Raw genomic sequence first — 70,787 nt, 5'->3', positions numbered from 1 at the left:
CCGCCTACCAAGAGCCTGGGTCTGGGTCTGGGTCTGTGTCTGTCCCAGGTTTCTTCCCAAAGGGGAGTTTTTCCTCGCCACTGTTGCTTGCTCTGGAGGAAACTACTAGAACTGTTGGGTCCTTGTAAATTCTGGAGTGTGGTCTAGACCTACTCTATCTGTAAAGTGTCTTGAAATAACTCTTGTTATGAATTGATACTTTAAATAAAAATGAATTGAATTGAAATACTGGACTCTCAATTTCTCCGCTTTCTGTTAAAGGAATACTTCAACATTTTGAGAAATCCGCTTATTTGCTTTCTTACCATAAATCCTGGTAGGCGGATTTTGTTGCTGTTGTTGACTGACTGTCTTTGCGCCACTCTTGTAGCCATTTTGTGTATTGTGTTGTGTTTACTGCCTGTTTTCCATGTGCTCTGTGGTTACCTGTCTTTCATGTGTCTTTGTCTCCACCCATTCCCTTATATGGTCTTCACTTCCCGTCTTGTTAGTTTCCCTCCGGTTCTGCTCCCACCTGTTGCCTATTGTGTCGTTAGACTCCCTCCGTTGTCCCTCGTTACTGTTTTGTCCAGTCTTTCTGTTGATTGGTCGGTGTATTTCTACACTCCGACGTTCCTTTGTCTCCTGTCGGTTCGTCTCTCTGTCCGTTACTGTGAGAGTTCTGTTCCTTTGTAGTTGAGAGTTTCTAAGTTTGTAGAGTCAAAATGAAGTGTTTGTTCTGCACATATGCCTGAAAGAGTCTTGCATTTGGGTCCTCCTGTTGAAACCGTGACAGTTGGCCCAGTGGGTAAAATATGGACGCTTGGTCAGATTCCTTTTGGCGTTGTCATATGACGCTAAAAGAGATCTAAAGAATCTTCAAATTCTGGCAACGCGAGACAAGCTTCATATTTACTTTAAAGATTAGGCTGGGTTTACCCAATCTAAAACAAAGGACCAAATTTCTTTAAAATGTCAAACTGTTCCTTTAACGCCACAGTTTAGAACTGGGATGTAATGGTATTTAACCGCTATAACCAACCAATCAGTATCAGGAAAATCCATCTGCAAGAGTACATCTCTAAAAAATGGCTAATCCTTTATGCTTATGAAAATCCTGAAAACTAAATTATTTAATAAAAAAGAGAAAAAAAAGAATACAGGATCATAGTGACTGTTTGAACATACCTGAGGAAGTGTAGTTCTATAAAAGGAGAGAATCAGTCTTCTGCCAAGGACAGCCGGAGCTAATAAGTGTGTAACATGATAGAAAAGAAAATTAGTCCATAGCTGTCATCTTCTTGATGAAGAGGCAATCAAAATCAAAGTGAATCATTCCGTGAGGAGGATTGTGTTTTGGGATTCAAACGGGCAATGCTTCAATATGACAAATCAGCCGATGTGGTGCATGTTGATTGATTCCATCCATGAAAACCTAATAGATTTAGCCCTCTGTGAATTTGGCTCTCATTAACCTCGGGAGCGTTTTCATATGAGAATGTATTGGAGCCATTTTATCCACCACTCAAAGGCAATTCACTGGGTGATAAATCCTTCGGCTTATCTGGCTGCAGGTGACAGCACAGCAGAGCACTGAGGCTGCCTGGGGCACAAACACACACACACACACACACAATGCACGCTCGCACAAACATTCCCAACCCACGTAAACACATATACACACATTCTGCAGGCATTTCTTGAAGGGGTCGCCATGGTGACCCGTGAGCGGAAAAACTTCGTGATCCAACCGGAACCGAAGACATGCTCCTCGACCCAGGCGACCAGCCGCAACAAAAAAAATCTTCCTCTCAGAAAAAAAAAAGAAGAGGAAGATGCAGAGGAAGAGGGGAAGAAAAAAAAAAAAAACAGAATTCAATTACACAGTCGAAACCCACTCCTTGCCCTCCGGGAGTGATATCAGCACCATTTAAAAGTCTGATTACTCACAAAACCAATAACATTTTGACTCCTTGGTAATGGACCAGTAGATTAGAAAATTTAGATTACATTTAACTGCCTGTAGATTCTCATTAAAACGCCACCAACTAGTTAGAAACAATAGGTAATTAAGAGTGTAATGAAGCGCAGTAGCGTTAGCGCACGTCGGGCTGTGTGCTCCTCTTGTGGGACCCGGCTTTACTTTGCACTTATCCTGCAGCAAAGCCATACCAGCGTCTCATTTGGGCATTACGACATATTTAATTAGATTAATGAATTTCGGTGGCGTCTCCGCTGGGTTGGCTGGGCTCCTCGCGGTGACAGTGTAACAACAGATTAGATATTAGGGGAGGCCTGCATGCTGCAGGCGGGCCCATGTAGGCTGGTCCCTCGACAGAGGCGAGACGTGTGACAGTTTGGGTGTCTCAAGTTTACTCCTGCTAAATTGTCATATGCAAATAATCGTAAAAAATAGATAAAAGTGCTGCACAAACTCGTATCCTAAACTCTAGATTTGATTTAGCAAAGCAAGGTCTATTGAATTAAACATGATTGATTGTAACACAAACAGAGGCATGAAGGCCCACGGTGATAAATGGGTTAGTGCCCAGGTTTGGCTTTAAGCTAGTCTCTGTGGAAATGCTCGGCCACAAGGAAAGGCTTTTATACAAAGTAAAGACTGAAGGAAATGAAACGGGGCGAAGGTCTCTGTGGCCCTCACAATAGTTTGAAATACAACCCGGCTTCAGGCCAGTTTGGGATCATTTTGATTTACTGATTTATGTACAGGTCGGGATTTTCAAATGTGACCATTTCATGAAGTGCCACGACTGGGGGACGCGACAACGGGGAACTGAAACGCCACACGCAGGATGGTGACAACAACCGGTACACGGTCATAGACAGTTAAAGGAATGGACCCACAGATCCCGTTGTTCTGGACGGAGACCAAGCCTCTTCTCTCTAAGCGTAGCTCCCATGGCGCCATTTTGATGCTACCAAGCCATCACCATCACCTGCAGTTAGCATCCCATTGACTCCCATTGATTTTGATGTCACTTTGACAGCAAATAACTTTACATCTGATGCGTTTAAAGACTCTATTTGTCCATTGTTTACTTCTAAAGAAACACAACAATCTAGAAAAGGCTGCTACCTTGTAGCTCACGTTATGGTTATGACACAAGATGTAACGCTGTCAAAGTGGCGCCAAAATAAATGGGAGTCAATGGTATGCTAACGGCGGGTGATGGCTTGCTAACATCAAAATGACGCCATTGTAGCTCCGCTTAGAGAGGAGAGGCTTACCCCGTTGGACACAATCCGAGGTCTCTGGGGGGACACAACAACCCCGGCGACAACAATGGGACGGACCACAACGCTCGGGACGAGATCCCCGAGCAGGGACTCACGATCCGCGGACTCAGTAATACATTTTTGTTGATACTGATGATGCTGTGATGTGTTTTACAATTAAACAAGTTAGCTGACAGTTTCAGTCCAGTGTTAGGTAAGGCAACTGAAATAACTTTCTGTAAAAAAATGAAGATTAGGTTATGTTTTCTGCAGTGTAGCATGACTATGCATGTCCTCTGAGTTTCTGTGTCAACTCTGAGCTCACTCAGTCCCTTTGTGGGGTGGCAACAGACGGTTATTCTCTCTCAGCTTTCACATGCAAAGCACAAAGGTTGAGCACTCATTTTACAAAATTCCAGGTGATCAGGTTGTTTCCTTCTGCCTAAAGCTGGAAGTTAAGTTTAATAACTTTGGCGGTACTTTCACTTTATTTTAAGCTTGAGCTCAGGTTTAGCATACATGTCTCTGCTTTAATTTAAGATCAAGATGTATACTGTAAGCTGTAACTCAACCCTTAGGTTGTCCTCGGGTCAAATTGACCCGTTTTTCCTACTACCCCATTGTAATTACCCCAATTAACAGAACGCTCTTTTGGGTGATTTTGATGTGTAATTTTGGGGTGTCAAATTCTTTAGCATTTAAAAAAAATAAATTGAAATGGTTTCCATGTAGTATTGAGTAAAAGTTGACATATTCCAGTCTGTGATACTCCATCAACATCCATTCCTTCAATTTTAGTCCAAATAATTCCTAATTTCTGCTTTTCTAACTCAACATTAGGTATAATTTCCTATAAATGACGTTTAGTGACCATAAATTCCAAAAATAACTGTAATAAGTTAGTGTTACATAGTGTTGAAAAGGTAAAAAAATGGACAAACATTTTAAAAAAAGTCAAAAGTGTTGAAAAAAGGGACAAAGATGCAAGAAAAAGATTTAAAAAACAATAAAACCAACTAGATTTGAAGTTATGTTTTGTTTTACAGTAGCTAGGATAAGTATTCACATGTCTAATTCTATATGACATTTAAATTACACTTTAGGTTTGACTGTGGCTGTAGTTTTAGTACAGTTACAGTTTTTTACAGTACAGTATTTTTCCTAAATAACTCACTTTGTCTGTAACCCCATTTAAACACTTGACATTTTACAAAAAAGAGTTAAATGTGCGAAAGAGAAAAGGAAAACCCAAATAAGTCATTTGCAACAAACTACTGTGTAAGTCATGATGTCATGTTGCAGACTTGGCGTGTGTGTTGACGCAAAGTCAAGATCTCATGTTGTCTGTAGAAATAGTTACAGGTTATTAATACTGAACACTGCAGAGTCACACCTTTCTGTAGTTCCAGTGCTCAAAAAAGCTTGGCTTTGAAAAAGCTTGGCTTTGAAAAAATGTTTTATAAAATTCCTTTAACTATGTAAATACCGTACATATCCGCACTCCTTACATTACTTTTATTTATACTTCTTGCAACTGTAACACAGAATTTCCCTTCGGGGATCAATAAAGTATTTCTGATTCTGATTCTGATTCCTATTTTGTAGTATAACACTGCCCTCTACAGGGATGGATTCTAACTGCACTGCCTGGATCCTCAACACACAAGTTGTGTGTGTCAGTGATGTGTCTCCCCAGATGTTATAACTACTGATCTACACTTCAACACAGTGAAAAGCTGGGAAGCAACATATCCCTCAGATGAGCTTTATTCGGTGTAATGGCTGGCTTTAGTATAAATTCTGCACTGATTTCAGTGACAAACGCAGATGTTGCACAGTCTAAGCGTGTATACACAGACTGTATGTGAATCACAAGAGGACTATGTCCACACACACACCGCCAACCTGGCAGAGTGTTTGTGCTTGTAAACACTTGAATAACTGAGCCGGATTCAAACACACCGCCGCCCCAAAAGGAGTCATGGAGGAAGACGAGAAAGAAGAGCAGGAAGAAGAGAGTGCTGATAGCGAGGAGTGTTCTGTGAAGGACGAGGTCTTGTATTGTTGTGGTTGCGAGGGCCGCTGCGTCACACGGCATACCAGGGGTCCCCAAAGAGCCAGGGTCTTATGGTGTCAGTGCCCCCCCCCCCGCCCGGGTCCCCATCCCCAGCACTGGCCTATTGTCATTCCTGTTTTTTAATTTCTCAAACGCAATCAAGTGTGACACAAACTGTTTACCTAGCGTGTCTGCCACAACCAGGAAGAGAAAAGGAGGGGGGGGGGCCGACACCCAAGCCAGGATCTCGGCACAAAATAATCCTCCATAATACCAGAGAGTTTAAAGAGGCTTTGCCAATACCTCCCTGACCCCACCTCCCCTACCCCACACCTCTTTTCGCTCTCTTGAAAAAGGGAGGGGAGATAAAGAGAAAAAAAGGGGGGAAAACACATCAGAAGAAAGCTGTTAAATTCGCCCCTCAGTCTCGTTTGGGATTGCTAATTATTGTTTTTACATTACAACAATTGGGGTATTAGGGCATAAGCAGCTGGAGATAACATCCAGAGGAAGGCGATGGGAGAGAAAGGGGAGAAAAGGGAAGAGGAGCATGAGGGAGAAAGATAACGGGTTGACAGAAGGGAAGCTATGATAGGGTCTGATCCATAGCCGTGTCTCTGTGTCTCTGCTACAGCACAACACAGTATCAAGAGACTCACTGACTCAGTCTGTCTCACAGGATCTTGAAAAGGGAACAGAACTTCAAGGAAAAGTTTAAATTGTTGGACAGACAGGACTCGGCTGCCAGGCTGCAAGTAAATCGAATGGGCCTACCTGAAGTCTTTCCTGAATTGTTGAGACAGAGGGAATATTTACAAGTCAACTCATATTGGATATCTACATACTGGAACAAACAAAGATCTTATTGCTGCCCTGGGTAGGCCAGAGAAACTTCCAGGGATCAACTCTGAATGAAGTACATTGGAATGCACCTTGGCTATGCTATGTAAATGACATAAGGCAGATTTTTTGACATTCTTAATATGTGAATCAAAATTAAGAAAGAGAACAAAGACTATTTTCAACAACAAATGTGGGAAGCTGTTACACATCCAGTGACAGACTTCTGACAATCACTTTTCTGCTTTCTCAAGCTGGGAGAGGTCATTGGTCGTTACAATAATATAGATTTGTGTATCGTCGAGGTAGCATTTGAACATTTTATTGTAATTTCGTGACGATGCGACCAAGTGGCAGCATGTGCACAAAAGAACAAAAGTGGTCCAAGTACTGATCCCTGTGGAACTCTGTATTTGACCTGAAGATACAGTATTATTATATTGTACACAACACGGGGGTTCTATCAGACAGTTATGTGACACAACATGTCATCTAACATAGTTCATTAAGTTTCAGTAAAGTAAAATACTACACACCTAAAATACTGCAAGGAAAATTAGGAGTACTAAAAGGCAGGTGATGTCTTTGAAAACAAACACACACACACACACACACACACACACACATTTACTTGTATCCTGTGAATGAGCAGGCCAGCCAACGTCATCTGGAAGCTTCAACATGCCAATGAATAAATAAAGCTGTAATTAGTAAAGAAAACAGCACCACCTGTTGGTGTACCACCCCCGTGAACCCAGACCATTATAGGGTGTTCTGGGAAACACCTGAGCCTGCAAAGGCTGTATGTTAAAGGGTTGGCACACATGTACAATGTGTGTGTGTGTGTGTGTGTTTGTGTGTGAGAGGAAGTTTTTTCATGTGGACCTGTGTAACCATGTGTGTTGTATGGCTTCCATTTGTAAAGAGGCTTACCGAGCATACGTGTTGGTATTGTGATTGCGTGTGTGTGGTCCTCCGTGTACATGTGTGTATGTGAAGGGGTCCAACTGCGTGTCCTGGGCCCCACCTGGCAGTGCTGTGCACATTCTGGGGTCTGAGCAGCTGGCCTGGGGGCTGGTGAGGGTGTTCGGTGAGGGGGGAGGTTTGAGACGGGTGCGGGGGGTCTTCCATGGCCCTTGTCCCACCAGACCCAGACAGTAGGAGGCAGATGGACAGGCCACAGCCACTGCCAGAGGGCCAGAGGGGCCACGGGGCCAGGGGAGAGGGCCAGCCAAGACCAAGTGAGCTCACCCAAGAACACACACACACAAACACACACATATAAAACACAAAACTTACTGAATTTACACTGATTTTGGTGTTGTTGTGCAGTGAGGGTTTTGATATTAGAGACATTTTTAATGCACTGACTTGGTCTCACTCACTCCAATATAAATTAGTTAATTAGTTAGTAGTTAGTTAGTTGTAAAGGGAACCTGTCTCGACCTATGCTTATGTTTCTGTATTTCACTGCAATTCAGATCTTAGCAGTTTATTTTGCTGAGTACAATGTTACCATAAAGAATGAAAATGCATTCCTACAAAATAAGATCCAAACTAGAATCCTCCTTTAACAAGTCCCAACATGTCCCACAATGCCTTTTGAATATAAGAATGAGTGACTGGGAACACATAGAATACAAGTTGCATGTTAGGCTATTTGTCAACTGCGACTACACCGCAAAAAAATTGGTATTAGTGTGTCTTTGACAACAGTGTTTCCCTGTATGAGCTCTATTTTCACAAAGCTACTGCAAAGCAAAGGATGAAGAACAAAAACTTCTCTCTATTGCACTCAACACTCAATGGATTGTGTTTGATTTACCTGGCACTAGCGACAAAGCTTAAACATTCCTCACTGATGTCAGCGTATATTTTTTACATGTCTCTAGACATCTTCAAACTGAAATATCTTAATAACTTTTGGATGGATTTTCATGGAATTTGACTGAGCCATTAACAGGTTAAAAATGTAATAACTTTAGTTGATATTCCATCCAGCGCCATCATCAGGTCAAAATTTAAACAGTATACCTGCCATTAATCAGCATGTTAGCATTTTCACCGTCGAAATGTTAGCATTTTAGCAATTAGCTCAACTGAACAATAGCTCTAGAACAGCACTGTAACAAATTGAACGTACAGTTTACAGTAACTTACTGGCAACAATTCACAGGAAGTTACTGTGAATTCTTCTACAGTAAAAGGTGCCTTCCTTCCATTTACAATATTTTATATATTCACCAATATAAAAAGTAAAAGTACAGTACTATAGTGGCTATATTGGGATGTTTTTTTTTACTCTAATACTACTGTGATTTTGTCACGTCAACAAGGTTGTAATGTAACTTTACAACATTCTACTGTAAAAAATCATATACAGTAGTGTTACTGTGGAATCAATAGGAAATAACTGGAGATTTAACAGTAATTATTTACAGTGAGTCTATGATGACACCACTACAAGACAGAGAAAGCAGGTGTGCTACAATAACCAGACTTAAAAAAAACAGACTTATTGATATTCAAGACTGCACTACTGTACTTTGTGCAAATGTATTTATGTATAACACATAGATACTTATAAGCATACATCCACCAACCATCAAGCCTATTAATAACCCTTCTGAAGCTGATTTTAAAGAAAAGGCCCAAAACAACACAATCCAGAGGTCTGTTTTAAAACAGTGATTTGAAGAGAATATGCTAAGAGTGTGTTGGATTGACACAGAGTTTATTGGGAACTCTATTTATTGGGATTTAGTAACATGTACTATAGGTGGTTGTGGTGGTGGTGTGGGAGGTAGCCACCGGCTCCAGTAGTCCAGAGAGCCACAGATGCTCCACTGTTTGTGTGTTGACTCTCTGTAATTTGTTTGCTCTAATTTGTTTTGCCGTGCCAGGGGAGTTCAGATTTTAATTTTGCTCTGTGTGTGTTTACCCCTCTTTGTGGATCGCTGATCTGTTAAGCATAGAGAGAGGGAGAGACAGTCAGTGTGGAGGGTGGGTTGTTCAGAGAGCCAAATTAAAAAAGGAGCAGTGCAGATTGTTTTAAGCTCTGGCAGCCCCTTCAGGCCCAAAGGCCTCGCTCGCAGCCTGCACCTGCTCCGTCCCCCGGGAGCCTGGTTCCTGATCCGTGGCCCTCACTTCTCCACCCCGGGCCCCTAGCCCAGCCGCCTCTTCCTCTCCTCTGATTCCTACTTTTAATGTCTGAATTTCTCCCCACCATCTACTTCTTCCTTTTCCTTCCCTTCTTTCTATCCTCCTCTTAAACTAAAATCTCCATCTCTCCCCTCAAAAAACTCCTGATGCTCCTTTCCTCTTTCCTCCTCCCCTGTGACTTCCATCTAATCCTTCATTCCTCAGTTCTGGCCTCTTCACCCCTTCTCTCCTCTCCACCACCTGCTCCTCAACTCCTCTTTATCCTCTGTTCTCCTCTTGCTCCTTGTTACTTCCCCGTTTTGTTGTGCCTCTTTACCCTGACTCATCTTCCTCCTACCCCCCTTCATTTTTTTTCTTGTACCTTTTCCTCTTCCAGTTCCTGCTCTTCTCTCATCCTCGTCTGGCCTCCAGCCGCTGGCACTCTTAATCAGCCCCCCTCTGCACCTGAATGATTGCGACTTGTTAGCCTGATTGAAAACACACAACCACATACACATAAAATACAGTCAGAGCTATGACAATGTAACACAATCTGGTATTATGATTACTAAACTACAGTGCGGAGCTCAGGAAAGCAGCGGCATGACACCAACACCCTTTTATTAACCCGAGACACATAATAAGGACGCACATTCAACTCATTGAGGCATAGTTAAAATTGTCACAGCTATTATTTATTGAAATTATCTAGTCGCTCCAGTTTATGACTGCACATCCATAGGTAGTTTGATCCGTGAGTCAGCTCTACATACAGTATGGTAGACTGTGTCACACACACAATATTTACATCACCCCAGCAGTAATGCTATGACATGGTTCTAATTAACAAGACATTTAGTTTTAATATGGCTTGTTTAAAGCAGTCCAATTCTATATGATGCCCAGACTGGATGAGGCGACTGAGAAAAAGCACACAATCCAGGCCAGGGGTGGGGGTCGGGATGGGAACCACAGGGCGACATGATGGAAGAGGGTTGTCTCTGGAGTCCAAGTCTTTGGATCAAACTCTGGCTTTCTGTCACTAACTCATCTATTGCATCTATCCAGGCTTCTGATTTAAAGGGTCACTTCACCCAAACTGTAAAAAAAAACACATCTTCTCAATAATAAGCATACGGGGTATGTAGCCATGCAGATTGTGTTGGGCTTGAAGTCGGCTTGGCAAACTTGTTATCAAGCAGTTACATCAAGCAGACACGGAGCATCATTAGCATTCACTCGGAGTCGTGTTTCTGTCCACCTGGTGAATGTAAGTCCAATATTCCCTCGGCTTTGTGCTCTCCACCAACTCCTGAGGGAAATATATCCCTGTTATGCAGCTAAATGCTCATGGCCATCAAATAGTCCCTAACGTTGTCTGTTGCTGTTTGGTGCTGAGCAGGTAGCGTACAATTGGATTTTAAAACTTTTTTTGATGCGCATGTCCATTCGTTTTAAAGGCTATGGTAAAAAAACGGTGGGTTGTGGAACTGTGGGTTCATCATTACACGCCGTCATTTGATCCTCAGACTACGTTTACACGTGGACGGCTATTTTCCTAAACGGACATTTCAACTTCTCCGTTTTCACAAATAAAATTGTGCACAGCTGTCAGTTTTCAGTAAGTGTTCATTTAGACGTACCCATGCACTGAACACGGCAAACCTGTTGGTGGCAGTTGTGGCTGTAACAACATGAAAAAATAAAACTGAAATCGCGACCTGTGTCGCGGAGCGAGAAGGCAGAATCGCGACACGCCCCCTTCCAATTCCCAGAGTTATCCTTCCTGTCCAGATCCAATGCTACCACATCTTTAAATTTCTATAAGTATTAGTTCTTTTGGTACCTTATTCCTTTTTTGTAAATTTAGCTAGCTGTAAAGACGGCTAAAAGCAAAAGAGGGGGCACCGGTCATGCTAGCGGAGGTGTAACGTTACAAGTGGCCGCTGTTTGACTCTGGAGTTCCCGACGGTTCAGTGAACTGCCGTTAGCGTCCTTAGCACCGGAGTTAGGGGCTGACCGGGCTGGCTGCTAGCTGGCTGACTGTGGATGTGTCCCCGGGCCGGGGCTGTAATGATAGCGGCTGGCTGCTAGCTGGCTGACTGTGGATGTGTCCCCGGGCCGGGGCTGTAATGAAAGTGGATGTCTGCCCTGCTGGCTGGGGGCTGACTGTGGATGTGTCCCCGGGCCGGGGCTGTAATGATAGTGGCTGGCTGCTAGCTGGCTGGGGGCTGACTGTGGATGTGTCCCCGGGCCGGGGCTGTAATGATAGTGGATGTCTGCTAGCTGGCTGGGGGCTGACTGTGGATGTGTCCCCGGGCCGGGGCTGTAATGATAGTGGATGTCTGCTAGCTGGCTGGGGGCTGACTGTGGATGTGTCCCCGGGCCGGGGCTGTAATGATAGTGGCTGGCTGCTAGCTGGCTGGGGGCTGACTGTGGATGTGTCCCCGGGCCGGGGCTGTAATGATAGTGGATGTCTGCTAGCTGGCTGGGGGCTGACTGTGAAATGGATGTGTCCCAGGGGCTTATGTCAGCTCTCATCTCGACTGAAGCTTTATTTTAAGGTACAAAGGAATCTTTGGTGTTGGATCAATCGATATTCGAATCAATCAATATCAATAAATAAGGTATCTGTTCTATAACTGTTTGCAAAGTGGGATGTAATCAATGATGAAGCAATGCCATGAGGCAGACAAAAATTTGTATTATGTTTACTGAGAACCCCCCGCACAAAGACAATCAAGGTTTGTATTGAATCATGGGTAAAAAAATCGTGATACAACCCAAACCCTGGGTTTGGTGTATTGTTACAGCGCTAGTGGCAGTGTGACGAGAAGCTCAATCCCACATCAGCCAATCAGAATCACTTCCTCTCTTCTCTTTTTTCATTGGATGTAAGAAATCCAAAGTGGCGCGATTCGCAAAATCGCAAAAACACTGAGATTTTGGTGTGAATGATTTTGTAATTTGAGTGTACTGACCCTTTAAACTTAACTCACATCTACTCTATATGCACCACAATCTTTTTACAGCAGTCATATTGCATTGTTAGCACTTCCACCAAGCTTAACATAACAGACAAAAACACTTCCTGAGACAGTTTGGACCATTTTATACCAAAGGTTTTTAACCCTTGTGTTGTCCTCGGGTCAAATTAGAGTTTTTTTTTTTATTTTTAATATCAGGAACTTGGCTTTCTTTCAACCATATTGCCTAAAAATAATATGGATGCCTGGAAAAATGAATTACTTTCATCAAATTTTAGTTGTTCTATTGAATTGTATGGCATTTTAAAAAAGGGCCAAAAACCTCGGAAAAAATCATATAAAAAAGAGAAAAAGCGCTGAAAAAAAATGTATTGGCTACGATTTTTTTTTTAAAGCTTTAAAGAAAAAAAAGCTGAAACTTTGGAAAAAGCGCCAAAAGATAATGGCAGTTGGGAAGAACAACAAGGGTTAAACTAGCGATGTATTTGGTATTCTGACTGTCTCTGCAAAGACTTTATCAACTATTTCATTGATGACATTCACCTATTATTATTATCAGGACACTCAACGTCCTATACTACTGATACACACATTTATGTTTCCCATTCCTTTGGCCTCTACCTCCACAGCAGTTTGCTCCCATTGAAATAAGGTGAAAATACATTTCCACTAGTGCAAAATAACATCTCTCTTTGAGAGCAATAAGAAAACAAAAGTTTAACAAAATATATATTTGACACGTAAGATCTTATAGAAAGAAAAGTAAAGTGGCACAGATGATAAATAATTTTACAAAAAAGACTATTTTCACCCATTTCTCTAGTCTTAAAGAACTAAGGCTGATTTGTTGCTGCGCTCAGTCAGTGTGTGGATGCATATCCATATGCATCTACGAAGTATGCATATGAATGCACATTACACCTGCACACAGACTGACAGGTCACGTATGAATGGAAACCGCAATATTAAAGATTAGAACTGGGGCACCATATATAGAGGTTTACTCCCTGACGCAGCGGGCCCAGGTTCGACTCTGCCCTTTGCTGCGTGTCATCCCCTCTCTCCCTCCTCTTTCACTTCTTCAGCTGTCCTGTCATTAAATGCCCCAAAAAGTATCTTAAAAAAAACATTAGGACTGAGGGAGAAATAATTTGCTGTGTTAAATGGACTGCTGGTCCAAAGGGTGGAAGCATCAGGCTGACATCTAGTGGTCAAATATACAAATTACAGTACTTTATTAAACCAAAGAGATATGGAAATCAATGATTAAAGCTCCAACTTGCCCAATAACAAAGCAAATCATTTCAACCTGGAGAGAATAAGGATAAAAACCGGCAAATTAAACAGGCACAAATCTGCTCCTCTTTCCTTCTGGCCTCTATTCCATAGGACTAGGATTGCATGTAGGGTTGTGGTCTGATGGAGACATACATCATGTTTTGATGGGGCTGGGTGTTTTGATTCATGTACCAATACCATTACTGGGATTTCAATACCGGTTCCTCAATGTTACTTTCTTTTATACCAATTTTATAAAATCCAAATGTAAAGAAATTTCACATTACTGCACAAATCTTTTAATTTATATTTCAGCTTCACCTTTTACGATGTGTAACGTTAAACAGCGTGTATGGCAGAAGCATGCTGCACGCTGTAAGATTTGCTCCTTAAGTATTGGAATTTGGTTTTGAATTACTAAAAATCGGTCCTAAGGGGGCAATTCCGTCTAAAAATGACTGGTATTGGTACCCAGCCCTATGTATTGATACAGGTTCTTTTCACACACAGTAGCATAAAGGATCAACCTAGAGCATGGACTAGCACTAAATGTCATCTGTGTTTTCTTCTCCAGCACATGGATGCTTTACAGCCGAGACACAGCAGCTGTTCCTTTCAGCCACATGATCAATCTCCACCTGTTCCGATGGGTTTGTGCGTTAAGACACATGGCAGAGTGATGATTAGTTGCATCGTTTCATAGCAAGTGAAGTGCCACCTGCCTTGTCTAGACCGCTCTTCCGTTGCCGCCGCACTTTTCAGGAGATGTTTCCTTTGTGTTAACCTTTCAAACCAGCTTCTGCATCTGAGGACGAGACAAATAAGGCAAAGAGAAACTGCCACTGCGACAGTTCTGGTGTTACAGGAGGTGTAAACCATACAGTGGTATGTGTATTATGAGGTTCAGTTTGTATGCTCTGCATATTAATACCCAGGCGGTCCATCAGTAAGGTTTATCAAAGTGGGCATTAGAAGTGTAGGAGAGCTGTGAGAGCTGCTGTCTAGAAACCTGTCCAGACTGCCTGTTGTTGTTTTTTAAGCTAACCGACACAGTCCTCGTCTCCTGTCAGTCTCAATTCGTCTGCCAATCACGACCGTTCTCGGGTCAGACCTCCAGGTCGGGAATTAACTCCTCCTTCAGCTGAATGTCATTCTCAGATCCCGTGCCCACGTCCGAGTCATAGAGCGAGCGGTCAGAGTCGGGGGAGTGTGTGTGTCCCGCCGAGTGGCTGCTGGCGTCGCTGTCGTCCAGCGTGTCAGTCCTGGAGAAGACGCCAAAGCCTGTGGGGGAGCCGCCGCCGCCGCTGCCACTGCTCTCACTCTCTCCATCATAGTAAAGATCCTCCACATCCACAAACCACTCGGGCCAGAACCTCCTTCGCATCCGCTCGCAGAACATGGCCAGGTTGATCAACTCTCCTGCAGAGACATCAGACACAGCAGGTTCACATGCACAGGCGTATACAGGTGAAGTTCAAACACTGTGAGTTTGATACAGAGGAAGACAATACATCTAGGAGGCATATTTTGTGTTATCTTTTCAATATGAGCCCTCTCATCACAAATGATGTATCAAAACAACAGAGAACCTTAATCAGTGACATTACAAGCTCTGATTCGGCTCTCTTAACGACAAGAGACTTGTTCCCAAATCTGTGCAAGATCTGAAAGCAACAATCAAAGCCATAGTTTTGAAGTTGAATATCAATGCCATCTAGTGGCTCAAACCGACAAATACATCTATGACAAAGCAGCAAGTACAACTGTAAATCATTATGTTAATTATGCTTAAATACTAGCCTGGAAATCCAGACCCAAAAGGGTGCCAGGGTAGTACCCAGGGTACTTAAATACTGCAAAACAGGTTAATGCAAAAGATCAAACTGAAGAGACAGTATCTATTAATTAATTCAATTAGCTAATATTTATAATATACAGTTCCACTTATGTCTGAGTACTTCCCAGATCCACTGACCTTTGATGAGTTGCTCCAGCCGGGACCCGGGCAGAGTCCACATAGCCTGGGCTAAATGCCCAAACACTGTAGCATCTAACGTCGACATCTTAGAACCCATAAAGTACTTCTTTTCTCCTACAGGACAGAGAACAAAACAGCAATTTCAAGTTTTGATGCAGAGATATTATTTTTGAAGTTTTGTTTTAAATTTGAAACAATATGGAAATAAAACAAGATAAAAGGTGGTTAATTAGCAATAAACCCCTTTATTAATTGCTCCCAATGTTCCATGTCAGAAGTAGGCTCCCAAAGCCCTCACAGATGAACTCAAGTAGCCTACTTCTGTCTCTCAGTGATGGCACAAGGTGTTACTACACTTAGGTTAGTTGGAGGTGTGTACACTGCAGTCACCCTATTGATTATTGGTAGTTTACTTCCCTCCTAAACACAAGTATGTGGATTTTAATATATACTATAACATGTTTTCAATTTTTTTTCAACTGAGTTGAGCTTCTAAAAATGAGTAACCAACCAGGATACACTGGGAAAAAGCCCGGTCTCGGGAGACAACATAGGGGTCGTACACGTCAAACAGTCACATGGAACCACGTTCCAGCCAATCACAACTCACACTACTCAATCGACTCTGCACACTGTGGTTGGAACGTGGCTTCTTGTGTTGGTGCCTATCCTGTGCCCCTAGTGTCTCTTTGGACATTTATGACCCCTGTGTTGTCTCCCGAGACTGTGTATTCAGGGGGCGGGCAGCTAGCGGATTAAGGAGAGATGCCTGTGATTTGAAATACATTGAAACCATGTAGGAACTTATAGTACACCTTTAATAAAACAGAAAAAATTACAATAAGGCCAAGCACAAATAGTTGATATTATTAAGTATCTGTGGCCTTAGATATGACTTTTGCTAAATCAAGGCTCTTACACTCAGGCTTAACACAACATTTTGAAGCTGAAAGACCTGCACTTTGAGCAGCAACACATTTTCTATTCACACTTCTGGTACTTGAGTCTGGAAAGCATTACAAGAGAAGCTGAGTGCCTTGATGCTCTCACTCTGGGAATAACTTTCCATTTTACAACAAGTGGTTGTTCGTTGAAATGGCACAAACAGATCGATGCAAATCACTTTTTGTACTCTTTGTTCCCGTCTGCACACAGATATTGTATCCCTGTCGCATCTCTACTATACCTCACTAAGAACAAACACACAGGCAATGACCGATTTGTGTAAGGAAATACTTAATTACATGACATGTATAGTAATTATTTATTGATATTATTTAATACGGCTTTTAATCCTAGGACATGTCGCTGTGCAGAGGTATTATGAAATAATTTGGCTGGGTCTAAAGCTTCATTAGGCAACATTAGACTGCCAGACAATTTTCACGTTGGCCGCCTAGCAATGCCATAACAAATTAGCTTGATACAGATGTCATTGTCATCAACATGTCAATGACTTCCTGTGCCTGACTCATTTTTTTTCTTTTGGCTGTCACTAGTATTTACTTCTGATTTCCTGAGAAACATAGCAACTGTTTTGGAAAAGTTGCAAAATGTATCCAAACTTATCCACCAAACTGAGTTTTTTAATATATTTTAGTCTCTAAGGTGAGTGTACCGTAGCAATAAACGCATGTAATTATATTATCCCAAATATAAAATCAGTTATAACTCTGTTATCAGATAGTATAAAAGAGATGGATGAGCTAAGTGGCTCCTAATGGCAAATGTTTGGAGACAAAGCATCAGGAATGCTGATGCACATATGCATGCACATGCACTAGAGTGCGGATCGGGCCGGATTTTTCTGTCCAAGCCCGGCCCGCGTCCGACAGGCATTAAGATATTTATGTCCGAGCCCGACAGGCATTAAGATATTTATGTCCGAGCCCGACCCTAGAACCGACACAGTTAAAATCGCATTTGTTTCTCATACTAATGACACATGTAGGTTTGTTTGTGTGGAAAGCACGCTTTTATTAACAACATATGTGGGGGATTATGTCAGTAAATCTGAGTAAAATAAATACCTTGCTTAACCTGTATTGAAAAGCCGCCCCAATAAGAGATGCTCACTCACACATATACTGTACATGTTTAGTTTAATGCCTTGCTGCCGCTGCTGAGAAAGTAATATAATAGGTTTACTTGATAGTTATAGCACCTTTTACAGACAAAGTAGCAAAGTGCTTCACATGATAAAAATTTGTAAAATACAGTAAGACCCAAACAGTAAATAAGCAAGCAAAAAAGAAAAAACAAACCAATAGAAATAAAAACCCAAAAGTTAAAGACAGGAAAAAAGAATGAGTTTACACAAAAAAATGGTCAGTGCCTTACCGTGCTGATGTGACCGAGCCCGACCCGAACCCGAGCATCCTTTCTAAAAATCTGTTTGAACCCGGCCCGGCCCGTCGGGTACCGTCGGGTCCCGTCGGGCATCCATCCTCTAACATGCACACACACAGCCTGTTTCCTACCCAGCAGTGTGGCCAGCGTCCTCATGTCCTTCTCCATCAGAGCGTAGACCTCCTCTTTAGAGAAGCGTCCGATGCCATGGCCGTACATCTCCCTGCGCACCATGCTGCCGTTCAGGTGGCTCAGGAGCCACTTCAGGGTGTCGCTCAGGGGACCGCTCATCGCAAGAAGCTTCTGGGTTTCCTCCAGGTTGTCCACCCACTGGCAGTAGGCTATTGTCCTGTAAGAACACACACACATGCAAACACACACACACACACACACACACAAACACAAACACACGCATACGCACACACACACACACACACACAAACATTTATGTCGATATAAAGAAAATGGTACAAGGACACAAATAATACAGATTGGGGTTCGTACACCCTTTCCAAGGTGAAATTCAAGCACTTTTCAAGCACTTTTAAGGTCCATTTTAAAGCTTTTCAGTAACTTACAACACCCTAAATTAGATACCAATTCATAGTCAAAATAATTTTTTAGTGTTTTTGTCACATTAAAAGACATAAAGCTACAAACAGCCAAAATGGTGTTTCATAATAGCAGAAGCATCAGCTATTTAAGCAAAACACAAGTTTCATTTTCTAAATATATCACCGTCTAAGTAGACTGTGCATGCTATCTAACCTTTGATCAGAAATATTTTACAGGCCTTGGTTTTGGGACACATTCTTGATATATACAAGGTTTGATCAAAATCTGAGACCCTAACAACAACAAGAACCTGTAATTCCATTTTAACCCAGAAGACAGACAGCAAACAGGCACCGGCTTGAAAAATAGCCTATAATAATTTAAAAATGTATTTCATTGCCAAGACATATACATGTATGTAATAGAGCAGTTTAAATATTATATGAGGTCATCCTCAACCTTACAGCGGGCTACTACCTATGTAGCTAATATTGTTCACTCAGCGTTTTGTTGTTAAACTGCGTATAACAACAGTGTTGCCGTTAAATCACCGGTTTCAGGTACGTATGGTACCGTCTGGAGGGTTTCAGGTACGTACGGTACCATCTGGATGGTTTCAGGTAGGTACGGCACCGTCAGGAGGGTTTCAGGTACGTATGGTACCGTCTGGAGGGTTTCAGGTACGTACGGTACCATCTGGATGGTTTCAGGTACGTACGGTACCGTCAGGAGGGTTTCAGGTACGTATGGTACCGTCTGGATGGTTTCAGGTACGTACGGCACCGTCTGGATGGTTTCAGGTACGTGCGGTACCGTCTGGATGGCTTCAGGTACGTACGGCACCGTCTGGATGGCTTCAGGTACGTGCGGTACCGTCTGGATGGTTTCAGGTACGTACGGTACCGTCTGGATGGTTTCAGGTACGTGCGGTACCGTCTGGATGGCTTCAGGTACGTATGGTACCATCTGGATGGTTTCAGGTACGTACGGCACCGTCAGGAGGGTTTCAGGTACATATGGTACCGTCTGGATGGTTTCAGGTACGTGCGGTACCGTCTGGATGGTTTCAGGTACGTACGGCACCGTCTGGATCGTTTCAGGTATGTATGGTACCGTCTGGATGGTTTCAGTTACGTATGGTACCGTCTGGATGGTTTCAGGTACGTGCGGTACTGTCAGGATGGTTTCAGGTACGTATGGTACCGTCTGGATGGTTTCAGGTACGTACGGTACCGTCTGGATGGTTTCAGGTACGTACGGCACCGTCAGGAGGGTTTCAGGTACGTACGGCACCGTCAGGATGGTTTCAGGTACGTATGGTACCATCTGGATGGCTTCAGGTACGTACGGCACCGTCAGGAGGGTTTCAGGTACGTATGGTACCGTCTGGATGGTTTCAGGTACGTGCGGTACCGTCTGGATGGTTTCAGATACGTGCGGTACCGTCTGAATGGTTTTGGGTACGTACGGCACCGTCAGGATGGTTTCAGGTACGTATGGTACCATCTGGAGGGTTTCAGGTACGTCGGCACCGTCAGGAGGGTTTCAGGTACGTATGGTACCGTCTGGATGGTTTCAGGTACGTATGGTACCATCTGGATGGTTTCAAGGTAACGGTAGGTAGCTAACATTAGCAGATAAAATCTAGACAAAACACTCAGTACTAACATTACATTATCACACCGAGCAAGGCCGGATTAACAATTTCATGTGCCCTGGGCAACAAGACTTAAGAGCCCCCCTCCTCATTTATTGTATCCAAGCACATTTTGCATTTTAGAAAATGGACCGCTAGCCACTTTTAAGACAGCTAGCCATGAGTTGAGGACTGTTTTTTTATTTCTGGAGTTCAGAGTCAAGATCATGTTTATTGTTTCACAATCAACTATATCTACATTTTATGTGGATGCAGTACTATAGATTATTAATATTATTATTATTATAGTTATTATTATTTTAAGAAACGGGCCTAACCTAAAACGACAACGTAACGCCACCAAAACAAATGAGGAGCGGGATACCGTGAAATCCTCACGGTATTTGTTCTCAAATTTGACCCATTTTCAAAAGGTTTCTAAATCAGAAATTTGGGTATCCTTCAAGCAAATTCTAAAAAATACCGTGGATGGTTCCATACAACGCTCCTCACAAGTTAAATAACTGATCAGTTCACTATTTTCATTGAATTTGGGTGTTTTAATTCCATAGGATTTTAAGAAAAAAAAAAGATTTATGAACAGTGAAAACAGTGACAGAAAAGTAGGGAAAAACCACAAAAATGTCCCCAAAAAATTGACAAAGACATTGTAGAAAGTGAGAAAGAACTTCTGGAAAAGTTAGAAAACGTCCAAATGCTCCAAATGGCCAAAAAACCCCGTCAAAGAACATTGGAAAAAGTGAAAAAAAGTGTCTTAAGGAGGTTTTAAGGAGTCTCATGTAGCTTTAGACTTTATGACAAAACAGGTTTCTTTAGGGTCACAGAGCCTTTCAAACACAACTGCAATTCAAAGTTTTATGAAGAAGAAATGCTTTAGAATATATTGTCAAATCAGTTACAAACTTGAATTATTCAGGCTGTTGAGCCTCTTTTTGGCCATCCCAAGTTGTTGCAGCCCTCTTAGTACCAGCTGAATACGAAAATGAGTAGTCTGTACCTGTAGCCTAGCTCTGAGATAGTGTTTAGGAGTGGTTGGTATTTAAGATTCAAGATGTCTTTATTGTCATACCACAGCACACTGTAATACGAAATTATGTTCAAAGTTCACAGCTTAAAAGAATACAGCACAGAAGCAATAAAAAAAAAAAAAAAAAAAAATCAAAGGTGCAGCCGATCTCCAAAAAGTCCACCTCACTGGACTCCTCATTGATAATAACAACATCTGGCGAACATGGTGTAAGAAAGTAAAATGGTTTGATATGTCTTTCACTATGAGCACACACACACACACACACAGACACACACACACACACACACACACACACACACACACGCACAAGCACACCAGTTACCTGATTGTGTCAAAGCAGGAATGGTCTGGCACCAAACTCCTTCTATCACAGCTCTCTGAACCCAGAATGAGTCGCAGTCACACGTGCAGTTTGTCAGGAGTAGAGTCTCACTAAGAAGGAAGGGGTTCTTGCTTTTCCTTTTGATCTTTTGAAGATGTAACATGGGCGAATAAATTGATGTAGGTTTTCGGCTCTAGATGTAACTGCAACTTCCCAATTAAACAACATTCCCATTTCTAGTGAGAGAGAATCAATTAGATTCAGCCATCAAAACATCTCTATTAGCCAATAATTCACCTTGTTCCAGATACTGTGTGTTTAGTATTGACCCTTTTTTTTAAGATTATTTTTTTGGGGCTTTTGCGCCTTTATTTTGATAGGCTAGCTCTACCCACTTGTTAATGTTAACATAAACATGGAACATTATAAAAAATATTTGCGGGTTGCTTCTTGATTGCACAATTGACAGCATAAGTTCCCAGAGAATCTAGTTTATATCCAGGCTACATTGGTATCATAGCTGGAATTTCCCTAAACTTATCGATATTTAATCAAGACGTGGTGAATTGAAATTGAATCCGTTCAGGAATCATTAACAACACCCAGCCCTCACGATGACAATCTATATTATCATCTTTCGTGCTGGCACGCAATTCCTTATAAGCTATTCCAGTTGAATAAAAATAAAGCGACTGAGCCTGTCATGAATCAAACATGTGGGGTGCACAGAGGTGTCAATAATAATCAGAGGTTCAGCCCCTGTGTCCTACCAACGAAGCCTTATGTCTATTGATAATTAACCTTGTCCTAATCAATAAAAGTGTGCCGTCCACCTCCATCGCACTGCCCATTTATCAGCCATTCTGTTCTCACCTCGCCACCGGGAGACAAGATCATATATTCAGCCAGTAAAACGTTCAGGCTGCTGTTGTGTACATGAGGAAAAGCTTGGAGACTGTCGATGCCTTTCATCCAGAAATAGGTTTGAGAAGAAAAGGTGACATTGCACACGCCCCAGAAATTCCATTACCGATTTGGATTGAAAAACCCGTGGACAAAAACACCCAATTATTGGCCTCATTGTTGAGTCATTTAGCTTCTGTCTTACTTGTGTGAAGAAGAAAGAAAGAAGGAAACCTGAGTAGCTACATGAGCCATCAAGTAGAGATTTGTCTCATAGCAGTAGACGGACAGTAGACCTGTCTGTGTGTGCCAGCAAACCCAACTCAAATCCTCAAAATCCCTCTCTAACTCTGCTTCTAATTATCTGCATACCCTCCTTTAGTTTCAGACCATTAAACCAATACAAGACAGTTATATCTGCATTTATCTCCTTACTAAATATAGCTATAGGAATAACCGTCCCTGCTATTTAGTACAGTCATTGTAGACTCTGCTCCAGCCAAGCTGCTTGTGCATGTACGCTCTAACAAGACTGAGCTAATTTATCATTACACACTTGCACTTTCTCACACCACCTTGCTGGAAATAAAGACTAAGGCTCTCCCACAGCTCATATGAAAGCATGGAAGGGGCCTCTGTCTCCAGCCTGATTTGTTCTGGATCACTCTCTTTGACCAGACGCACAATGGAAATTAAATTAAAGCATCTGACCTACATCATGCCATTTATTACTTCCTGTTACATTATCTGTTGTCCCATGGGGGTACACAGTCCTTTCTTTTAAGATTTAAAAAGACCCTGCTTAGCAGAGTAGAATGTCAAATCAATTTAAGGGCGTACAGTACTCAGGCGATGCATGGGGATATAGTCTGTGTTTTGTCCTTTCTGCAAGGTTTTTCCCACTTATGGTTTTGACCAATACAAATGTTGGAGAAAAAAATAGTTTGTAATGATTAGTTTAGCCACTGGGGAAAAGTATTATATACAGTATAATAATATCCCCTTATACATTTGTGTATTTACACATCCAGCAGAAGCAATTCATTCATTTGGAGTCTTGTTTCTTTAGCTGCTAAATTCTCCACTATGGTCACCAGCTATATGTCAAATGTTGTCTGCTTGCCGTTTGGTTCTAGGCCGGTAGTTGTACAATGACTTTATCAAAGCTTTTTCACTGAAAACAGCTGCTGCTGGAAACAGGGATGATGAGAGAGCGACGTTTACGGGTCATAAACCAATACAGGGGGTTAGAGAGAGGCTAAAAAGCTGCGTAGAACTGCGTGTAACTGCAGCCAGGTGATCATTCTCTGTGTCTAGCCTTTTTCCAACCAAGACGTTCCAGGAACGTAGTTCTAGGAACAGTCCACTTCTAAACACTTCTACTAACTACTCTCCCCCAAAACCAGTTTTTCCATTTGCGTTCACACTGGCCAAGCAGCCACAGGAACTGGTAGGAGGGCTAAGGGAGTGACGCAAGCCCGGCATCGGTCCTCATTGCATCGTCACTTAACTTTAACGCTGTATACAACGACAAACGATGGCGGCATTTCAAGACTAGGCTGGAGTACTTGACAGAGAAACAGAAGAAGAAGGCTCCAGCGTAATATGATCCTAATTACTATGATAGATGGATGAACATAGACGAGCAGAGCGCAACAGGCAAACGACACGACGGGGAAGTTTTACTAGCATTTACAATTAGCTGGTTAGCATCCGTAGGCGAATTGGGCTTTTCTGTGTGGAGTCTGCATGTTCTCCCCGTGTTTGCGTGGGTTTCTTCCAAGGGGGTAAGCCTCTCCCATCTAAGCAAAGCTCCCTATGGCGCCATTTCGATGTGGGCGAGCCATCACCCGCCGTTCGCATTCCATTGACTCCCATTCATTTTGGCGACATTTTGACAGCGTTTAAAGACTCTATTTGTCCGTTGTTTATTTCCTAAGAAACACGACAATGCATTAATGGCTCCATTACCTTATACCTTCCGTTATGGCTCCATAGAAAACGTTTTTGTATAAATAAGCTAACAGTTGTGTCATAACCACGCGACTTACTGTCACACAGTAAAGAAATCATCCTATAGTCAGTTTGGACTTCCATTAGCTGTTTAGGTTTAATTGAGAATTGTTGAAAATATAATACACTCTTTGAAAGGCTAGTTGTCTTTGTCAGTGATGGAATGTAACTAAGTACATTTACTCAAGTACTGTACTTAAGTACACATTTGAGGTACTTGTACTTAACTTGATTCTTTTCTTTTCATGCCACTTTCTACTTTTCATGCCACATTTCAGAGAGAATTGTTGTGCTTTTTCCTCCTCTACATTCATCTGACAGCTTTAATACTTTAGAACTGTAGTTTATAAAATAGGATGTTTTATAATAAATTAAACTACCCATTGATACTATGGCCTACAAGTAGTAAAAAGTTGATGATTAAATACGGTTGATTGACAGAAGCATTTTGACCGTTTCCGTTTCTTAAATGTGAGGACTTTTAACACTTTGAGTACATTTTCGTGATGATACTCACATACTTTTACTTAAGTGATATTTTCAATGCAGGACCTTTACTGTAACAGAGTATTTTACAACGTGGTATTAGTACTGTTGCTTGAGAAAGAATCTGAAAACTTCTTCCAACACTGGTCTTTGTTGACTTCTAGCTCTAACAAATGAAAGCATAATAAAACATAAAGCACAGTTACCCCAGCTGCTAGTTCTTTAGTTTCCCATTATCTTATTTCCATAGCAACATCGATCAGAAGGGCTCATGGGACATGGTGAGTGTATGAACCACCCTTCAGTGCTGCTGCTGGCCAGTTGCTCTTTAGCCCTTTAAAGAGCAACCAAGACAACACATTGCCCTTCCCTGACATAAATAATTCAATCATTAAGTCAATATGTGAGTCTAAACATGGCACGGGGTGGGTGGAGGAGCAGAGGAAAGACAGCATGGAGGTGACACAGAGAGGGAGGATGTGGGTTACATGCATGACCTCTAGAGCTTTGGAGAAATGGTAAGGAATTCCATTTTTACAACACACAAAAGATGCAATCTCACATCCGTATTTAAACCAATGACTATATAGACTGAGCTTGTACTTTATTGGAAAACACTCGGAGCCCTTGTGGCCGCGTCAGGAGTGGTGAATGATTTCCTAGCAGCGGCATGTTACTCACCCAGAGGTACTGGCATGACTCACCACAGCAAAGGGCGCCTGAAAACACTGCACTCACGGTGAGGATACAGTCAGCCTGGGCTGAAAGGCTGCATAAATAATACTTAAAAGTTAAAAGATCCCAGTATATCTTTTCTATTCATTTTTTTTAGCTAAAATAAATCTGCCGTCGTTGTTTGTCAATGACATAACATCGAGTGGTCTATATGGAGAACATTCCACTTCCGTGATTGCTTCGGTGCCACTGGGAATTCCACCAGACGTCCCTCATTTCGGCCAGATGTCCCCTACCTTCCTCCTTCTTTGTTTTGGTGTTCTAATCTCCGGTGGATTTCTTAGGACTATGGTTACCTGGTCCTCAGGTCTCTGCAGGGTAAATCCAGACAGCTAGCTAGACTATCTGTCCAATCTGAGGACTATGGTTACCTGGTCCTCAGATCTCTGCAGGGTAAATCCAGACAGCTAGCTAGACTATCTGTCCAATCTGAGGACTATGGTTACCTGGTCCTCAGATCTCTGCAGGGTAAATCCAGACAGCTAGCTAGACTATCTGTCCAATCTGAGGACTATGGTTACCTGGTCCTCAGATCTCTGCAGGGTAAATCCAGACAGCTAGCTAGACTATCTGTCCAAACTGAGTTTTCTGTTGCATGACTAAAACTACTTTTGAAAGTAGAAAAGCATAATTTAGTACATCACATTTGGTAAAAGTGGCTGTATTTGTCCTTTAAAATCAGCTAAAAGTTACTTAATAATAAGACTTCTCCATTAAATTTGCTGGGGACTAAAACAAGGTTGGAACAGTAGGAATCCTAGTTATTAACCGGTTTGCAAAGACCAGCTGTAACTAGTGTAACACTCCATACACGTATGAGTCCCCTACCAGTACAGGTGTTCCTCGACCATTTTGGTGATGGCTCGGGACACGGCTCTTTCCTGCGGTGTGAGGTTATTGTTGAGGTTGACACCCAGCTTCTCTTCCAGGAAGTCTACGATGAACTCTGACCCTGAAGCCCGCTCGTGGTTGTACTCGATCCAGGGCATCTTCCCCTGCGGCGACAGCTTCCCATCAAAGTAGTTCTGCAGAGGGAAACAGCTTCATTTGAGAAAGACATTCATTTTCTAGGCAAACAGAGCAGGTTTTTGTAGACGGACATCCTAATTTGCCATGCAATGTTTTCCTGTTGCTGACTTTGAAATGGTGTATATTTCACTGGTTCCCAACCTGTGGTTTGGGATCCTTTAAAAGGTCACTCCACTGATTTTAAACAATGAGTCAAATTTACTGGTCATGAGGAATACATTTTTGTTATACCAGTTTTGTTATACCTTCTCAAGCTCTGGAGGTGTGACGTTTAAAAGACATAAAGGATCTAATGTTGTGTGCTATTGAATAGCGTTATGGGAATTGTAGGATCCATTGTGTATGGAGCTTAAACGTCCCATGGCAGGAAAAGTTCACTTTATGAAGTTTTTTAGCAATAATATGAGTTCTCCCAGCCTGCCTATGGTCCCCCAGTGGTTAGAAATGGCGATAGGTGTAAACCGAGCCCTGGGTATCCTGCTCTGCCTTTGAGGAAATGAAAGCTCAGATCATGGATCGTTTGTCTGTTCAGGTCACTAAAAAGTATTCCGATAAATTCATTTGAGAAGGGAAACCCCAATGCAATCAGTGATAAAAGATCACTAGTAGAAAGGGCTTAGTTAGGGTTTGGAAACAAATGGTCAACGAATATATTACTTAAACAGCTATGAATGACAATGAAGTAGGCTATGAATAAGCCCAGTTATCATTAATTAAGAGCATGATGGCCTCTTCATGGGATATGCATTTAAGTGAAACAGCAAACACAGAAAGTGTGTGTTACATTTCTGGAAGCAACAGCTGTTTTGCTTTGTATAAACATTGGAAGAACGGGGTAGTTCAAGGTAGCAGGCAAGGATGAAGAGGACGACTGAAACAAGTTTTGAATGTACACATGTCCAACCAAAACAAGATCCTTCCTGACGCTATTTTCCCATTGGCAATGTGAGACTACTCTGTGTGTTACAAACTCTGAGACGGTGTGCGGAGCATCACCTGGTAGGGCAGGTCCACCATGCGCAGGTACGTCTCGATTTTGAGGCAGAAAGGTGAGAGGCTGGGCACGCCGTTCTTAGGCCTGGAGAACTGATGCAGGATGATGGCGTCTTTAGAGTCCAACTCCTGCTCCTTCCTACACAGAGGACACATAAGATAACTGAATACATGTAGAAATTGTTCTTATTTGTTGTTAGTTTTAACTAGTATAATTAAAACTAACAACTTTATTTGATCTGCTGTCCGCAAACCAACCTTATATACGACCTTACATTCAAAATGATCATTATTATTTGAGTAAGCAGTAATGACCTGATGTTAAAGGGATTTCCCCCCGCTGATAAGGAAACAAACAGCTGATTCTTCAGGGAGGAATTTAAGCTTCGATATCTTTAACCCTGTTGACGTTGTGTAGGTACAATAGTAACAATAGCATTGATACAAACTGTAATGGGGAAATTTAAATTTAATATATCCTTCTAAGATATGCATGTACTATTATTGTTATTATTCACACTGCTTTTCAGGTTGTATGACTCTTAAAATCCCTTCCCTGTGTGTCCTACCTGAAAGAGACACTCTGTTAGTCTCTGCATTTTTTTCTCCAAGGACAATGCCATGGCGTCTGAATGAGACATTTATTCAGTGTTACCTATTATCAAAGCAAGTCCACGGTCCAGAACAGGCTCCAACGTGTCTGTAAGATTAGACGCGTTTTGCAAAACACGTCATTTTCTCCTCTAGGGGAAACAGGATATAAGACGGGGATGCTACTGTTAACTGCTACCGCGTTAACTCCGTGAAAACTGTCTTCCCACTTGCTATTAATTAAATCTCACCCAATTCTAAACCTTGACTCAGTTGGCCCACCTGTTTTAATTTAGTTTCAACAAGACTCGCTCTCCAAAGCAATTCCTCTCCTGCTGTCCAGACACTTCCACAACAAAACTTAACAGACACCTCTGTCACTCTGCTCCGGTTTTAAGGACAAGTCCCCGTGTCTCATGTCTGAAGACAAACAACTTGTGGTCTTTTCTCGTCAGTCTTTCCCTGGACTGCTGTGGACCTGTCTCCCTGAAGCCGTTCTGCATGTTTTCAGTGTTTTCCTGTTATTTAATCAAATCAAAAGGACATTGTCTCGTTTGAAATACAACAAAAAGGTTTGACTGTTAAATTACTTGAGATGATGATGAATAATTTTATTTTGGTTAACATACATGAAAGAAACTCAATTTGCCACCAAAAGGGACTAATGTTAACAGCATTAAGGAGACAACTATCTTTGATCTATAATGCCAAAGCCATGGCTCCCTGTTTCTCACCATAAGTTATTTATGCAGCACACAGGAAGGGGTAAAAGGAGACTTTACAAACTGGCATTAGCATCACTTTGCAGGCAGACAGACAGATCTTATCAGTGAATAATACAATTACCCGCCAGTTTAATAATACACCTACTTGCCATATATATACTGTATATGGCTAAATATGGTGCTTTCTAATACAGCTTTTCTTAAAACTGTTGCTTATATTTTGTCCACCCTTGGGGATAAATAAATAGCTTGGAAAAATAGAAACGGTCCTCTCAGAATAACCCAGTATGATTCAACAACAGCCAAAACTACAGCCTCTGAAATGACCATAAAGGTAAATCAACACTTGTCTAAAACATGTCTCTGGGTTGTGACATGATTAGGTAAGATCTAATAAAAACTAAATAAGAAAAAATTTAAATAATTGTAATTTCCCCTTGCGGGACTACTTAAGTATACATTATTACATTATTATTATTGTTATACCCAGTTGAGTGGTGCAAAAGGCCTCCATTTAAAGATGAAAACGAGAGTAATTCCATCAAAGCACACACTGACTTCCCCTTTAACTCTAATGTTATGAAGCTCAGTGTAGGATCACTCAAGAAGATAACTATGCTTCACATTCTCTCTCTCTCTCTCTCTCTCTCTCTCTCTCTCTCGCTCTCTCCCAACCTAATCTGCTGCATTGTTAACCAGATTTGGCCACAGTCTCTGTGAGATTTCGCGTTGTTGCATTCAAACTTTAAATGTGTTCTCCTCTCTGCTGTTGTCCATCGTCATTTCAGGCCAAATTAATGCGACCCTCCTCCACCCCATTTACCTCAAGTTCTTAACCTTCCCAGCACCCAGGGTTCCTCCATCAGAAGCCCCGCCTCACACCACATGTGATGTAAATTTAAATTATCAGAGTCCCACCCACTTGAGGCTGTTAAACAACCACATGCATCATTTTGCAAAGTAAAACACAAAGGACATCCATGTTAACTGCCCAATCTGGATAATATTGTACATCTACTGCATGTTTGAATAGTATTCTATCTTTTTACATATCTCATGACTTCTGACCATGTGATGTGACGACAAAAGATACTGCAATTAAATGCACCTGAGGAAGGCCATAATGTTGGCCGAAACGTTGTGGGTCTTATTTTGCACTAATAAAGTATTTTTTGGGCGCAGTGGGCAGTTGTGTGGACTTTACCTGTAGCTTGTGGTCCTGTTGAATTATACTGGTTTTATAGCCTACTGTCAGCTGTTCCAACTATTTTGTCGAGCCGATGAATATCAAAGAGGGTAGGGTGAAAAACAAAAACGCCTCCATGTACAACGCCTGGACTGTATTAGACTGCATTAGTTTAAGCTAGGTGTGCCTAATAAACTGGCAACTTAGTGTGCAGTCTACTTATACTGAATGTGCAGTCTAGGAACTGTAGAAGTGGGCTGGTCGTGTCTCTGTCCACAGTCCTGTGGTGCTGAAACCGATCCAGTTCTTGAAAGTCGCTGTCCACATTCACATGGTGCTGAAACCAAACTCTCATGGTCCACTCTGTGGGCCTCATCTGTTCTGGGCATCCCTGTCGTTGTAATGCGTCTGAAAGTTTACATATAGGGCTGAAATCTATTCAAAGAGCAACTTTAAGAGCCCTCCGGACATTAAGGGTGTCTCATGGAGGAGCTGCCCTGTGCCAACAACACATCACATGGCATGGACAGAGGATGCGTGCACGTGATTTTGCAGCGTTTCTGCATGAAATACAAGGTTAAACAGATTATCACGGGGGAGGGAGGGGAGCGAAAGCACACTACCAGGCCACTGTTACAGAATGTACTTACTCCCAGGCACTGGCCTGGCCAAAAATAATCCCCTCATTGCAGGCACGCATGTTCCCTGCACTAACAATAGTCCTGAGAGAACCACTTTTCCATCGCGGGGATTAGTCCTATCTCTCATGTGCCATCATTACAAGGTAAAGGCCTAGCTGTGATTGTGTTTTCTTCCAATGTTCCAAAGCGCCAGATGTGTCACCTGACGGCAGAGTGCAGTAAAGGTCGCTCGGACTCCGCAGCGCCCGAGAGGCGCTTCGTTTCTACACGCTCAGGTGCCGACGGGGCTGGCACGGGAGCTGGCACAAGAACACGTGATTCGTTTTTTTTATTTTTTTATTTCCTTATCTCCATCTAGTGTCCTTGGAAGAAGAAAACAAGGTGCTGAAACCTCAGCAACCCCCACGAGATCTGCACAGAGATAACATCAAACGCAAGGACTCCCATGTCCATTCATGGTTTTATCCCGAGCCAGTCCATTGGCACGGATCAGTCACTGTTAGCAGGTGTGATAAACAATTAGACCCGCTTCTCTGAGGGCTAAATATTAAAAGAAGTGATGACAATAATGACCAGATCAGGCACGCTGTGTGGTTCCTACCTGATGGCGAGCAGTTCGTGCAGTAGGTAGGCTGCAGCAGCAAGCAGGGCCCCCCCGGTGATGTACAGAGTCTTCTTCCACCAAGATTCCGATCCCAGAGCAGACATAATGCCCCCGTAGTCCTGTAAAGGGAAGGCGATGATATAGCCATACAAAGACTGCTGCTGCTCGGAGCCGCACAGCCCGAGGGGAAGGCTGTGATTCCGCCCGAGTTCTACCACACACGGCCGGGAAGAGGCGAAGCCAGCAGCCCAGTACATCCTCCGCCCCTCGGTTAAAGCCACCCCGCTCCCTTCCTGCTCGAGTCCCCGTTAGGCTTCATCTGAACAGCCGGCGGGTTGTCTACGGCATGGCGGCGGTGGGGCTAGTGTTTCTCCAGAAAATCACAAGGTGTAAACATCTCGACTCGCCCTCCCCAGCTGGATGATGCTCTGCACCCAGACTTTCCCTTTGCAGGTTTCAGATAGCGCTGTCAAGCTAGGCTAGCTATATAACGGGTTGACTTCCGGTCACACATTTCAAAGTAAAATGTTACCGTTAGGGACTAGTTGTTGCAATGAGTTTTGATGAATTGTTGGTCTAAGATGTTCTGTAAACAACACTAATAGTTTTGGTAACACCTATTCTGTAAATAATGGAAAAAAAATTCCACTGCTCACCAACTCAGTGAGTAGAGAGTTGGGTTGGGAACCGGAGGGTCGCTGGTTCAAGTCCCCATACGGACCAAAGTATGGTGGACTGGTAGGTGTAGAGATGCCAGTTCACCTCCTGGTCACTGCCAAGGTGCTCTTGAGCAAGCCACCGAACCCGCAACTGCATATAAATCGGCCATTTCAATCAGTCCTTTGTTAATTATTTTCCAGATACATCGTTTTGTCTATAAAGGTTTGCCCCATAGAGCCAGAAGTAATACATTCAAATATTAAATTTGGAATATAAAATAGTTCAAATATTTTACTAAAGTATACATTATTATTATGAAATTGTAATAGTAAAATTGAAGAACTAAAAACTGAGGCTACACTACAAAATATGTGTGAGGCAGATGGGATGATTCTGTACCTGCAGAGGACACCTGAGACAGATCTCATGCTTTTATTTTCACAGTGAACTCGGCCGATATCCTGTGCAATTGTGCCAAACTCGGTTAACTTGACGCAGCTGGCCTTTTGTCTGCTCCAGTGGAGGAGTCACCCCGCCCTGCTGCATCCCAGTGAAACCAGTACCTCACCATGACACACTACTTAGTGGAACAACACCAAAACGACACGTCCTTTTCATATCATGGTAGTAATTAAACGGTGTAATGAAGACTCCAGGGGCCATTAGACCACTATACTGGAGGGTATCTGCTGGAGGTAGTAGTTTGTTAATACCCCCAAAAACTTACTATATGTTACAAGCATCCATTTGCAAAGTAAGCCTAGCTAGCTATAACGGCCGCCATATATCGACGACTTCTGCACTGAAGGAGTACAAAGGCTCATGGGAGATGTTCTGAACTATTAGTGTCCTTGTTGAAGTGTGTTTCAATAATGGTCTGTACTATTTCGGTGTGCTTATGTCATGCGTTTTAGTGTCGTGGGGTTAATTTAGTGTTCATTTTTTTAATCTAAATTTATGTGTGATATTTGAACGAGACCCGGGGGGCGAAGTAGATGCTTCCTCTTCCTGGGCAGTGAGTGCGTGCCAATGCCGGTTAAAATATCTTCAGATATCGGTCATTCTGACTGCTGAGTGAGTATTTTATTGTTATTTAATTAGCCTACGGTAGATATTCACTTACAAGCTATCCAGGAGGGGAACTTGCAAAGCCTTCGGAACTAGCTAACGTTAGATAAGTATAACCGTTACACGCAGGACACAAGCTAGCTAGCGTTACCTAGAGTTAATAATTCACCAATTAATTAACAAAAACGTGAAATAACACATAATGATAGAGGCAGAATGAAAAGTCTACTCACTCTTGAACAACTTCGGAAGTGTAAGAAGACATTCATCTTGACGAATTATTCCCCCGGCTGTTCTTTGAATCGGTTTGTAAAGCATGCCGAAAAGTAGATGTGGACAACTTCAAGAAAAGACGACTTTAGTAAAACTCCTAGCTTACAGCACTATCGGAGCAAAACGGATTCCAGTTAATAAAATAAAATCCTCCGGTCAACCTGTCACACTCGGTCCTGGTCGATAATAACAGCTGGTGTGTTTTTAAAGAACAGGGTGAAGCGAAGATGTGGCTTTAATCCATGGCACGGTGATTGTACTTTAAAGTCTTCACTGTAGCCATGGCTACAGCAAGTTAGGTGCGCACTCCCGCGACTTTAGGGAGCGCGCATTAGAGCAGGAGCGTTTGTTATTGTAGACAGCTGAGCCACTTTGGGGGAAATCCACTGCAGACACTGTGTGGCAGTACTAAAGGTGTTCACATTTGCTTTTTTTCATGTTTTATTTATTAGTATAATATTAGACAAGCAACACAGTGGTTATCATTGTCAATCTTAATACACATTTGATAACTTCTACAACGTGAACAGAAGTATCGGAAAATCATCAACCCACAACGTCTGCTTTGTTAGCTTCTGCATGAGAGAAAAACCTATTTTCAAGCACTTACAGCCTGGTTATTGGTCTCTCTAAGAACATCATGCAAGCAAGCATAAGTCATTCTCCGCCACAGGCTTGATTTGTATTATATAATCCTTCCACATGAGACCCATTATGATCTTAAACAGGATGTGACTGTCCCATCCCCGTGTGTGGACACGTTTTCAGAAGGCTCTAGCAACTAAAGATGTTTTCTAGTGTGCAGCCACAACCACAAACCATAAGATCATATTTATTGTTAGCAGCCAGAGCAAAATATATCAGATGTTACACTAGGGCTGGGCAATATAGAGAAAAAGTAATGACTTAGTGGGTAAAGATAAATAATATAACAGCTAGAAAAGTCTGGTAAGTCTAGAAAAGGACATCGCTTTACTGTAATGCAGCCTGTAAAACCAGGTACACATCACTTACCATATTACCTTATTCAAAATCTAAGACCATATCTAGTCTCATATCACAATATCAATACATCATTATATTGCCCTTGTTCACAGTAAAGCAAAGGCTGACAGAAAACCAAAAGCTTAAAGCAACCTCATTCTGAGTGTGACTGCAACTACAGCCCATCTGGATGCAGCTGCCTCTCATTTTCCGACTGGTTCTCCAGTGGTTGGGCTCAGCTGTGTGGGGCTGCAGTGGGGTGCTCCTCTGGGTGGGTGCTGCCGCCCCCGGCCTGCTCCGTGTGGGGATCGTCTCGCACTTTGACAGCGCGGAGGGCGTAGTTGATGGCGGTGCTGTCAGTCCAGCTCCAGGCTCCTGATACCGGGTTGTACAGCATTCCTTGGACAGACTGCACCGAGAAACCATCTGGGGGGGAGATAGAGGCCAGAGCTGAGAGGGCATGACAGCAACACAAAAGACACTTATATATATACACACACACACACACACACATAAACCTACATACATATATATATATATATATATATATATATATATATATATATATATATATATATACATACAAAGACACAGTACATTGTAGATTATCACTGAAGACATCAAAACTATGAATGAACACATGTGGAATTATGTATTTAAAAAAGTGTGAAATAACTGAAAACATGTCTTATATTCTAGTTTCATGAGGTAGTCACCTGAAATGGTTTTCACTTCACAGGTGGACCTAGTCAGGGTTAATCAGTGGAATTTCTTGCCTTATTAATGGGGTTGGGACCATCAGTTGTGTTGGGCAGAAGTCCGGTTGATACACAGCCGACAGCCTATTGGACGACTGGTAGAATTCATATTATGGCAAGAACCAATCAGCTAAGTGAAGAGAAACGAGTGGCCATCATTACTTTAAGAAATTAAGGTCAGTCGGTCCGGAAAACTGCAAAAACTTTGTCTGTGTCCCCAAGTGCAGTTGCAAAACCATCTAGCGCTACAACGAAACTGGCTCACATGATGACCCCCCCAGGAAAGGAAGACCAAAAGTCCCCTCTGCTGCTGAAGATAAGTTCATCTGAGTCACCAGCCTCAGAAATCTAACTCAGAAAATTCCCAGCAGCTCAGATTAGAGACCAGATGAATACCACATAGAGTTCTAGCAGCAGACACATCTCTAGAACAACTGTTAAAAGAGGAGACTGCGAGAATCAGGTCTTCATGGTGACATAGCAGCTAGGAAACCCCCGCTAACTTGTTTGGAATGGACATTAGACCAGTGGGAATTTGCCTTAAAAATCCTTCATCGGGCGGGCTCTAGTAAAAGGTATTTTCTTAAAAATACAAGTTGCTTGTATTTGTATGTGCTGAGCAGATTGTGTGGTTTAAGCTCCTGATACTGATACTGACGGGGGTGTCGACATGATTCATATTCATGCATGGCATGAAACACTTGTCACAAAAAAAAGAAATCTGCTGTTCATCATTTACAGGGAAAATACTCGGCTCTGTGCTCTTGTCCCCATGTGGGTGTGACAGGGACTTACTGGACTCCAGGAGGCGCTCCAGCTCTACAGGGCCGATGAACTTGTCCCAGTCGTGCGTCCCGCCGGGAACGATGCGCAGCAGCTGCTCGGCCACCACGATCCCCAGCGCGTAGGACAGGTTGGTTTTGTTTATCGTAGTGATGAAGAGGGAGCCGCCTAGCTGCGCATACAGAAAAGGAACAGTTTTAGATTTTTAGATTTAGTTTTCCAGATTTACACTTACGTCAAAAATGACGCATCTTTCCTAACGTGGGGAGGTTAACATGAGCTACAAATAATAAGGCCGGGTTGGTTCAGTGGCAGAGCAGGTGCACGTGTACTGAGAGGTTTGTGCCTCGAGGTCCAGGGTTCCAATCCGACCTGGGACGATGTCCTGCGTGTCTTCTCTTTCTCACCTAACTGTCCTGTCAAAAATTAAAGGCGGAAAAGCCCCAAAAATATTCTTAAAAGCCAAAAAAACAAGCCCTGGAGAAATAAGACAGGTCTGTAGTAGCAGCCGGCTGTGCTTAGGGACCGTCTATAAACTACAACACCCACACAAAATATCTGTTTATGTAATTATTAAATAAGCTATTGTCTCCAAACCTTTTTTTTATCATAAGTGCTGTAGTACAACTAGGAGCAGACAAGTTATAATAGAGGTTAGTTTAGAGACACTACCTTATTTGATAATTACATTAATAGCTATTTTGTGTTGGTGTTGTAGTTTTTTTAGACGATCCCTAAGCACCGCCGGTTGCTATAGAGACCAGTCATATTTCTCCAGGTTGGGGGACGGCTCGTTTAGATGAAAAACAGTTTGTAGCTCGTTATTAACTCCACTATGTTGGCAACATGCTGTAATATACTGGTGACATGATACAACATATTGCTTGTTGAATTGAAAAAAACTAAAGGGAAATTATTATTTGATTTAGCACTGAACTGAACACAAAAGGCAGGCACCAATAAAAAAACGAGTTACATTTAAATTTGTAGTTTTTGTAGTCTTTTTCAACTATCTCGAAACATCCCAGAGGGTCTTTTGCAATGTGTTTATTGCTGAAGTTGATACCGAGTTTAAAAATAAAAAGGATTTCTTGTGCAGCCCTAACACAAGTGAGGTGCTACCTGAGTCACGGGGGTATTTATAGAACGGATTAGATGGACAGAGTCCAGTATAAGAGACCAGGAAGGAGCAGTGCCAAACCTCAAGGTTCAACCTAGGTCAAGATGAACCATTTCTACAGGAGAGAGAGAGGGAGAGGGGGGGGAGAGAGAGAGAGAGAGTAAAAGCTTCAAGTGAATTGAATGCAAACCATACAAGACGTCATGCTTGGATGCCCTGAAGCAAGACACATGTTAAGGGTTTTCAGTCTAGGGTAGCAACATTCCAGGAATGTTCCAAGGGGAAACTTTGCATGGGAATTAACGGGAATAAAATGGAAAGATTGGGTTTATTTGCTCAGGCTCTGTTTCGCGCGTCATATACAGGGAGAAGCGAACCTTTTGCCATACCAGAAGCAGACATAATCCATCATCAAAAGCATACAGTGAGAAATGTGCCATGTGGTGAGTTAGCTGGCTAAAAAATGAATCAATGGGTAAAGGCCCTTAGTAGCTGACAACGTGGGCAACTGTGTGCAAACTGGCATGACTAATCCAGCTCCATCCCACATGCTAACTAGCAGAAACTAGCAGAACAAGTTCTAAAGTGTGTACTTCAAAACATGCCATAAGACATAGCCTTTTATGGGTATTGTACCCCCAAATAAATTCATTGTTAAAAGTTCCAGATTTGAAATTTCAATTGTTCACACTTTTCAAACTTCCTGAACTTGGCTTTCTATTGACATTTCCAGACCCTTTGCAACGAGGCATTAAGTGAAAATCCCCCCCGGGCCAATGTCCTCGGAGATTACGATCATCTGGTCTCAGTATTGACTTTCACTAAAGCTCGTCTTGGGCAACCCACACACACAAACACACATGCTAACCCATTCCCAGGGAAACACAGCAGATGCAAACACAACAATCATAACACAGCCCTCATGTTGTGCACATTAGCATACGCGCAGATAAGCACATGGACACATGCTGTATCGATGCGGCCACATCTGACGTGAGCTAACAGCTGGAGGGAAACGCACGCTCTGTCCCGGCACACACCTTCAGCACTTGGTTGCAGCAGAAGGCGAAGGTTTCCAGGTCAGCCAGATGTTCCACCACCTCAGAGGCTACAACCGCGTCGAACTGGCCCGCCCCCTGCTCCTCCTCTGCGGCATCGCCTTCTGCTGCGAGCTCCTCCAGAGTGCTGGCCCGGTAGCAGACCCGCTCGCAGAGGTCCGGGTCTGCGGATGAGTGCAGCTGGGCTGTACCGATGCTGTCGCCTACTGGATCTATGCCCAACACATTAGCTCCCAGGCGGCCTAGGGGCTGGTGTGGGGCGCGGAGGAGAGAGGGGAAAGAGAAAAGTCAAAACGAGACGTACTGCACTAGATCCATTTCTAAAATAAATCCCATATAACAGCATCCATCCATCCATCTTCATTGCTTATCCGGTATCAGGTCAACTGATGAGGACAAACAGGGTCATTTAGGGTCAGGAGGTGCAGACTACATGACAAACCATGTTACGGTCTGTGATGAAGAGGATGTTGCTGCTAGTCAGTCTCCCAATTCAACATTTTAATAGACCTAAGCAATGTCATAGTCACTTTTTACCAGCCAGAGCTCAGAAAGAACAAACTTTGTAAAGAGAAATGTGTGTTGTAAAAATACTTTTGAAGGCATTTTAGACCAGGTCATAAGCATAAGGGGTTGGTTGAATGTGAACAACAATGCCCTCTTCTGGACAAAAGCGGAAACACAGGCCAGTGTGGTGAGCTGCACTTGCCCAGGGGCCGATCTCCTTCCTAACACAGCTGATCCCTTCTGATGGGAGAGGGGTGTAGTGACAAGACACCCAGAGACACAATCACAATTGCAATCTTAGCAGACCCACTGTTTTTGTGTGTGTGTGTGTGTGTGTGTGTGTGTATCGGTGTCTAAATATGGCAGCCTGTGTGACAGAGCCATACAAGCACAGGACCTGATTTTGTCTTCTCAAATCACACCACGCAGCTGGTACGTCCTTAGTTCAGATGAAGGCAGAGACAGAAGCCCTGTCCCGCATGCCGAGCTTTCGACTCTAACAAACCGATAAACAAGTGTAAATGACCGACTGTCCGCTCCACCACAACGAGACCAGTCAAATCAAAAGGGCAGCAGAATTAGGCTGACGTTAAAATGCTTTGTTATGGTATGTTTGTGAAAGGACTCGCACTATAATGCACTGGGAGCAGAATCTCACACTGAAACAGACCGCTATTTGGATGGAAAAGAACTCAATGTGGCGTGAAAAGTAGCAACTGAAACTATCGGGAAAGGACAGAGGACGGATAGGGGCAGGGCTATTTTTGTCTACATGTCCTCGTTCGCACTGGATCTGCAGCTTTCTCACAAAGGACACGTGCAGACACGCTTACCTCTGTGAGCAGGCCTCCTCCACAGCCGACATCCAGTATGCGGAGTCCTCGGAGAGGTTTCCCAGGGTGACGGACTCTGTGCACATTCAGCAGATTGTCCCTGAACAGGTAAACCAGAAGTGGGGTTAAATTTCAACTAAAAGTTATCCTCCTCTTACTCTCTAACATACATCCATCATGAGGGAAGGTGTGTGTATTCTTAAACATCCACAGCGCGCCCCAATAGCTCAGTTGGTAGAACGGGCGCCCGTATTTTTTTATACATATATATTTATATATATATACATACTTCGACCCACGGCTCTGTCCTTCACACTCTCTCTCCTCTTTTATTTCTTCAACTGTCCTGTCAATAAAGGCTTAAAAATGCCCCAAACCTAATCTAAATAATAAAAACAAAAACCTCCACAGCCTAATACGGCTTAGCATAGAGAGGTAGGGCGTACGGAAGGCTGGAGACCATGCAAATCTCTTCATTGCTTACACCATATACTGTCACAACCATCTTCATTTCACCGTGGGCTACAGTGTCTGCCCTCCAACAACCACAAATATCCTCTGGCTACAAATTCCTCCCAGGCTCGCTCCTCTGTTCCTTCCTTCCTTCCTTCCTACCTTCCCTCGCACAAAGTCTGCCTCAGGCATTAACCATGCAGAACAGGCCGAGATCTGGGTTTGCATCGTCCTCATTATAGCTCTGCTGGATGTAGACATGTAGATGTAGTGCAAACAGCAAAAGAGGGAGGATTAGGTGTTGGCAGACATCCACCTAACTAACCCCCTACCCCGCCACAGCACAGAAGGACGCATATAAAATAGAGCCCCACCGATGTTATCAGCCAATATTAGGCGTTTAGCGATATTTACTCTTGGTGCTTTCATTAGACATTTACACAATGAGATTTTAGATAAACAATTAACAGTAATGTGGATATCATGACTAAGTGGGTAAAGACCAACAATAGAACAGTTACACCAGTCTGGTATGTTCCGAAAATGACATCACTTTACTGTAACGCAGCCTGGAAAACCAGGAAAAGACACCACTTATGCCATATTACGATATCCAAAATCCAAGACGATATCTAGTCTCGTGTCGATGTATTGTCTAGCTCTTCAATAAATTGATTGCTAGATTGCCGGAGTCTCAAAGGTTGAACAGCAACAGTAGCAGCGGTGCTGTTGCGTCTCATTCAGACACGCCCTGAGGGCAGACCCACATCGGGCAAATCAGCCACACTCAGACACACACTGGCACTGGATCTGTCATGCTGTCACCATGAACACACATCATCCCCACCACTAGTGGGGGTGGGGGGGGGGGCCTCTGGGCTGGATGGGTAATGGCGTGATCATCTTGCGGGGCCCGTGCAGCAGATCTTATCAATCAAAACAGACGCAGCCACAAAACATGTAGCGCTGGGGCAGTGGAAACGCTGCTGAAAATGGGCTGATGTGTGAAGGAATCCTGTCGCTTTCGATCCATGCCACTCCGGTGTATCCCTGATGGGGGTTTTTGCTCTCAAATACCACAAGGCCGGATCCCCTCCAGGTTATGTTTTGACACAATTGCTTGCCGCCTCTGCCTATCCATCCCGAGTTGACAGTGACTTAGGGGTGACTTTAAAAATACACATATGACTATTGACATGCAGATTAAGTCCAAACACACACATACACACCGTATAAAAGGCACCCTCAGGTCATTCATGGCATGAAGAGCTGCAAATTCTCCCTGTTCGTCCCACCACTTGCTGGCCAGAGACTGGAACCGCCTCACCTCATCGGGGTCCACTGTGGTCTGGGAGGCGGACCGAGCACTGCAAAGGGGAAACAGACAGGACAACATCAACAGTGTGGACAGTAGGGCTGGACAATATGGAGAGAATCCGATATCGCGATATTCTTGTCTTAATACCTCGATGCCGATATTGTGGCGATATTATATGGTTGGTATGGGTGCTTTAACTAAATATCTTTACAATGACGTTTAAGATAAATAATCTTCAGTTTTGTGGATATAATGACTAAGTGGGTAAAGGCAAAAAGAATTCACAATATTACAATTTTCCAAAATCTAAGACGATATCTAGTATATATATATCATATCACAATATCTAGATAATATTGATATATTGCCCAGCCCTAGTGTACAGGCCTAAACACAACACCTAATGCAGGGGACACACAACAGCCAATGACACATACAACCTTGGGACCATGGATTCAAAAAGTCCCCATCTTAAGCTGCCGGTATACTAGCCGCAACCGAGGTGGCGCACACATGGGACGTCAAAACGACGTAGATCTCGCTGGGGTGCCGGGATTTTGGTTTTGAGGAAACACTTCACATGTAACAATATCACGATTAGGTCTGGGTAATATGGAGAAAATCAGATATCACGATATTCTGGACCAAATACCTCGATGACGATATTGTGGCGTTGACAACTTATGCTTTGTAAAAACGTCTTCACACTTGGGTTTAAGATAATTAATCATTAGTAATGTGGATATAATGACTAAGTGCAAACAATAGAACAGCTAGAACAGTTTGGTAAGTTGAAATAAATCATACCAATTTGCTGTAATTCAGCCTTTAAAACCAGGAAAACACAACTATTATGCCATATTAAAATATCCAAAATCTAAGACAATATTAAGTCTCATATCAAGTTATCAATATGACATCGATATATTTCCCAGCCCTAATGACGGTTCTTCAATATCTAAGACGATATCTAGTCTCATATCATGATATTAATATAATATCGATATATTGCCCAGCCCTATTTGATACACTTTCTGTAATAAAACATCTAAAAGCAAAAATACAATCCGCGGGACAAATTCTTATTAAAAGTCAATGATGTAAGTTGTGTCAGTTAAAGAGTACTTGACAAGGAAAACTTATCACAAACTACTAGTAAAATATACACAGAACCTGCTTTATACAGACAAGTGAAAGCTCATTTTATGTGACCTTTATTTGATATGGCAACATACGTAACATTTTAAGAAAGTTTACCTAAACATTAAACGAAAGTCAAAATGAACTAAGTGAAGCTCTGACTGTATTAGGCTATGAAGAGAGGTTTGTCAATGCGAGACTTTACCTGACGTGACAGCGAACCGTATTTTGCTGAGTATTCAGACAGGCGGTCCGCTGGAGCCACAGTGTCCGCTGTTTACACACCGCAGTCCAGCTAAAGCCGCTCCGTCCTGCCGCACTCTGGAGCCCACCGCAGGCAGTGGCCGTTAAGAGCCCGCCGCAGGCAGTGGCCGTCTTCCGGCTGTACAGCGCTAACATGAAGCGGCTGAACTTATTCGCATACATGCTGTTAGCCACTGCAACGTTAACTGAGTCCACTCAAAGCACCTCAAACAGTCGCTGGTTCACTGCCATGAATGTGTTGACTGCACTTGAAAAAGTGCACTGGTGTTTATTGCTCGGGGAGAAACATGGCACACTTTAGTTCCTACTGTCCCGATACTTTTTGCAAACTGTCACTCCGGTCACGCCCTCACTTCTTTAACTGTCTATGGTCACTACCCGATGTAAGTCGAGTGAAGATGTGAGTCGCGCATGCGTGACTTTGCAATGAGTAGCCTACAATTTGCTAACGAGAGACTTCTGTGATATCAATAAAGATTAAAAATGGACCTACTTAACAAAGTTTGTTCACTGCTGGCTAAGTTAACACCACAACACAACAAATGATATCAGTTGAATGGCGTTTTAAGCTAACGTTAGCAATTAAACAACCATAGACCGCTACAAAGTTTTTAAAATGACTGCTAGCTTAGCTACAAGTTAGCAATCACTCACAACTATGGGTGTCACTGGAACGGCGTTTCGAGCTAACGTTAGCAATCATACAGTGACAGTACCACCGGGAAACAAGTAGCTGTATCAAGCATTTTTATTGTGTAATAAATGCCTGATGACTACATTAACATTTACAATGTAAGGGTTCTGTTATGTAACATAACTTATGTCATATCATAACTAGCTACAGGCTTTATGTAAGTTTTAGAAGTTCAGTTATCCATACTGTATGGTGAACTATGCAATCCTTTGACAGTTTGTACCTCATCTTCTAACGAGAAATTACACTAGTTTAAAGCATCTTCTTTTATCTACTAACTAGTAGATAACTTTATTGTCCCAATGGGGCATTTGGTTTTGCAGCACAGACAAACAAACAGTCCCTCCAACAGACATAACATGAGACCATACATCACACACACTCCACTACACACACTTGGGTATGACCAGGGCCGGCTGGACATCTAGCTGCTTTTTACTGATTTAAGGCTTTTATGGCCAGAAAAACCCAATTATAATTAAATTCATAATCAGCTAAAGTCTGCATATTTGAGAGGGAGACCGCATTTCTTCAAATTCCCTGCACTTTTGCAGCATTGATTCATAGGCATCAAAATACCATAGGCAGTGTGAGGGAATGCATATTATTGTTAAAAAGCCTCAAACGGAAATTTTCATGACATGGGACCTTTAAAAAGTACATTCTTCACTGTGTCTTTGTGTGCAAAAGATCTGTCCACGAGTTCTGTTGGAGCTTGTTGTCCAGTACAGCGCCAAGGTATTTGTAGTTGGATGTGAATGGGATGACATTTTCTCACCCTTTAAGTGTTTTGACTCTTAACCTTGTAGTCCCCAGCCAACAGAAGTACAAACCCACAAGGACCAAAAGCATTCCCGTGTGATTCTGTGTACACATGTAACATTTTGAATCGTCATGACGTGTTAGGAACATTTGAAAGAACGTTTGCTGTTAAATGTAGTATTATAAGAAAAAAGACAGCAAGGCAAGACAAGGAACAAACAGTTTTATTGGACATTTACAATAATGTTCGGGGAAAAGGTTAATCCTGTTACGGTTTAAAATGATACAACTTGAGCTTTTAGTGTCCATAGAGTCTTATTAAGCTTTGCATAATGATACAAGTGAAAACTCCTACCATTCAAAAAGTCTTGTTCTTCAGTCACACTTTTAAAAATAACATATTTACAACAATGAAAGATGTATGAGAGGGGGAGGGGGTCACCTACACAATTGCCTCTATAATGAGACAAGCCTGCTCAACTCATGGAATTTAAAAAGTGGTAGAGTGCACAGATCAGGAGGTGAACTGTGCTCCTCAGCGTCTGCTACGACGGGAGGGGGACGTTGACCTGAAAGAGAGACGCGGACATGACATTAATACTGCACCAATCACACTGACCCACGCAGACTACAACATACAAACATGCACAAATTCCCCCCCCCCCCCCTCCCCCATATATACTGTACTCCTAGGGTAACAAACTGTTTATTATCTCCATAAAAACTAATGTTCCCCAACCCCTTGCTACCAAGTGGACTCTACTAGGACAACAGGGGGGATTGTTGAGACTTCATTTGACTGGTTAGAAATTCAGAAATGGCATTTGCTTCTGATGGATAGGACATGAATCATTACAACCCTTTATTGCATCAGACTTGACTTTACACTGTTACATATGACCGTACATTATCTTAACATACAATAAACAATTTGCCTTTTTAAAGCTATTGCAAATACGTTGATTAAAAAAGGACTCCAGAGAAATCACAATGACACATACAATGAAAAACATACAGTAGGAAAAAAAGAGAAAAAACGAATACTACCTTGATCGCGACTTAGACTTGTGTTTGCGGCTTGCCTTCTTACCAGACTTGTGAGATTTTTCCGTCGATCTTGAGCGACTACGTTTGGATTTTTTAGATTTCTTTTCCTTGCTAACTTCGGGGCTAGGGGATCTACTCGAGTCCGAATCGGAGCGCTTCTTGCTAGCTTTGGCGGAGCCCTTCTTGCTGGCTTTGCTCTCCTGCCGGGAGTGCTTGTCACTCTGGGAGTCCGTGCATGAGTCACTCTCTCTCCTTCTCTTCGATTTGCCATTCTCCTCTGTAACTACAGAGCTTCCTTTTTCTTTCTCCTTCTCTTTGGCCTTTGGCTTGTCCTTCTTTTTATCGGACTCTCTCTCCCTATCCTTATCCTTCTTTTTCTTGTCTTTCTCATGGCTATGACTCCTTTCCCTCCTTCTCTCTCTGTCTTTGCTGGAAGCCTTCAGCTTGTTTTTGCTGCTACGACTATTACTGCCGTCTCTGCCATCACGGCTCCTTCTCCTCTCCTTATCCCTTTCTTTCTCCTTTTCCCTCTCTCTGCTGCGACTGCGGCTGTCTCTGTCTCTGACCCTGGCTCTGGCCCGGTCTCGCTCTCTGGATCGGGATCTAGTCCTGCGGCTCCTGCGCTCCCTGGAATCACTGCGATCTTTCCTGTGGCGGCCTGACCTGTCAGCGCTGCTCCGCCTCCTGTCCCTGCCCTTCTCACTGCGATGCCTGTGGGAGCTGCGGCTGCGGCTACGCCTGCGGGCCTTGTGGGAGGACGAGCGGCTACGCCTCCTCTTTCTCCGGGGCGAGGAGGATCGCGAGGAACTGCGGGACGATGCAGAGGAAGAAGAAGACGAGGAGGAGGAAGAAGAACGACGGCTGCTGTGGCTGGAGGTGGAGCGGGAGCTGCTGCTGTGCCCGTTGGCCGGGGAATTGCTGCTGCCTCGCCCGGATCGCTCCTTCCCTCTGCCCGAGTGCTTGCTCTCGCTACCCTCCTTCTCACTACGGGACCTACGCCTCTCTACCAAGGGCTCCGCCTCCTTCTCATTTACTTCCTGTTTGTGTGGATTCTCTGGCTGGCCCTCATCATAATCCCCCTTTTCTCTGACCAATCTCTCCTTCACCATCTCTTCTGTAGAAAAAAACAAGAAAAGACTCGTTAAAAAACAAGGAAACAACAGGAGCTGTAATTAGAGGTAAACCGATACCAGTATCAGAAATACGTCGGATACCGCTGGCATCGGCGAGCTGCGAAACAATGCACCAATCCAATACAGCGTAATTTAGCCTGAAGACAAAGAAACTTTAAGAAATTAAGTCATTTATTTATGTCCTTTTTTCATTATGACTGACGTTCAAACTAGTTAATAAAAGAAAGTTCTATGGCATTCCATCTCTGCATGAATTTGTTCATGTTTTACAAAGGGGTTTAACCTGAGCCAGGCCATAAGACAACACTAGCACTAATATTGAATCCATACAGGGATAGTAACATATGGTACATCTGCTAAAAACCATATGTATTAAACGCACTGGTATCGGACCGGTACGGGAGCCTAGGTATCAAACTCCAATGACGTCACAACTTTCCCATTTATCAGGATTGTAATCTTGAGTGATGTTCAAAATGTCAACTGACTCCTGGTCACTGGGAGCTTTTGTACGGAATTAAATATATATATATATATATATATATATATACCAGACAAGTATCAACATCTTCCGATGTTGTTGGATTACTACTCCAACATTAATGGAAACAGAAAAGGCCAATTAATATGCCAGAGTAAAAGTTGTAAAATATGCAAAAAGTTAGGTGGAAAGGTTCTTCCATCATGTTCATGTTGGTTCAGTGTTGTATCACACCGTCCAACCATCTTGAGGGATTCAAGTCAAGCAATGTAGCGTGTTCCTCGTCTAACTTCACAAAGACACCAACATCATGTCTTACCCCGTGCGAGCAGAGCCTCCTGCGCTTGTTTGTCTTGCAGCTGCTGCGTCTCCCGCTCTTTGCGGCGGAAGGCGTCCTGCTTCTCTCGGATGCGGTGGCGCAACTCCTCGTCATCGGTGTCGGAGGACTCGGACCCTCGCACGCTGCGCTCATCCTCGTCCTCGCTCTCATCTGAACCATAGTCCCCAAGCCCACCTGCCACAACAGAACCCCCGGGTTGTTGAGTGTTGGCAATGACAAAGATATATTCTCACAATCAGGTTTCACTTTTGAAAGACCCCAGTCCAAACCCAAAGTCCCAGCAAAAGGCACTTAATCCTGTATAGCTTCAAATTTCACACTGATAACCCCTTTGAAAAAACTAACTGATATATATAATCCCTCAAAGAAAAACAAGACATACTTTTGTATTCAAGAGCATGCTTCTATCATCAAAGTACAAATCCATCATTGCGATTCCCCTTAAATTGGAAAGTGTAATGGGTGTATTGGCTTGTACTAACAGCTTTTCCGTCTTCCTACAGCCATTTATTTCAAATGAAGTCATTTCCTTCCCTCCCCCCCAGTGACAGAAAAAGGGATACTCACTGAGACCAGTCAGAGAAGCCAGTGCACTTGACTGTGCCAGCTGTTTTGCAGGAGCTTTGATTCACATCAACAACAGGAACAACATGTTAAAACACATTTTCTCAAAGGCGAGAGAGTCGCTAGAGAAGGGAGGTCACAGGTAAAGCACTATTCACAAGAGCTGCCGTTGGCAACAAGAGAAAAGAAATAACAAAAAAAAAAAAAAAAAAAAAAATGGAGAAAAGAGAAAGAGTTAAACAAAATTCTGCCACACAATCCAAGTCAAACAGTCGGACGGGAGGGAAAGAACCAATCTGTACTAATGCACAGTCACTTCAATGGAGGAAGTCACTTGTTATCTACAGATTCAGTGCTGAGACTTTATTCACTCATAGGGTACAGTCTTTCAGCAGGACCTTCAGTGCCTTGAACCAGAAGACCACGTTTTCAAATACTGTTTGTGAAAAGCACAGCTCTGCTCCTCTCCTCCTGATGCATTAGCAGAGAATGGTTGAATATATGCATATCACATAGACTCCCATGTTTGCCGCTCAATCACCCTAGCTTACAGGGCATCATTGAGTTTCATTTACAGAGATTTTATGCACACATAAGAGATTCTCTTCAGATTTAAACACAATGTCTTGGTGACAAGCATAGATGATGTGAGAACTGGAAAAAACAAGAGCAGACCTCGGGTGGCTCTCCGGTGCGTCTCTTTGGCCACATGCATGATCTCTTCATTGGTGACCTCGAGAAGGATCTCAGTCAGTAGTGTTTTTGTGATGATCATCTAAAGACAGGGGGGAGGGGGAGACATATGAATTCCATTATTAATATTATAACCATCTTCGTCTACGTGCAGAAACGATCTGAAGGGTCAAACTGACCAGCTGGAACTCCTTTTCCTCCTCTGTCATTTCAGGTTCACTGTCCTCTGCAGGAGGCGACGGGCTCCGACCAGAGAATTCTTTCTTGATGGAGGCCTTTTCTTCGTTGTCGTCATTTTCCTCATCATCACTGTCCTGATGCATATAGAAGCATATTTATGGTTATTTAACAAGCGCCGAAGTGGGCATCCTCTGTGAAGGCAATCCATGCAACAGTCCTCATTGAAGTACCAGAGAAGGAACGGTTCATGCCCCCGGATGTCCTTTCCTTTCATTACACACACACACACACACACACACACACACACACACACACACACACACACACACACACACACACACACACACACACACACACACACACACACACACACACACACACACACACACACACACAACTACTGTCAAGAACAGAAACAAAGTTGCTTACAAATTTACTCTTGCGTGGCATACGTGGCCCATCGCCTCCCTCGTCGGCTTCCTGCTCTTTGCCGTCGTCTTTTGCCATTTTTGCACGCTCCTTCTCCATTCGTTCGCGCTCCAGCTTCTTCTGCTTCTCTCTGTCCATCTTTTCGAGCCCCTCCCGGATCCATGCAGGTAGTGTGCGCCTTTTTACCGCATCTGAAGGTGAAAGACCAGGTCCAAGTGAGTAATCCAAATTCTGCCCCGTTGTTACGACTGCATGAACAGCTTTTGTAATCTACTATGAGAATATTTCCTGTCGAGTGACAAACTGCTTTAATGTTATAACAGTAAGACAAGGCAGCTTTATTTTTATAGCACATTTCAGCAAGAGAGCAAATCAATTTAGTAATATAATTTGAGAGATAAAAAAAGGGTGTTGTAATTTCACTGTCTGTTACAACCTTTCACATACGGTAGTGCACACAAGTAAGGGACAATATTTTGAACATAATGGCAATAAAATCTAAACAGAACTTGATAAAAACAACTAAAAAAACAACACTTATAACAGCAATGTACATCTAGTACATGCCTAGGTGCAAGTCAATTTTTATACTTTGTCAGAAGATTAGGAGCATTATTTTACGGTGCACAAAAAATACAGAGAAGTGGCGTTTGGAGGTGGACAAACACTCACCAAGCAGCGCTGGGGCCTCCTGTTTGACTGGGAGCTGGATTGGGGATCTGGGCCGCTCTCTAAAGCCGGGCGGTCTGGCATCTCGTCTGTTCTGAGGAGGACCCTGCCAGTACGGGGCGTGGAAGCTGGCGGGTGTGGGGCCAAAGGATGAGGCAGCTCCATGCTATGGAGAGACAGCACAAAATGAAAATTAAAAAGGGAGTTCAAAGTACAGAAGGTCCTGGCAGACATTCATCACTCCTGACTGGCCTGGAATGTTTGTTCGTATTTATTTTATTTTTTTTAAGAAAGAAAGAAAATACAAATAAATAATAAACAAACCATGCTGGATCCTCAAAAAGCCAACACTTTCCTCTGCACCTCATCAAGAAAGCACTGACTGATAGATCTAGATGCTGGGACCCGGCACAGTTTCTATGGATTGTTCCTTCTTGTGTTACTTGGTTGTCACACTAAAACCCAAACGCTTCAACAGTTTCTACTGTAGCATCTGCATACCTGATAATCAAACTGGTTCATGGCCATGGGGGCCAACGCGTAGCTGTCGGGCTGTGCCCCATACCCATGGCTGTTCTGGGGGTAAACCCCGTGGTGGGCTTCCGAGTTGAACTCCACGCTGTCCTGGCTGTTGCTGTCCTCGCTGGGGTTCACCACGTCCATCGGTCCGGACCCTGGGGAAATCCAGGCCTGGTCGGGTGGTGGAGGTGGAGGAGGGGGTGGAGGAGGAGGGGGCTGGCCATGCATTCCCCATTCTGTGAATGGCAACATCACTGATAAACAAAAGATGAAACAATGTGTACACCTTGTGTTTTTCTTCTTCTCAGTGTCTCCTCAAGAGGGATTTGGTTGGTATCCAGTAGGGCTGAACGATTTGAGGAAAATATGCCATAATGATATTACACACGGTAAACAATAAAACACACAGATATTAAAGTGTACTCAGTACCGCTGCTTTCAGTATTCTATTTAAAACAAATGTAAGAAAATTGTGTGAAAAAACATTGAATTGGATATAAAAGGCATTACTAAAAAAGAATAATAGTTTCATTTTAAAATGCAATTTTGTACTGTTGTTTCTAGTTTCTGTCGTGTTGCGGCCTTTCACAACGGGTTTATGGCGCCAGTTGATATTGACGATGAAGACAAAAATTATACATTGTGCAGCCCTAGTCTCCAGTAGTTTATCCAAGTGCACAAATACACACGAGAGATCATATATCATGTCATAAAATTTCTCTTCAGTCCAAAAAATAATAGTAAGTCTGTAATGAACCTGTTCCAGTGCCAGAAAAACCAAAGAGTAGAGTATTGTTATTTCTCTCCACTCTTCTCTTTGGTTTTTCTGGTACAGGAGCTGGTTCATACAAAGGGTTAAAATCCTACCTGGCTGCCACATTCTGCCGAATGCTGGGTCACCCTGGAAGGCGCCGTGGTTACCCTGTCCAACTGGATCAAGGCCTGGGATGTCCTGGCCATTAGGCTGGATGTTCTGCTGCTCGGTTCCGGTCGACTCTTTCTGGGCTATCCATGCTTGTGCCAGAGCAGCCCAGTCTACTTGACCTGAAAAAACACCCAAAGAGAAGCTCTTACAGATCCTAGTGAATCAAGGCTTATTGAGCAGCGGGAAGATGTGCAAAGATGCCATAGTGCAGAGGCACATTTCATTTAATGAAAAATGTGTTCATGGCGCATGTGCGTCAATCACTAACCTGGATCTTGCTGGTGCTGGAAGGACTGCATCCACTGCTGCTGGCTCAGAGGCCATTGCGGCCAGGGCTGTCCTCCCTGGTCCCACATCACTCTCCTCTGGGTTTACACCTGGAATATCCAGGCCGGCAAGATTTACATTTGCACCATCAGCATCTCTTTTGCTGACATGCAGAGAGCTGCTGCAGTTGATGCGCTATAACATTACTCTCCCTTTAACGTTAATGGCAAGAAATGAACGAGCATTAGCTTCGATTTAAGTGCTAACGTTACGTTAGCTGACCCGGCTAGCTGAAGTTAGAGACTCCCGTTAGCTGGAAACCATTTCCCCGGGTAGCTAATTATGGAAACAAACGCTACGTAGTATACGGGCGCTTACTATGTCATTACTGACGCATGATGCTAAAATAAATTCGGGGACGGTGAAATGTCAGCATCTAAAGCCGCCTGTGGTCATACAATTGTGAGCTAACGTTAAGGGAGCCCACCCGAGCTAACATGAGCTAGCAAAGCTAAAAATAAATTAAAGCTAAAAGGTCGTAGCACCGTGTTCTAACCAGGTGAACAAATATACCATTGCGTTTGAATTCAATTCCACGCTGGCGGGAAGGTGTGAAGGAAATATCAGCGTCGTGCTTTGAGTAACATAATTCCCACCTTTTCCAGACAATTTCTCTTCAGTGCTGCGGTTCCAAATCAAAATGGCTGCATCAACTACTTGGAGAGGAAGTCTGAAACAAGTGTGAAAAACGAGGCTCTGCTGCCTTCAGAGGCGGTCGGTAATATCACAACTCAGGCGTTTATTTGGTTGTTTTTGCGACGCTGCCTGCCTTTTAAACAGAGTGGGGGTGTATAGTTCCAGGTTCGTAAAATGGAAAGGGCAAGAGGTTCTCTGTGGCATCTAGCTAGTCTCTAACTCTTTTTATAATTTTTTTTAAATTCAAGTACAACACACCTACAACAATTTACATGCATTACATTAAATCATACAGGGTACAGTCCCAGTCTCTATAGGCTTAGGTGGACAAGATGGTAGGCAGAGAAAAATTAAAACCTTACTGATAAATCTTTAAAGTCACACACGACTCATATAGACCCAGAGTTCTTAATGCCTTGATATTTTTTTAGTTTTTAATTGAATCAATGTAATTTCTAAACTCAGTCATAAAACCAGAAAAAAAACGTTTAGGAGCACTGAATTTGTTCCTATGGATGTTGTATTCAGCATATGGAAATATGTGATTTATACTATTATTATCCTATAGTAATACTATGTGAATAAATTTTAGATTCTGTGGAAGCCTTGGAGTCTAAAACACATAACCACCGGAATATAGTCAGCGCATTAATTAATCAGTAGGCCTACGTTAAGTTATTATTCAATTCACAATCAGATGTATTGCCAAAGTTTAACGTTACACTTGTTGCTAGGTGTGTTGGTGCATACAGTAAACACTTTAAAAACAGAATAAGCAAAGCAAAGCCTAGGCTACTGCTAACAGTCAAGCCTACAAAAAAAAAAAATACAAAATAGACACACTAAAAATGAGCAAATGTAAAAAGACACTATTTATAACAATGTTCAATAGAGCTATCTGTTTTAGAAAGGGAAGAAGGAAGGCTGTATGGGTTTATGTTTCCACATTTCTAAAATGTATTTCAAAATTAGCACCTATGTTCCCACAATTCCAAGATTTCTTTAAAAAACATTAGGTCCAATGTTTCCACATTTATTTTTCCTAAATTTGTATCAGATTGCCCCCCCTTTTCCAATTTGGGGTTGTGACCCGAATTATTATTTATTTTATTAATAATTTCCAAAACAATCATTTAAAAACGTTCTTACATTTTTGTCCCTTACAACACTTTTTTTCAACGTTTGTCACATTTTTTGACGTGTCAACACTAACTTATTCACTTTAGTTTTATGGTTTCTTTTGGAATTTATGGTCAATAAACCTCATTTATAGGAAATTATTCTATACTATGTTTGAGTTAGAAAAGCAAAAATTAGGAATTATTTAGACTAAAATGAAAGGAACGGATGTTGATGGATAGTCACAGACTGGAATATGTCAACTTTTACTCAATACTATTTCAAAAACACTTGCAAGCTATAAATTTGAATGTGACACTCCAAAATGAATGAAAGTAGAGATGTGTACTTGGCAAAGAGCGTTGTGTGGAATCAATCATGTTATTTGGGGTAATAACAAAGAACATTGATATAGGAAAACGGGTCAATTTCACCCGAGGACAAAATCTTAAGACTGTGGGAACATGGGGCCTAATTTTTAGTGGTAAAATATATATTAGCAATGTGGGAACACTGGGTAGTGGTACCATTGGGCCGACCCCTTTGGCAGGGTGTGTTAAAATATTGTTTAGGGCGCGTGCAAAGTCTGGTTGGGGGAATTCTTCTTGTGGCATTATATTTTGGTCCCGATGGACCACAGCCTCCTGTTTGTATCCGGAGTGGGAGAGATTGGATTTAATCAATGAGCATAGCTTTCCCTTTAAAACGTGTCAGCCAGTGTCATCATTGGATTTACTGCATTCACCCATTATTGTAGCTAGCCTTGTTTTACTTAAAGGGAAATTAAGTAGCTAAACAAAATCTGTTAGTTGCACACACCCGTGGGGAGTGTCTTAACCAACGAGTTTTACCTTTCGCTTCTTCGTTCGGAGGTATAGGAGCTTACGAGCGGCCTGTGAAGGCAGCATAGATTCATTCAGATGCTAATGAGGTAGAAGATACTGAGCACAATACCAAACAATATAAAACATGTATGACAGTCACTCAGGTGATTAATGTAATTGTCTATCATCTACACAGGATGTGGTCGATATCAGGTGCATGCCTCGGCGCCTGGGGCGCTCACCTGGTTGAACAGGTGCCCACGTGGAGAGGTTCAGTCCTCAACGCAGCGGCTCAGGGGTCGAGTCCGACCCGAGGCCATTTGCTGCATGTCTTCCCCCTCTCTATCCCCCCTTTCATATATGCAGCTGTCCTGTCTATTACAGGCTAAAATGCCCAACAATTATCTTCAAAAAACTAAGAAGTTGCATGCCTGTACGTGATTATGCTTCCTTAATTTGATCAATTAAAACTAAACTATAGTTTTAGAAGAAGCGTGACATTTGCACAGGGTTCATATTTAGTTAATCTTCTTACCGACAAATATATTAAAGTATTTTTTGTAGTGTTGGTCTCAGCATACAGCATACAGCAGTTGGACTCTAAATGTGTATTGTAATCCCATCTTGTGTACAACATGATTAAAAAGAGCTTAATAATGTCATATTACATTATTTGGTAACAGTAAAACAAAGAGTTATTATAGAATGAAGGAATAAAGTTTGTTCAAGATTTGTATACAAATAAAACAATGTGTATTTGATTGACTTGATACACTTTGAGGATGCCTTATTTTAAAAATAAAAGTTAAAAACAATGTTAATGCACACAGTAGATGATGTGGACTGCCCTTTAGTGGGTTGAGTACTTCTTTATACAGAGTTACAGTAGTGTATGTAAGCATAAACCCTCAAATAATATCAAAATCATAATATCAATATCATGGAATGAAATTTTCCCAAGATCTTTAATTTTTTTGAAATTTTAGTTGAAGCCTCAGTTTCAGTGAGTAACATTTGACACACATTTATTCTCAGTACCATTGTTGTGTTAAAGTCCCAAAAGAGAGGCCACCTGAACACACCTGAGACAGGGGGGGGGAAGAAACATGGGAAGAAACAGTCCTTCAGTTGCAATCGATCAACCACTTAGAGGCTACAGTGGGGCTCGAATGTTTGGGCACCCCAGGTTTAAAAATTCTATTAATGTGCATAAAGAAGACAAGAAAAGATGGAAAAAATCTCCAAAAGGCATCAAATGATGGATTAGACATTTGTATACTATGTCACAAAAAGTTAGATATTATTTCCATCATTTACACTTTCAAGGGTTCAAGGTATTAACTCTGCAGGGGGCCCAAACTTTTGCTGACGCCATTTTTTTGTTTTCTGTTATTTTGAAAGCCTAAATGATGGAAATAAAATCAACATTTTTGTGACACATTATACAAATGTCTAATCTGCCATTTGATGCCTTTCGGAGATTTTTCCATCTTTTCTTGGCTTCTTTATGCACATCTCTACAATTTTTTATCTGGGGTACACAGCCTTCCTCCCCTTGCTTTGGTCACTCTTTTCCACCCCAACCACTGCAAGTCGATTCACTTTAAAGGTGGCCTGCCACACAAAATTGTTTTTATTTGCATTTTTCCAACTATGTTACGTCCATATGTGTGTGTGTGTGATGTGGTGAATGTGAAAATGAACTGCTCTCTCCTCTGTCAGCTCTAGAGACTGAAAAGAAATAAGAGGAGAAATCAGACCAATCACAACAGCTGGTCAGTCTGATGTCATGTTGTTTGAGCTCATTTAAATTCGGTTTGTTTTGTTACCCGTTTCTGGATTTATTTTTTTAAATATATATCGGATTACTAAATTAAACCAACTATTTGTATCGGTATCGGCCTTAAAAATCCTTCATCGGTCGCGCGCTACTCTGTAGCTCTTACTGGGTGTCACCATTTTCCCGACACATGTCTGAAATCTATTTAACACATCCTGTTTTAGGAAAGAAAGGCTTATGTGCAGGTGTTGGTCAGTGCTATGTCGGTGTTAATAGTGATGTCTATGCACTGTGTACACAAAGCCTGAGGCGTGTGGAGATGTTTTCATGAGAAAATGTGTCGACTGGGTTATGGATTGACGCATGATGTGTGTGCTATCAACCTAGGAGACATAGACCGTGACAATGGCGTGCATGGTGACAACAGTAAAGCGTAACCTCCACTGCTGGTAGATAGGTAGACAGTAATGAGCATTCCGGCTTTAGTTTCTTACATCTGCCTCACACAGGGGGGAGGGTGTCATTCATTAAGTGAGATTAAATCACATCTAATGCTTCAGCAGCATGTCCCCGAGCCAAAAGCCACCCCCCTCTCGCTTTAAAAATAGACAAATGCATTTCAGAAAAGATTTGCTCTTTTTGTCGGTGGCGGCTTGACAACCTGTTTTAACGTTCCAGCAGCGTGACTCGGGTGTCACAGCGCGTGGGAACAAGTGGACGTGCAAAGCGATGTTTTTGGACGTTGCCCTTTTCCTGATTCCACACCCACCTCCTCTTCACCAGCTCGCGACATGTTCTGAAGCAGTGCTGCTTTGCTCCCGTCAGGGCCGATCACCGGTGAAGATGGGTTGAACGTGGCGCCGTTGGATCCACGGCGACAGCCCAGAGCGATGCTGGACAACATCTCGCTGAGAGTAAAAAAAAACAGGATGACATCAAATCCAAAGCAGAAACAGTAAAATAAACAACATCCCCCTTGTGCTGTTGCGTCGAGACAAAGATGAGCCTTGTAGAATATTCAATTCATAAATTAGTTTTATTTTGATACAGTTTGTAGGTATACTCATTTCAATGCTTTCATTTTTTTTAAATAAATGAAATTAAATGATTTCCTGGAAACAAAAAGCCGTCTGGAGGTAAAACCCTGCACGCCTTAAGCACCATGATTTTGTGTGGTTTCTAGTATGTACAAATACATAAACTCATTATTTTTTCCTTATAGTAACGTCTCATGTACATAAACACTGTGTGTCACAAATATTCCTCTTTGCATTTGACTATGCATATGTTTTCCATTTTACCATGCACAGGTGTTCTAAACCTGAAGCATAGGCACTACATTTTTCCTCGTTTCAAAAGAAAAATAATAAACCTTTAGATTCTGATGCACACATCCAACCCTTTCCCTTCTACTGCTTTGGCAAATGTCCCAAGAAAAACGTTTTCATTTAAAATATTTTCATAGAAAAAGATCAGCTCATATGACAGACATTTCAAGAATAGGCAATACATTCATTGGAACGTTAACCAATGCACATGAGAGCAAAGACGGGTTAGGCTTAAAGCCTTGAGTTTGCTTCTTTTTTGTAGTTCTGTGTACCTCAACCCTACTGATCGTATATAAGGGATATTCACAGCGCTGACTTTTTGTTGAACATCTCATCGGATGTGTGACACAGTTGCAGCAGAGCTGAAATACAACAAAGGCAGACACGGTGCTTTGTTTGTCTGATAAACATTGACTCGGTTGGTTTGTGCAACGAGAGCCGTACTGAACAAATGTTAAAGAAGCTGTAAGACGTAAACTCCCCTTGCGTTTGGTTTGGATTTTCTCCTCGGACGTGCAGTTGCAAAACTTGTCTTTGGCAATTTTAATTCACTGATAGTCTTACATTTTTACATTCTGATGTAAAAGAAAAAGAAAAAAATGTTCAAATGAGGCTGTAAAACAACTGTTGTGCTGTTCTTTAAAAGGTCCTATGTGTAACAACTGAAACCACTAAGTCAATGTAAACTACTCTTAGCTTTGATAGCTTGGTTATAATCAGTAAAATAAATAAAGAAGGCCAAGGCTGAGGCCATTTGCAGCCACTATTTAACACCATTGGTGCTGTATTAGTAGTGTGCGAGTTTCTCAAATGAACGGCCATATTTCCCATAAACTCTGTCCCGAATGATATTGCTACTTATCCACATCCATCACTCTCTTTACTGGGAAGAACAAACATGTCTGAATTAATGTTTCTCTTGGCATATCTCACCATCTATAATCTGCCATTGCCAGAAACAATCAAGCACACAACGGAACAAATCCGAGCCAGTGCCACACAAAGCAAGTATTCTGTGTAGAAAGCAGACAGAGGAGCCAATCCTCTTCACGTGTGTTTACGCTAATTACACTAACTGCAATACTAACTCCATTTATCATGGCAATGGCTTTCGATGTGAAAAGGATCCACATATCCCCTTAAATCTACATTCTCCTGTCTCTCACTCACTCACACATGTGTGTATGTGTTCATACGTACACACTTGACATCAACTAGTCAGTGCTGAGCGTAGTTTAGCATGCAGTAACTCTGCTTTTTCCTGTAGTTGGTGTACAAAAGTCCTTCATGCAGATACCTCAGGCATGTCATCGCGACGGACATTAAACTTAAAACAGCTCAGGTTCAATAACACTTTTTTCTCCCGACCCCTTTTTAAAGGGTAGGATTTTTAAAACACAAATGAAAATCTGAAAATAAGAACATTTACATATGATGTTCATCTTTTATACTTAAGATATTCAGAGATGCCAATTTTATTTGAGAATTTGTATGCAAATTATAGTTATTCCTCTAGTAAGAAAAGTGAGTGTACAGGGAAGTCTTTTCCTTTTCTTCCCCCCACTTAGTACCAGATAGAGCATGAGGAGCAGCACAGGCAGGTATCAAAAACAATACGAAGCAAAACAGAGATCTAGAGAACAATGTGTCTGCTAGACACATTACACCAGTTCCTCGTAAAAGAGCAGGTAGGCCTGAGAGTTGAGTACCCTTGACTCTGGTACCATCTGAACAGTGGTATCACTGATGTACACCCACTGGCCCTGGAAGCTGCTGCCCGCATCCCTGGCACCTGAAAACACACACACACAGTTGTTTTTAAGTCTGACTAAAACAGACAATATTGCACTGAGTTAACTAAAGCTTCCAAAGGGCAAAAAAAGAGAAGAAAAAGTGAGGTTTACTGCAAAATATTGGTCACTTTCGTGAAAAGCACACAAACAGATGACACTGAAAACTGACAAAAGGTCTTTAAGGAGCTCAGGAGAGCCAAACCCTGACCTGACAGGTTCCTGTGGTGCTGCTCTATTTTCCTCTGGGGAGCACGCACTTTTACATATGCAGTGTAGTGGCCCCCCCGCATTGAGCCACTATGTTCAACAATCCCATACAGGCTGTAGAGGACACGCTCACCGGCTGCCAGGTTCTAGTAAAAACGAGAAAGAGGGTTAGCAAAAAGGTAAACAGAGCTAAAAACAGTAAAAAGGAAATATAAAAAGATGGAGGTCTGCAAAAACACTACCAACTAAGGACTTTAAAGGTCCCATGACATGGTGCTCTTTGGAAGCTTTTATATAGACCTTAGTGGTCCCCTAATACTGTATCTGAAGTCTCTTTTATATAGATCTTAGTGGTCCCCTAATACTGTACATGAAGTCTCTTTTATATAGACCTTAATGGTCCCCTAATATTGTATCTGAAGTCTCTTTTATATAGACCTTAGTGGTCCCCTAATACTGTATCTGAAGTCTCTTTTATATAGACCTTAGTGGTCCCTAATACTGTATCTGTAGTCTCTTTTATATAGACCTTAGTGGTCCCTAATACTGTATCTGAAGTCTCTTTATTTAGACCTTAGTGGTCCCTAATACTGTATCTGAAGTCTCTTTTATATAGACCTTAGTGGTCCCCTAATACTGTATCTGTAGTCTCTTTTATATAGACCTTAGTGGTCCCTAATACTGTATCTGAAGTCTCTTTTATATAGACCTTAGTGGTCCCCTAATACTGTATCTGAAGTCTCTTTCCCAAAATTCAGCCTCGGTGCAGAATCCCAGCCACTAGAGCCAGTCCCACAATGAGTTTTCCTTAGTATGTGCCATTTCTGAGTCTGTAGCTTTTGAGGGGGGGGGGGGGGGGCTACTGTCGGTAGTACTCACTGTTGAGAGGCTGTAGCAGGCTCGAAGATATTGAAGATATTGGTATCATATGAAACTAGACAATCTACGAAACTAAAAAAACTAAAAATCTGCTACATTCGCAAAGTAGGCCCTTATCCTTTCACCTCAAAATATCTGAATGAAAATGGGTAATATGAATATCCAGAGGTCTCCCCTTTACAGACATGCATCTTTCTCATTCAGTAAAATTAGTTATTTTCTCCTATATTAAAACGGTATATTTGAATACTTCTGCCCACTGGGGTCCCTAAACAGTCTTGGGATTGCATAAATTGGTTATGACTGGAACAGTAAGACTCTTATGGATTCAGTAGGCCCAAATGTATTTATGTGTAATGGTGTTAGTCACCATAGTGGCGATTTAACTGTAGTGAGACTTTTTCTTTTAAGCAAATATGAGCAACTATGTGTAAAAAAATTGTAACAACCCAGAAATTGCTGCAATTTATGAGACATAGTTGAGCACAAGAAAGGCCATCACATATTTGTATCAAATTTTAAGTCTCTTTACACGTTCACTTTATTTGAAATAATTATGTCTTTTATTAGAGATTTATAACTAGACAAACTTGACACGCAGTGCTGAGCTGCATCTAATAATCATCAAATAATCCACACCACTTGTATGTGGCATATACTTTTTATCTACCTCTGAACATCCCCTGTCCTCCATCCCCAGCCCGTTATGCTAAGAGGTTAAACATCTTGTATCACAAGTTTGACAAAGCACACTGATCATTTTCAGTTTTGGATTAGAAGGTTAATTAATACCTTGCAGGATGCGGAGCAGAATGGAGCCAGATCCAAGACGAGGGGGAAGTCAACATGGCGGTTCACTTTTCGTAAATTCATCCCTGCCTTGAAGTACAAAACCAGAACGGCGGCACTTTAACGGACTGTAGACCACATCAAAAGCCCCACAATGTCACCGTTTAGGATACGTTAAAGTAGTGCAGAGCAATATATAGATATTATATCGATATTATGATATTAGACCAGAGTTTTAAAGGCTGAATTACAGTAAAGTGATGTCATTTTCTGAACTTACCAGAATGTTCTTTTATTTGCCTTTTTCCACCTAGTCATTATATCCACATTACTGATACTTATTTTTCACAAATTTAAATCTAAATATTTTGTGAAAGCAACAATAGTCAAAACTATGTCGATATCGAGGTATTTGGTAAAACATATCGTGATATTAGATTTTCTCAATATTGCCCAGCTCTATGTAAAAGACACACACTACTGCATCAAATGGCAGCGTGTGGCTTCTCACCTGATGGAAGCGTTTCAGATGCAATGTGATGACAGGAGGCAGCAAGGATATCAGCATTTGCTTCCGAGCACTGGTGTAAATCTTCTCCAACTTCTTGTCTATGCCAATAACACAAAACGGTTGAAACAGTTAAAACATGCATACCGTTTCATTTAAACTAAAAAAAAAAGCTGTGCCAATCGCTGGAAAAAAGGATTTGAGTGATTAAAACAAAAACAAAAACTGAAAAAAGCAAGTGATCATTACAGGAACATCTGGAGCCATGGAGGAAATTACAAAAATGTGAGATTTTAGCCCTTTATTTTGATACTTGTGATAATTTGCACTTGAACACACCCTGCTACTCGTGATCTAAACACGGTCAGTTGTCAGAAATATGAAGAGTTAATTATGCCACAGGAGTGCATTAAGAAAAATCGATTAAGGCTGTTTTCCAGAGCAAGATGGGGAATTGTTGGAATCTATTTCAAGTGACTCAAGCTCAATGTAGGAGGAAACTCCTAACTTTTTTCAGCCAACAATCAAGCCTACATGGGATGAGAATTCAATAATCTTCTTTTGGGGGGCGGTGTTTTTAGGCCTTTATTGACTGGAGAACTGAAGAAATGAGGGGGGTGGGCGATGACCCCGTTGCCAAGAATTCAATATTGTAAAGATTAATTCTGTATGTGGAGTGTCACTTTAAATAATAATTTATAGTCTTTATTGATCCCCAATGGGGAAAATAAAATTAAAGGTTTTTCATGAACAACCTTTGATGTAATGATCAGATGTACAATATGCTGGCAATAATTCTGAAAACATTTATGTCAATCATTTGTAGGTATGCCATTTGCAGACTGTTGCTCATTGCTTTTTGTCGTTTGCAGATGATTTTTCTTACCGGCTGAGCTGCTCTTGAGCAGCTGTTTATGTCTGCGTTCAGTGCAGTTCTCACACAGCAGCTTGTTGTTGCCCATCAGCAGTTCTACAGAGGTGAACTGGTGGAGGCAGGACTGGATGGAGCACTCCTTGGAAGTGGGTGTGTAACTGTGGGACAGCGCCTGGAAGGCCCCCTGGTGGTGTTGATGGTGGAGGTTATCTCGGGACTGCGTTTCTCCCGGCTCCTCTGGAGAGCAGTGTGTTGAAGGAGGGCAGTCCCCAGAAGAAAACCCGAGGTTGACTTTAGACACTGCAGTAACTAGCTGCTCTACGGCGCCACCTTGCCTCTTGGAAGACGATGCCGAGGGGGAGGAGGCAGAGATGGCCGGAGGGGATGGAGCGAGGGTGGACATGTGCCCGTGGCTGTGGCTTGAGGGGGAGATGCGTGGGGCCCACTCGCTTTCTGAAGCTTCACTGTCAGCGTCATTACTGCTGTCCTGGGCACCTGAGTCTCTCTCACTGCCGTCTGATAGGCTGCCAGCAGCGGCCATCTTGCAGACAGACACACCACGGGCTGATCCACCAGCCACCCCCTCCTCCTCTGGCCGCTCCGCGCTGCAGCCTGCTCCCTTCTCCTCCACAGAGCTCGAAGACCTCCTGCTTTGGGGCTTCTGGGGGGAAAAGAAGAACAGATCCAGTACATCCTCCCCTCTCAGAGATGCAGACTTGTGGAAACCTGACATGTGACATTATCTTGATTCATTTGCTCTGGCCGTCTGCCGACATCATGTTGTTGCACGATTCAAATGTGAATCAAAGTCTTGCCAACATAAGCAAGAGTAAGATTCTGACATCCTTACGTATGACATTTTTACAAGAGACTAGGGAGGAATGCTTTAAATGCTGTGACTTGGTTACAGAAAATAGCACATTTGATTCTGAGGAAAGACTTTTACAAGTTACAACAGATATACTACTTTTTTAAGGATGGCTGGAAACTGACACTGAAATAATAAAACGTATCTCTTTGGCCCAATATACAGTAACACAAAGATATATAAAGACAGCTTGGTGACTCGTTGCAGTAAACAATCGTCCACCCTGTACATCATCTGAAATGTCCTGTGTTGTTTAGCCTGATGTGCCAGATGCCAAATATTGTGCACGCGTTGTGGCTCTATCAACGCGGAGTCAATGTCGAAATAGGGCGTGACATGGATGTGAAATACTTTATGTACCAAATTTGATAAATATGTAGTGATAATTACACTGATCTGTTAAGTTATTTGCTTACCCACCATGAAATGAATATGTTGGCCCATACTTTGCACATTGCAAAAAAATATGTATATACAGTATGTGTGTGTATATATTATAGAGCTGGGCAATATATTGATATATCGATATCAAGATATAAGATTGGATATCGTCTTAGATTTTGGATATCGTAATATGGAATAAGTGTTGTCTTTTCCTGGTTTTAAAGGCTGCATTACAGTAAAGTGATGTGATTTTCTGAACTTACCAGACTGTTATAACTGTTCTATTATTTGCCTTTACCCACTTAGTCATGATATCTACATTACTGATGATTGTACATCCAAAATCTCATTGTGTAAATATTTTGTAAAATAGCACCAATAGTAAACACTACAATATCGTTGCTGTTTCAACATTGAGATATTTGGTCAAAAATATCATGTTGTAGGATTTTCCCCATATTTGCCCAGCCCTAGTATATCTATCTACATCAGTTTGAAGACATTGGGGAAAAAACAACAAATGAACAAACCCGTCAGATCATTCCATTGAGAAGCATGAATATGAACAGTACCTGTCCGTTCAGCTTCTTAGTGTTTCTGTTGACCGAGTGGGCTGCGGAATGAACCTGCTCATTGTGAGTCACGTGGGGGTCTTGCTCCCGGTTGCCCTTACCCAGCTTACCAGGGTTGGATGGTTTTGATATCTGAGTACAATAAAGAAAGCATCATCCAAGTGGAATCATAAACAGTATAAGGCAGAACTTGTGCTGCAAAAAAACAATTAACGAGCAAAGCCTGGAATATCTTGGCATCGGTCAAATAACTGTGGCACTCTGTTTTTCTTACTTATTAGGTTAGGTATGCTCTATGAGAGTAATGCTGTTTTTCCACTGCATGGTACCTACTTGATTCGACGCTACTCGCCTTTTTTGGTTTTCCATTGGGAAAAAATGTCCCTGGTACCCGCTAACAGGTACTTTTTTTAGTACCACATCAGACGAGGTTGCAAGCGGGCTGAGGCGATACCAAAAGGTGACGTAAAAACCTGCAGACTGCTGATTGGTCGGAGAGAATCGTCACGATTGACTGCATCATCCTTGCTAGCGACAGACGGTGGGGTGTTGGTTTAAGTAGTTTAGCTAGTGTTTTTTCTTTGCTGCCTCCAGCTTCTTCTGAAACTAAATGTGTCTTCTGGCTGATGCAACAGCCACATGCCAAGATTCAAAAGCAACACACCTTCGACTCTGTGTGTGTGTGTGTGTGTGTGTCGCGTTAGGTCACGGCAGTTTCCTGCTACGATGACCAACCACGCTCGCCTAATCGTACTAATCTGCAATGGAGAGAGAGCCGAGCAGGTACCATTAATGGAAAAACGCCATAATACTTAGCATTCTTTAATATTATTTGCATTTCTTTTCTTATGAAAAATTGCAGCAGCTCACTCTTTCTTCTATGATGGGTAAGGATATGTCTATGAAAGCCTCCTTCACTGTGGAAATCTGAAAGAGAAATCACATGTCACAGGTCATTGTCGGCAGCATTCATTAAAATAGCAGAACAGCTAGTTTTTAACAGTAAACTTATTGCTCCAGATTTTCAACAGGTGTGAGAGGAGTTCTGGGAAGCGGTTGTTCTGTTCAGCTTTTCACTCTGCAGCTCCTCACATGGTGCTCTCTGCCGTCAAGGATGTTCATTAGTTTTCATAGTGGCACTTGCTCTGAGCTCCCACTTTATTGTAACTGCCTGCTGCACTTTGAGCTGGTCCTTGAAGGGCTTTTTTGTTTTGCTTTTTCTGTTGACTTTGGGATTCCTTTCAGATTTATTTTTCCCCTCATCCTGAACCTGATTGGCTCACACAGACTATTCTACAGTTCACCTACGAACACTTACATGCTCACACTCTTCACACATGATTGTGTTGGTCAGCTCGCCTACAAAAATGCAGTCAATGAAGTTCATCTTCACACCTTCCTTCCCGTATGCTAGTTGGAAAGAGAGACAGGTTTCAATTAAACAATGTAATGAATGATGTTTGTTGATTCAATCCATTAAACCATTATGGCCACTATTATACCTCCAATAAAGGTTGAATAACAGTCATATTAACCGGTCTCGGACTAAAAATGCACATGTACCGTATTTTCCGGACTATAAGTCACGCTGTTGTCCCATAGTTTGGCTGGTCCCGCCAATATATACCATTTAACATGGAGGATGAAGAATTCAATGGATTTTTCTTACTTCAGCTTCAAATGATTTCAGTGGAGTTACAGTTATTATTTTTCGCGTCATCAATACTAAAATCAATCTAATTGGATGGGAATATATGTTGCATTTGACGCACCATTACAAGACGACGCCACAGATTCGGCGGCATTCATTCACGGCAAAACCATTGCGGCTTGATGGCGGTAACATTAGCACAACGTGATGTACGGACGGCGACATGATTGTAAATAAAGAAAACAGATCAAAGAGGATTTGGCAAACAAGCTGCAAGACATTCCCATCATCCTCTGCCTTATCTGAGAGAGATGTCTGAGATAGCAGGCATCAACTGGCTAATGTGCTCTAAAAGTATGGGGAAATTCCTAATCAATGTCTGTTTAGTAATTCATGTTTTATCCTTTATTTTCTTTCCAGAAGCCATATTTGAGTACACACACACACATACAAGTAGATTTTTTTAAATGTTAAGGGGAAGATTAAAAAAGAGAAACTGGATCTGTGAATTCTCACAGAATCACAACTGAATTCATATCTTACTGCTCAGTCAGAATCCTATTAACCTGGAGTCACAATAATCATATATGGGATGTTTTAGGCCTGTTGACAGACATCCATTTGAAATGCAGCCAATGGAATATAAAGAACCTTTTATAATGTCCAGTGAAGTTTCTCAGCATGCACATGCACATGCAGAAATATGTGTGTGGTCCAGGTAGCTTTGCATGAAAAAATGGCAAGGCTTATTTATTTTTATCCTTTCCAATCCTGTACTTTGTTAATTTTACTTGAGTAAAGAAGTTAAATCAGTACTTCTACTTTTGCCAAAGTATTTTTTAACACAAGTATCTGTACTTCTACTTGAGTACGGGAAGTGAGTACTTTTGCCATCTCTGCTTACCGGTGCCTTGCTTGTTGGACTTGCTGTGTTTATTTAGCCTACCAGGCATGTTCTGTGTGCTATTGTGTAGTTCAATAATTTCCCTTTCTAAATTAAATGTCTGTTCTTGGTCTTGGATTTTGTGAAATACATTTCTCATTAAATGCAACTTAGAGTTCAGTGCGACTTGGATATGTTTTTTCCTCTTCATGATGCATTTTTTGACTGAGGAAACTTATTCTCCACAGCGATTTATACTCTGGAAAATACGGTAGGCTTACTTTTTGAATTTAACATGACGTTAATTGTCTATTTCTTCAGTGTTAACAGTGACATAAAGGCCAGGTGTACAACTGGGCTTTGTTGACAATATCAATACAAACGGTTAAGGTTTATCTAACATAGACTGGCTCTTTCTTCCATTAAACCAGCCTTTGCCTGATTAGTAACTGAGCTGTATTTCCATTTATTGCCACAAGATGGGACTATTGATCTTGGCCATGTATCCACTACAGCGAGCATATGAACCTTTGACTTGGCGTTTGGTCTCCTCATCCGCTGTCTTTTCTGTGGGATTGTTGAAAGCCTTCAGAATTCCCGCTTTCACCCTCTGGAAACAACAAACACAAAATAATGTAAAAATGGTCACTTAAAGGGATATTCCTAGATGCAAATCAAATGCATGAATTAAAATAAAACTCACTCTGGGACTTTTTTTCTTGAATTCCCTCTATTACATCCATTAGTGAAATATCAAAGTCTAGCCTACAGCTCAGTTTGACAGGTACACCTATTATAAGCATCATTAGTGTAAAATAATTATTGTGCATGTCTAAAAAGATTACCATGTAAATCTCTTAATGAACAGCGTTTGTGTGTGTCTATACGTTCTTCACAGGGCCGTCTCATTGAAGGTGACATGATCAGTGAGTGTGTTGGCGACAGAGCTGTGAAGAGGCACAGCCACAGTAAAGCACCAATCAATAGATAATTGGCCGTGGTCTATGTCTGTGGTCGAGACCAGTCAGCCCCCATTGTCCCGGAACCCACGCACTGGAATGGCTATTTAGGTCAAAAAGTCCTGTTAATCCCAGCCCGGACAGCGTTCCCCCCTCAGTCAGCAGTCAAACCAGGCTGAGGCTCTCCTACTAATTAATTACCAGTAACCCCCACCCTCCCTCTCTCCCTCCATAAAGTAACAGCGTGCACTGTCCCACACGGGATGGGCCGAGGGAGGGGGTTGCAGTGGGTGAAGAGGGTTGCTGGTACAAGGGTGCAAGGGTGGAAACTAAAACGAAGACGGGGCGAAGAAGGACAGACCATGCCCTGAGAGAGTAATACCTACCGTCTCAGCTAATTGGTGATAATTGACTGGGGCCAAATTAGCATATTTAGATCTCTGATACTAATGGCCAATCAACACAAACACTTAGGGCCTCTAAAAGGTTGGCGACACCCACTGCAAAAATGCCTCCATCGGAGGACAGTGTGTGTGTAATAGTTAATTGGTATATATGTATATGAATTACTCAAATAGGCCTATTCAAAATTAATGAGTTTATTATGGATAACTCAGGTATAGATTAATTGCTGTCAATTTGAAATACTTGTGTCATGTTTGTCCAGTCTTTGGACAAGCTACATTAAAACAACCTTCTATAACACATTTCTTATTTATTAGAAAAGTTGCTAACTTGTTTAATGTTTGCGTTCAATTAAAAAAAAAAAAAAAAAAATCATTCAACAATGTAGGCTAAAATGCCACTTGTGCTTGGCTGTATAAATGAGTTTCTGAGTGAATGAATAGATGAGGCCGTACCCCCTCCCTCTTTACCTCCTTGATTGGATTGGGAGATGGGCTGATGAGTGAGTGTGTGTGTGTTTGTGTGTGTGTGTGTGTGTAGGAGGGGGCTGTGGGTAACAAGCACAATGGGACGGCCCTGGAGCTCATTCAGCAGCTGTGGGTTTCCCAAGATCACACAATGATGCCGGTCGTGCCACTTGCAAGTCCTCTAAGTGGCACAACTGTCAGTGTTCACAAGTTTAAATGGGAATAGGGGCGCTCAGCCTGTGGCCCCTCCTGGGTCTGGGCCTGACCACTAAACACACCCGCTAACTTCTCCTCCTTGGTTCACATAATCACTGGTGGGGCCACAGGGGCCCTGCAAAGGGATTCTGTGGGGTCTCCTAATTGCCCCGTGAAGGCCTGGGGGGAAGGGGTTCTCTGTACTTGCCAAAAATATGGCACCATAAGGTTTAAACACAAAAACTGGCTAGAGCCAAGATATTGGGATATGTGAGAGCCCACAGCCACTCACAAACACACAGCTCAATGTCTTACATTAGAACTACACTAGTCAAGTATGGCTTTCAAAAACAAACAGAATTCCATGTGTGTTTGCCATTTCTGTTTTTGGTGCTACTATCAACTCATTTTGGATATTAGCATGAAAACAATTACAGCAATCCAGGTCAACATTTAAAAGAGTCTACAGCCATGCTAGCATGTTATGCGAGGCTGAACTTAAGCACAGCAGTGCTTTGAGCTAAATGCTAATGTCAGCATGCTTTTCACAGTTACAGTGCTAACACGGTGATGTTTAGCAGGTGTAATGTTTCCGATGTTCACCCCTAGTTTTGCATTTTTACTTGTTATAAAATAAGCTAATTAGCACAAAACACAGAGGAGGATGATGTCTTTGTTAGCATTAGAGTGGCTAAAAAAAGTTTTAAATTCCCGGTTTGCTTCGAGTTCTGTTATAAACCGAATAACTGCGTGGCGTCTTCACTTTTAGCACATTTACCTCTACCAAACAAAAAATTAAAAACTTGAGCACATTTTTAAAAAACTGACAAAAGAGTCCCACCAAATATATTCTAGACTTTAAAAAACCATGTGGGTTTAAGCATTTTACAGCCATTACAGGTGTATGTATAATGAAGTAAGCTCACTTTAGTTTCCTCTACTCGTATGGCATCCAGCAGGTAGTGCAGAAGCTCCTGGCTGTCTTGCTGTTGGTAGCCCTTGAAGCGCGGAGCCCTGGGGGGGAAAATAAATACATAAAAAAATTGATGAAAGTCAACAAAATAGTGCGGACCTCCGCCGAGACATGCTCTATCTCACAATGTTAATATAGTGTGAATTTTACCAGATGCAAACAAAAGGGAAGAATTCTCTGTGTATCTCCCCCGTGATTTGTTTTTGCTAAAGAACGCAATGTTTTTTCCCTTGCCCATGCCTCTAGCAAGCTTCATGAAAATGGGCCAGCAGTTCCGTAATCCTGAGACAAACCAACCAACAAACCGAACCGAAAATATAACCTGCGTGGTGGAGGTAATGAAGCAATCACTAGTATGACGTAGTTACAGAGATGAGCAGCGGTATAACAAAGTCACAAGTTAGGACAAGCCAAGTCGTGGTTGATTAGGTGTCCATTGAAAGGAGTGAAAGATCACTTCAACCACCTCGGACCACTCAGATTCCTCCTCATCATATAGTGTGACCAGGTTTGTGGTGGTAATCCGCTTGTTTTTCCAAATAGAAAACCCCAAGCATCTGTATGTAATGTCCCCCCTCAGGTCTCTCTCCCAATTGCTCTGAAGGGCCCTCCATCTATCTGCCTGGAAGCTGTTAAAAATTTGTAAATCTGGGAAGCAATACTTTTCCCCTCTAATCATGTTTTGCAGATCACCTTCTAATTGTGACAATTTGGGTACACTCACTGTGGCAGTTTAATGTTTTCAGTGTTACAAATCTGTGTCTTCAAAGTTTTGAAACTTGCTTTACAGACATTATCAGAGATTACTTTTCACAGGGGAAATGAACTGAAACTGAAGGGGAAAAAAATGATGTAGCTCCCAATAAATTATTGAAGACAATCCTTTTTTAAACTTGTGTAACACTGAAAGCATTACACTACTGACATTATAAGAGTGAACTGTTTTAGACATTCAAATCTTAACAAACTGTTTGAACCCTATTTTTCAGTTTTAAAAATCTAAGTTTACACGTTCAAAAGTTACTTTTAACCTGTTCAATAGTAGCTTCAATGTTCTGATATGTGATGAGTAATCTAACCCGATCTCATTACAGCTTTGTGTTCCATACAGTATTTACCAGAGAGACATTTCTATCACTTCTGACAGACTGAGGTAGTTACATTTAAACAAACATGTTAAATCCCCAACAAGGAAACAGCATGTTTTATTTTGGTAAAAGCTGAGGCAAAGTACAGTATGCAATCTACATTCTGCACCCCAGCTGGCAAATTAAACTAGCCTCTGCTTTAAGTTGCACCTAAACAAGCCTTGTAACTGTTGTAAAGCGGTTTCCTGCTAAACCGTTAATACAGTGGGTACGGAAAGTATTCAGACCCCTTTAAATTTTTCACTCTT

At 42.2% G+C, this 70,787-nt stretch overlaps 4 protein-coding genes across 13 annotated transcripts in view; all 4 read right to left on the bottom strand.

Annotated features, from left to right (window-relative positions):
• Positions 1–14,555: 14,555 nt before the first annotated feature.
• On the bottom strand, positions 14,556–34,222 carry faxcb (failed axon connections homolog, metaxin like GST domain containing b). Of its 3 annotated transcripts, none has more exons than XM_034874062.1 (7): positions 33,277–34,222; positions 31,313–31,434; positions 27,572–27,707; positions 26,375–26,571; positions 17,977–18,194; positions 15,494–15,610; positions 14,556–14,937 (listed from the first exon to the last, which is right to left on the bottom strand). In XM_034874062.1, exons 1-7 carry the CDS (start codon positions 33,310–33,312, stop codon positions 14,624–14,626), a joined length of 1,140 nt encoding a protein of 379 aa, XP_034729953.1. In that variant the 5' UTR covers positions 33,313–34,222; the 3' UTR covers positions 14,556–14,623. The 3 variants fall into 3 exon arrangements, with proteins under 3 accessions (XP_034729953.1, XP_034729952.1, XP_034729950.1); XM_034874059.1 differs by having other exon boundaries at positions 14,624–14,937; positions 31,313–31,789; XM_034874061.1 differs by lacking the exon at positions 33,277–34,222 and having other exon boundaries at positions 31,313–31,572.
• A 281-nt stretch (positions 34,223–34,503) lies between these two features.
• On the bottom strand, positions 34,504–42,842 carry coq3 (coenzyme Q3 methyltransferase). 2 transcript variants are annotated; one of them, XM_034874067.1, is made up of 6 exons: positions 42,476–42,842; positions 41,042–41,179; positions 39,360–39,459; positions 38,002–38,268; positions 35,854–36,013; positions 34,504–34,709 (listed from the first exon to the last, which is right to left on the bottom strand). In XM_034874067.1, exons 1-6 carry the CDS (start codon positions 42,694–42,696, stop codon positions 34,657–34,659), a joined length of 939 nt encoding a protein of 312 aa, XP_034729958.1. In that variant the 5' UTR covers positions 42,697–42,842; the 3' UTR covers positions 34,504–34,656. The 2 variants fall into 2 exon arrangements, with proteins under 2 accessions (XP_034729958.1, XP_034729957.1); XM_034874066.1 differs by having other exon boundaries at positions 34,504–34,726; positions 42,476–42,834.
• A 1,356-nt stretch (positions 42,843–44,198) lies between these two features.
• On the bottom strand, positions 44,199–52,001 carry pnisr (PNN-interacting serine/arginine-rich protein). 4 transcript variants are annotated; one of them, XM_034874036.1, is made up of 12 exons: positions 51,894–52,001; positions 51,239–51,347; positions 50,913–51,089; positions 50,028–50,281; positions 49,530–49,692; positions 48,858–49,048; positions 48,428–48,562; positions 48,231–48,330; positions 47,559–47,612; positions 46,971–47,165; positions 45,038–46,151; positions 44,199–44,559 (listed from the first exon to the last, which is right to left on the bottom strand). In XM_034874036.1, exons 2-12 carry the CDS (start codon positions 51,324–51,326, stop codon positions 44,526–44,528), a joined length of 2,505 nt encoding a protein of 834 aa, XP_034729927.1. In that variant the 5' UTR covers positions 51,327–51,347; positions 51,894–52,001; the 3' UTR covers positions 44,199–44,525. The 4 variants fall into 4 exon arrangements, with proteins under 4 accessions (XP_034729927.1, XP_034729928.1, XP_034729930.1 ...); XM_034874037.1 differs by lacking the exon at positions 51,894–52,001 and having other exon boundaries at positions 50,092–50,281; positions 51,239–51,316; XM_034874039.1 differs by lacking the exons at positions 44,199–44,559; positions 45,038–46,151; positions 46,971–47,165 and having other exon boundaries at positions 47,607–48,150; positions 48,199–48,330.
• A 4,745-nt stretch (positions 52,002–56,746) lies between these two features.
• The window catches only part of usp45 (ubiquitin specific peptidase 45), a 38,030-nt gene continuing 23,989 nt past the window's right edge, over positions 56,747–70,787 (bottom strand). For 3 of the 4 annotated variants that reach the window (XM_034874041.1, XM_034874044.1, XM_034874042.1), the window contains exons 9-18: positions 69,345–69,432; positions 66,921–67,002; positions 65,177–65,268; positions 64,729–64,785; positions 63,859–63,990; positions 62,047–62,695; positions 61,164–61,261; positions 60,656–60,742; positions 58,986–59,130; positions 56,747–58,776 (exon numbers count right to left, since the gene is read on the bottom strand). In XM_034874041.1, coding sequence (XP_034729932.1) covers positions 58,646–58,776; positions 58,986–59,130; positions 60,656–60,742; positions 61,164–61,261; positions 62,047–62,695; positions 63,859–63,990; positions 64,729–64,785; positions 65,177–65,268; positions 66,921–67,002; positions 69,345–69,432 — 1,561 coding nt within the window. In that variant the 3' untranslated portion in view covers positions 56,747–58,645. The remainder of the gene's footprint in view (positions 58,777–58,985; positions 59,131–60,655; positions 60,743–61,163; positions 61,262–62,046; positions 62,696–63,858; positions 63,991–64,728; positions 64,786–65,176; positions 65,269–66,920; positions 67,003–69,344; positions 69,433–70,787) is intronic. The other variant, XM_034874043.1, reaches the window with a different exon arrangement.

Source organism: Etheostoma cragini, chromosome 6, assembly GCF_013103735.1.
Source record: "Etheostoma cragini isolate CJK2018 chromosome 6, CSU_Ecrag_1.0, whole genome shotgun sequence".
NCBI classification, from domain to species: Eukaryota; Metazoa; Chordata; class Actinopteri; order Perciformes; family Percidae; genus Etheostoma; species Etheostoma cragini.
This window is presented reverse-complemented; position numbering and strand designations above follow the sequence as displayed.

What these genes read in the sequence shown, in the direction of transcription:
- faxcb (XM_034874059.1), bottom strand. Translation starts at nt 31,572, where the DNA reads ATGTACTGGGCTGCTGGCTTCGCCTCTTCCCGGCCGTGTGTGGTAGAA. An exon ending in GACGCTGGCCACACTGCTGG is followed by an intron (nt 15,611 to 17,976) that starts GTAGGAAACAGG and finishes TCTGTCCTGTAG; the next exon opens with GAGAAAAGAAGTACTTTATG. An exon ending in GCTGGAGCAACTCATCAAAG is followed by an intron (nt 14,938 to 15,493) that starts GTCAGTGGATCT and finishes ATGTCTCTGCAG; the next exon opens with GAGAGTTGATCAACCTGGCC.
- pnisr (XM_034874036.1), bottom strand. Translation starts at nt 51,326, where the DNA reads ATGTGGGACCAGGGAGGACAGCCCTGGCCGCAATGGCCTCTGAGCCAG. An exon ending in GGAGGCTCTGCTCGCACGGG is followed by an intron (nt 46,152 to 46,970) that starts GTAAGACATGAT and finishes TTTTTTCTACAG; the next exon opens with AAGAGATGGTGAAGGAGAGA. An exon ending in AAGTCTAAGTCGCGATCAAG is followed by an intron (nt 44,560 to 45,037) that starts GTAGTATTCGTT and finishes TCTCTCTTTCAG; the next exon opens with GTCAACGTCCCCCTCCCGTC.
- coq3 (XM_034874066.1), bottom strand. Translation starts at nt 42,696, where the DNA reads ATGTATGCGAATAAGTTCAGCCGCTTCATGTTAGCGCTGTACAGCCGG. An exon ending in CTGAGGGTGCCTTTTATACG is followed by an intron (nt 39,460 to 41,041) that starts GTGTGTATGTGT and finishes TTACCTGTTCAG; the next exon opens with GGACAATCTGCTGAATGTGC. An exon ending in GAGGAGGCCTGCTCACAGAG is followed by an intron (nt 38,269 to 39,359) that starts GTAAGCGTGTCT and finishes GCCCCACACCAG; the next exon opens with CCCCTAGGCCGCCTGGGAGC.